The sequence below is a fragment of the Aulonocara stuartgranti genome (assembly GCF_965226115.1).
Source record: "Aulonocara stuartgranti genome assembly, chromosome: 16".
Lineage (NCBI taxonomy): Eukaryota > Metazoa > Chordata > Actinopteri > Cichliformes > Cichlidae > Aulonocara > Aulonocara stuartgranti.
This window is the reverse complement of record NC_138952.1, coordinates 35,397,781-35,469,869: the sequence shown is the minus strand read 5'-3', so window position 1 is coordinate 35,469,869 and position 72,089 is coordinate 35,397,781. Positions and strand designations below refer to the sequence as shown.

Here is a 72,089-nt window from a genome sequence, read left to right as displayed (position 1 = left end):
TTAACATTAGCGTAATGAATGGGAGGGCAGACCTCGAAGGATACATCTGACCCATCTATCAAATCCGGGGAAAAGGAGGCCACATTTGGAAGACGCTTCAAATTAGAACACCCTTCGGCACTTTGCTGTAACCTAACTGACCTTAAAATATGGCCTTCGAAGGATGCAGACACGGAAAATGGACCCAACGGTGAAGTCCACTTTGAATCGAATAAAAACACCTTTTATTGTCACTGTGCATATACACTGAAATTGTAGGTGCTCCACAGTAACTGTGCATGGTGTAATAATATAAATAGTACGACAGCAAGAATAAGTAATAGAAAAGAGGAGTGTATACAACAGGAGAAATACATACAAAACAGGAGGAAGGCATATAATAGAAAGACACACAGAGGAAAGGTTGCAAAGTGCTTGAAAGTAGTGCAAGTATTTGTTTGGGGGGTCCTAAAGTCTACCGTCATCTCCACAGTCAGTGATCCACTGAGGTGGGCACAGTGAGCTGGGTAAGCTTCTGGTGGAGGAAGTCTAGTATTAGTGTTGAAGGGCGAGCTGAAGTCCACAAACAAGATCCTGGCATACGTTGGTCAAGGTGATGCAGGGTGTAGTGCAGTCCTGTGTTCACTGCATCCTTGGCCGACCTGTTTGCAAACTGTAAGCTGCAGACTGCAGGGGGTTCAGCAGGGGCTCTGTGATGTTCTTCAGGTGGCTCAGTACTAGTCTTTCATGACATTCAGACATGCCTGTAGTCATTTAATTATGTGATGGTGGACTTTAGGACCGGGAGGTCCTGGAGCGCTTCAAGCAGGAGGGCACTTCACACAGCTCAGAGGGAGAATCTGGCCATCTGTTCATGACCTCAAGCTGAAGTGCAGAACGGTTCTGCAGCAGGACAATGGTCCAAAACGCATCAGCATGTCCACCTCTGAATTGCTTAAGATAAAATAGGGACCTGAATCTGATTGGGATGCTGTGGCAAGACCTTAAAAAAGTGGTTCATCCTCAAATTATGGCTGAATTCTACAAAGACGCGTAAAATTACTAGTTATCGCAAACACTTGATTGCAGTTGTTGTTTGACACCACTCTATGACCTCAGATTTCACATTGCCCCCAGCAATAATAAATAATAATGAACCATAATAAAATAAATACCTTTAAAAGGAAAAGAGGGCTGAGCAACAATGGTGAAAAACCTGCAGATTAGCTTGGAGCTGATGTACTCTGGATATAAGGGAGCTAGAATATATCCCATTTTCACTCCTTGGACCAAGATGCTAGCACTGCAAGAAGAAACCCAGTCACACACTCTGCCCTGGCTCAGCATTGCATTTATGACCAATTTAGCCCAGCAGTAATTATTCAGAATGTATTCACCAGTATTTCTCAGAGTTTAAATTGATCGCCCACCCTCCAGATTCGCAATTAGAGACACAGCACCTTCAAAGATAAACACTTTAAAACAAGGCTGTAGCTCACCATCTTGAGACTTTTCCCCACATAGCACACAGGTCTGGGCCAGACCTGGTATCAAGCTGGCACTGCTGGCTGACTTCTGGCGTGATAAGACGTATGTCATCCAGATATGGGCCAGGCCTTTCATAGATGGCACTGTCTATGCGATGGCATGCCACATCTGGCCCGATTGTGGTTTGGTGTATGTGGCCCAGGCTCATAGAAAACAGGTCTTCCCTGGATCCGGCATCAAGCTGGCACTTCTGACTGACCGTTGTCATGGCAGGGTGTGTGTCAACCAGATGCGGGCCAGGTCTGGCAATAACGGCACTATTTATGTTCCTATTTTCCTATTTTAGTTAGAAGACCCAAATGCCATGTTGCAATGCTATACTGCTATGGTAGCCAACGTTTCAAATGCAGGTTTGACAGGTTTGTGAGTTTACACTATATCTAAAACCTAGTGACAGTTTATTCATACTGTAGTGGCTGTAGCTCAGGTGGTAGAGCAGGTCACCTACTGATTGGAAGATTAGTGGTTCGATCCCTCGCTCCTCCAGTTTGCATGTCAAGAGTATGAATGTAGTTAGGAAGCACTCCGTTTAGAGAAAATGGGTGTATGTGGCACTTTGAGTAACCTGGGAGAGTAGAAAAGCGCTACATAAGATTCAGTCCATTCACTGTCTGAACAGGGTTTTGTCATGTTACTTTTGCACTATCATATTCTGGCACATGATGTTATTACATGGCTTGATTAAGGTACACATTAGGCTGACATCTGGGGCCAGAGCTGAAACTGTTCTGGGCCAGCACAGGGCCAGCAGTGTGTCTGCAACTGGAGGTTCACACAGCTGCATTCTCACCTGAAAATATCTTAAAAGTTTATTTTGTGACCCAGAAAGAGTAATAAGAGTGATATTAAAGCTAAGTAGTAGTCGCCATTGTTAGAAACTGGAATTGGCTAGGCCATGCTATGAATTCTGGGCCATCAGTTCCATGAAGGACAGTGTCATCCACATCATGCAACATGCAGGGCAAATGGGCTGCATTGGAGTACATTTGCAATTGGTGAAAAACTGTCTCCATACACTTACCAAGGGGAATCTACACAAATCAACACATCTATAGCATGAGTCACTGCCATGCTGCATAAGGGGAGCTAAGAGTTCTGTGGTGCTGTGTCATCTGCACAGTTACTCCAGCTCCATCTCTAACAACATTCAAATTCATAAGCAAAGACTAGTATAGTGATACTTGAGCTTGAATAAAATGTCATCACTTTCTACTTTAGATTACAAGATATTTAACTTGCCTTCCCATCTGTGGTGACTTCTATCCTCACAGTTTGCCATAAAAAGTGGGATGTCTGTAAGAGCTGCAGTAATAGCTGCTGTTGTTAGATTGGCATGTCACAGATAAAGGCATTTTCTTCTCAAGGCACTGCAGCTGAGCCCACAACAGCCATCTGTAGACCTCAGGATAAATTTATATTTAAACACTGCAGATGCTGATAGTGTGCACCAGCTGATATCACACCATTGTCATCCTCAGTGTTACTCTTACCCACCCTCACCCAGTTTTTACAAAAGAACTTCACATATCAAAATCATATGCTCATCTACTTCCTCATTATTCAACAATCCAACACATGTCAAGAACAAAACAAAGCAATACTAAGAATCCGTTTAACATTTTACACGTGTATGGTAAGCATCATCATCAAACGTAACTGTATCGTTTTAGCTAGTCCTCTTTTTTCCTCGTACCAACAACTTTCATTGAAATCAACCGGAGCAAATATCCAGCTCACTGGACTGACTGTGCCACGGTCCCTCAGGCCTTCTGAGCTGCCTGCTCCAGGCTTTGGTTCCTCTCTGTCTCCCGCTCCTTTCTCTATTCTTGTGTGTCTGTGTCTATGTTCATGGGTGGAACTCATCACGGGTTCCCGGCTCTGGCTGAACACACCTGCAGCAATCACCCACCTGCTCCAGATCTCATCAGCAGGCCAATGCTGAGCCAGATTATTTGAAACTGTGAACAGAAGTAAAGTTTTCTGGTCGTCAGTCCAGCTGTTTCTTTTTCAGCCTGGATCAAAGTGGTGGATGACTGACAACCAGTGTTAGATTTAAGCGTTCCAAACTAACATGTTAACAAAGTAAAACATTACTGCAATACTGTAAAATATGATATTTCACAGTATTATAATTTGGGGAATGTTTTACACGTTTATTTCTTAGAATTTCTTAGTATGTATACGCTGCTGGGCCCTCTGTAAGGGCATTGTCATTGTCTTGCCACTTGTCGTTGACTCTTGGTGAGATGGCTTGCCCCCACTTTAAGATAATCAGTTGCTGTTGGTTTAAATTCAACCAGAAGGCGACAAAATGCTCACTGTCCTCTTGTTTTGTGTTAACACATGTTTACATTCAGGCCCATGATCAGCGCATGAGCACTGCACTGTGGTGGTGATGCTGTTGTCCAGACTGTTCACTCATTCTTCAAAAAAACAAACAACAAAAAGAAAAACTTTGGTTTCCTAATCCGGTGACATGACATTCATGTCAAAGCAGTTGATGTGGCCGGTTGATGTTGAAGCTTGTTTTTCATGGTCAGAGTTGGGTGGTGGTGAAGGTGGTGTGTCTTGATGTCATCTCAATCATCCCGATAAGTATTTCTGGGGACTGATTGGGGAAACCTGCAGTCAGCTGAGACTGAAGAAGTCCCCCGGGTGAGTGACGAAACGTTTCTCCCACTGAAAAACAGAATCAGCTTTTGGTGAAGGTAGTCTTTGGCTCCTGGATATGCAGTGCTGTGCAAAAGTTTAAGGCAGGTGTGAAAAAAATGCTGTAAACAAAGAATGCTTTCAGAAATATAAATGATGGTTTATTGGCCCCAAATGTATTCTGCAGCAGGGCAACGACGTCAAAACATACAGCCAAAGTCTTTAAGAACTATCTTCAGCGTGAAGAAGAACAAGAAGTACTAGAAGTGATGGTCATACCATCACTTCATTGAGTGTGTCTGGGATTAGAGACAGAAGGATGTGAGGAAGCCTACAACCACAGAAGATCTGTGATTAGTTCTCCAAGATGTTTGGAACGACCTACCAGCCGCGTTCCTTCAAATACTGTGTGCAAGCGTACGTAGAAGGATTGCTGCTGTTTTGAAGGCAAAGGGTGCCTTCATTCACTGCATTTTGTTGATTGGTGTAAATTGTAATTGTTTTGTTATGCTACTACTTGTTTGACTCTTATAAGTAATACTTACTTTGAGCTGGCTTTATGTTTAGGTATTAGAGCTCTCCATATTAGCTCCTGGTGCTATCCACTCGTCATCTCACAGAGCCAATCTCTAGATTCTCAATGATTCAGTGAATTCAGCACTTATGTAACCCACACTGCCTGTGGCCATCAGCCCAAACCCATTGTGCTTACAGAACCTTCCTCTGAATGACCCTCTTACCACACACAAAATAATTTCAAATTTCTTAAACCAAATAACTCTCATATAAATACGATACAGTCAGAAGTTCAAGTTGATCTCAGCTGCTCTCCAGTCTGCATATCTGGATACTTTCAGCAGTGACTTTGTCTGCTCTCAGTTGTCAGCCGTTTGTCTCCTCAATCAGCTACTCTGAGGAAATTGATCTTTCAGACTCACTGAGTCTACCTGCAGTTTTTTCTAAATCAACATAAAAGCAGAGAAGAAATCATCCGTGTTACTATGCTGTGTAAAAATACATTGAGCATACTTTAAGTTGCTTTCCCATATGTTTCACAGCACGGCATGAACAACAGCTTCCCATTTTACTGACACACTAGCTCATCTATCTATATTCTGTTATTTAAACTTTAAGTGTACATATTGGATATTTTTCAACTTTTGTCTACCCAGACACGACCTACAATAGTTCCAGATTGTTCTCAGTCTCATTCATGTTCACAGACACTTTCAATGACAATTATTTTCTTCCTACCTTTTAAATGAGTCAGCAGATCCCTCCGCATCATCCAGTCAGTGGTTCTGGCCTTACGAATATCCAGACCACGCTGTCTTACAGTGGTGGGGTTGAAGGCTTTGTTTTTACAGTCCCTGTGCATGTTCCTCATTTCTGAGAAAAAAGGAAAGTGCTGGGATGTAGGATCCACAGGACCAAAATGTCGGATATATCCAAAGCTGACACCACTTTAATAAAAAACAATGACACTTTTTTTTATATTTTTGCAAGAAGGAAGCTCAGGGGCAGTCCCATCAGCCATCCTGATCTCTACTGTGGGTTTCTTAGTACTTTCAGACACACGGCTTAGATACAAGGTCACATAGAGTTCAGTGATATTTTTCTCCAGAGCAGTCATGATCCTTTTGTCTTCTCTCGTGTCCTATTACACGTTGTTCCTCTTTCTTGAGAGGGTGTGATAACTGAAACAGAGACACTTAAACAATGGTTTACAAGTACACATATTTCTCAAAACCTTCTTAACATACGCTCTTCGAGTTGCTTGGAATAGTCCAGTGGACCGCCTACCGCTACGCTAATGGCTGCTGGTTGAACCTCTGCAGGATTAAGTCAGCTGCAGGCATCATCACCGACCTGCTACCCAGAACGTGGTGGCCAATGCTTAAATCTGGGACTCTCCACCATTTGACCTTAGAACTGAAGAAGCTTTTTGGATGAGAGGTGAAACGTCTTCAAGCAACTTAAAGAAGTCCAGACGCTTTTCTTTGCAAGCTCCTTTGTCTATTTCCTGCATTATTTACTTACTTATTGTACTTTCATGCTTATTACTCACCAGTCGACTGTTGTGTTCAGTGCTGTCGGCCTCCGACAAGAAAGCCTCATTTCTGCTGTTCAGTACTGAAGTAATGTAAACTTTTACAAAAGATGCCAAAATGCAAAACACTCAGCTGTGTCTGTAATCAAACCTCTGTAACTTTGCTCTGCTTCACTTCAGCAGCATCAGTAATGTTCATATGATGATTCATGGTTTTCTTCAGTTTTTGTTCTACTGCTGAATATTTTTAAGGTTATCTTTTATAAAAAGCCAGGCCAGAAAAAATCGCCTTTATGTTTTTCTGTTTGATCCTCAGTTACTCCAGTCTTTGAAGAACCAAATCCAAGTTTGTGTAGAACTGCAAGTAAAAATCTCCAGTTTACCTGGTTTCTAATGTGTTGATGGAGCAATAATCTGTTATTAGTCTGCATGTATTACTGCTGGATGTCGGCCTATGATAAAACCTGTCGGTCAGGATGTATTATGAATTGAGTGGGGTTTTTTTTATCGTCTGGCAAGCTATCGATCATCATTAGCCCACTTCTTAAGCCAGGCAAAGCTCCAACTCTTCCACTCGGCTACTGCCCAGTTTCACTTACAAATGAAAGCAGAGTACATGATAAGTGTGTGACCGTTCTGAAAAAAGTAGGTGCTAATGTAGGACAAACTTCTTTGTAAAACTGCTTGGTCACCTTTTGGACCTGAGCCTTTGGTTGGGAGACGCTGTAGGGCTTTGTGAAATTCAGACATTGGAAGAGATGAATCCAGAACCACAATCTGTTCATCATTTAGTTTGGGTAAATTTATATAGTTAAAAAATATTCAATGACAGCATCAGATGGAAATCTGTGGCATGTATAAAGGTTTATAAAACTTTTTAAAATATTTATTTATTTGTTGTGGATCATGAGTAACGTTTTCAGTCGAATCCTTAATAGAATAAACAGTTGATTTTTTATTTTTATTTTCTTTCTTTCAGATTTGTTGCCATGGTTAAAGTTCTCCAAGTGCATTCTCTGCACCAGAAATGTTGTTTTCTATTTTTAATAATAATAATAATTATTATTATTATTATTATTATTTAATTATTAAATAAATAATTATCCAATTCTTTTGTTTAATTCTAGTTTGAGTTTTCTCAAGCTGTTACTTGATCTTGTGTTAAGGCAGCATTGGCAGGTTCTAATAATTACATTTTTTTTAAAATTGTTATACAATAATCTTTTTCTTTATTTTTCTCATGAGAACAATCTCCTCCTATTATAAACGTGGCATCAGAGTGAAGAATGCAGGAAAAGGAGGGGTCAAAATCACCTGATCCTTATATACGAGAAAGACTCTGACCCATATTTTAAATACTTAAATAAAGTATTATAAATCAACCTGCTGGATCTGTAGTAGTGTTGTTAGCGGTGAAATTAATTTTTCTGTTAGTTAACATGGTTACGCCTCTTTGTTTTTAGTTGGAACAGGCTGAGAACGTGTGAGTGTGTTTCGGACATCTGAGTCTCTTGTCTACCTTTGACTGTGTTGGTGTGTGGGACTGTAGCCCCAGGTTTATACTGGTACATGGTCATTATAAACCAGTAATGCACTGCATTACATTTAATGAATGTGTTGTTCTGTGAGTAATACATTACTTTTCTTTGAGTAATGGCCCAACACTGATCACAACAAAGAGAGGAAACACATCCAAGATGCACAAACATTTGACCACACAACAAGCAGTTCATTTGTAGAACTGTAATGTCTTTGATACGCTGATTAGTGATGGTGGTAACTCTCGTGTGAAGCCGGTGTGAACACAATGAGCATCAGTAAGAGAACTGATAAGGAATTGAATCGATAAATAATATTAATAATGGAATCGACATCACTCCCATCCCGAGCTATGAAGAAACCTCAAAAGGTGATGGTGCCACCACTATGTTTTACCCTGATGCACCATAAGTCCAATATAGATTTATATGCAAATATAAAAAATAATGTCGACTGTTGGTGCTTTTTACTGCAATAACAGTTACAGCTGCAGGACCAAGATTATTAAATGATTGACTACTTTCTAGTGTCAATTCTCATGTTTTCTCATGGTTAAGGATTCAGTAGATGGCTGACTTTTATCCTACAACAGGATATGTAAAGTTGCATGTGCCAGATATGACTTATTAAATCTGAATAAAAAACCCTGCTGTATGTGTAAAAGCCAGTTGTACACTGCCTTTTAAAACTGGATAAATATCAATGTTGTGACTCATTTTTAGTCAGTGGTTGGCATTGTCTTCACTTGGTTGTTTGTTGGTCATCCAATGCTTACCTGGATACAGGATCCTTCAAGGAGCAAAGCACAAATTTCCTGGATCCATAGATCAGCTGTAGCCTCTACTTTAATGATCATCCCACATATCCTGTGGTTCACTGCCGCTCACACTAGAGTGAATAAGGGATCTGATTCAGCCGGCATATAAAAGAGGCTATTTCATTCAGTGACCATATACAATAACTTCTCTTTTATCCCCTTCCCTTCCCTGCCGACCTCCCAATGCATGTCACCATTGTAGGCCCGGGCAGACATTGTGGCTGAGTTATGTCCACGTTCCCCCGCTTCCTTTAGGTTGATTTAAAGACCAGGTCTTCTGAATCAGACATAATGCATGACAACTGTTTCTCAGATGTGTCACATCTATATTCATGGGAGCAATTTGTAATGAGACAGCAGGGGAGACCTGAGAATCTATCACATAGTATGGCTGCCCAGAGGGCTGGAAATTAAAGTGGACTGCAGACAGTCTACTGCTCATATCAGGAGTTCACCATTATTCTTCAAGAGCGGGTTGCTTACGGCACGCCGCTGCCACTAGGTGATGCCAGCTAATCACTATGCTAAATGGCTGCTGTGAGCTGCTGTCATTCACTGACACTGACAAACTACAGTATCATCACACAGCCTCCCAGCCAAGCCACTCAACATTTAAACAACACTACAGTCTATTTTAAAAGACCATAATATCCTTTAACGTGTCTCAGCCTATTTACTACTCGAAGGTTTTGCATCATTGATTTGCGTTCAACAGTAATGTAACTGTTTGAGCAGAAGAGAGGCTTACAGCTTACAGACATCAAACAGAAGAATTAAGTTTCAAAAAACTAAACTATGGGGTCACGGTCCGAGGTCCTGAGTTTCTGAACTTTTAAATGCTGGTAGATGTTAGCTCTCCTATTTACAGTTGGATTATAAGTTTTCTCCCAGTTTGAACTGATCTGAATGGTATTGAGAGGTCTGGCAGGAGAAGATATGAGGCCTTGTCCCACATGTACAGTAATGAGCAGCTATTAGACATTAGACATCTTTATCTGTCTATGTTGGTATTTTATCCACAGACAGTTTAGTGTCCCTGAAAATTCCCAAATGTTCAGTGTGGATATATACAACCCCAACTCATAAGAAGATATGTTGTATAAAATGTAATTACGAACACAACACAGTTATTTGCAAATCTCATAACCCCGTATTTTATTCACAACAGAACAGAGAAGACAAAACAAATACGATTTTACTATTTCATGAATAAAATATGTTCATTTTGAGTTTAGCTTCAGCATGTCTCAAAAATTTGGGAAGGGGCACCAAAAGGCTGGAAAAGTTAGTAGTACTAAATAAGCTGGACTATAGTAATTTGTTATTATTAGATTTTATTTTAGGTCTTATAGTTGATCCAAAATGCTGCATCTATAAAACAGCATGGCCATAAGGCCACTCTCCTACTTTATAGTAGGAGAGTCCAAAATGCTGTACTGACAAGGATTAGAAACAGAGAGCAGATTTCTCCTATACTGACTTCGCTTCATTGGCTCCTGCTTAAATCCAGAAGGGAATTTAAAATCATGCTCCTCACATCTGAATCTGGTCTTGAATAATCAGGCGCCATCTTATTGTAATGACCTCACAGGACCGTATCACCCGTTAGATCATCAGACTGCAGGCTTAGGATCAGGTGACGCTGAATACTCACTTACCCTGCATTAAGTCTGGGCTTGTGGTTCCCATGAGTCCCACGATGCATCGAGTCCTATGTGTTTATAAACCATCTGCATTCACGTATTAGTCATTATTAACTAACTGGCTCTCTTCCACAGTATGTCTTTGTCTTTTATCCAGATTGCCGCCCCTCCCTAGCCTGGTTCTGCTGGAGGTTTCTTCCAGGTGAAAGGGAGAGCCCACTGTTGCCTAAGCGTTTGCTCAGGGGATCATGATTGTTGGAGATTTCTCTGTTTTCTTTGTAGTAATGTAGGGTCTTTACCTTGCAATAAAAAAAGTTTGCTTAAAAAAGTGCCTTGACCCAACTCTTGATGTGATTTGGTTCTGTATAAAAACATTAACTGAAGTGGTCAGCAGCTCGACTGGGTGTAAAAGATTATCTTAGAGAGGAAGAGTTTCTCTCTAAGAAAAGAAAGAGTTTTCTTTTCAGCATGTTTGAACAAGACTGCAAAAACTCAAAATCTTACCAAGTATATTTGTCTCATTTCTTGTCAAAACATGTTGCTGGTGCTGTTTATCTATCAACTGTTACCGCCCTGACCTTTATTTCTCTCTCGGACACAAAGAAGGTAAAAACAATTTTATTTATTTGGGCATTTTCTATGAGTGACATGATTTGTATAAATATTTGTTTCATGGAAATGAGAGTAAAAAAGGGAGATGAAAAAGGAGCAGCCCTGGTGAAGTCCAACACGCACTGAGAATGAGTTGGACTGGTTATGGTTACGCAGGGATCAAATGTCTCGTAGCAACAAGCCAGACACCCTCAGTAGTTGGCGCACAGGTGAATCACTTTGGTTCCCCTGCTTAAAGATGAGTGTCACCACCTTATTCTGCCAGCACAGAGGCACCATCCGAGATCACCACAGAATGTTGTAGAGGCATGCCAACCATTACAGCTCTACAACATCTAGGGCAGGGGTGGGCAATTCCAGGCCTCGAGGGCCGGTGTCCTGCAGGGTTTAGATCTCACCTTGGGTCAACACACCTGAATCACATGATTAGTTCGTTACCAGGCCTCTGGAGAACTGCAGGAGCTAATTTAGCCATTTAAATCAGCTGTGTTGGTTCAAGGACACGTCTAAAACCTGCAGGGACACCGGCCCTCAAGACCTGGAGTTGCCCACCCCTGATCTAAGGCCTTCAGGAATTCAGGGCAAATCTCCTCTAACCCAGAGGCCCAACCACCAAGGAGCTGTTCAACTGCCTCAGTGACCTCGGCCCCAGTGTTGGGCTACTCTGCTTTTTCTATAGAAGACATGTCAGCTGCTTTTACCGCCTTGTTATGTCCTCCTGTCACGGTTCTGGGTCAGTTTTGGCCCAGTATTTTTAGTTCTTATGTTTTGGTTTATTTTTGCATCATGAGTTGCTTTTTGATGCTCTTGTGCTTTGTTGATTATTAAAAGGATTCTATGTTTCTGTTTATTCGTGTTTAAGGATTTGTTGCCTCATGTATAGTTTGAGTTCCATGTGTTATTTTCTGTCTGCCTCTCAGTGATGGTTTCTTGTTTCCTGTTTTATTGTGAAAGTCCGTGTCTTATGTGAGTGTTTTCAGTTTGCCTCCCTTGTCTCCGCACGTTAATTACTTCCAGCTGTGTCCCCCACCTGTGTGTAATCTCCCTGTGTTTCTCTGAGTGTATTTAAGTCTTCTGTTGTTGTAGTCGCTGGTCCATCTGTGTGTCCACCGTGCTTCGTCTGTGTGTTCTCCCTGCTGTCCGTCGTCATTTACCTCTGCCCTTCCTCCTTCATGTTTGAGTTCTGGTTCGTGTTTTGTAGTTTAGTTGTTCTCAGTTTAGACCGTCTGCAGTCCCGTTTGCCGTTTTTCTATTTTGTACTTTGTGTTCAATAAACCACCTTCACGCCTTTACAAGTGGCTGCGATTGGATCCTCCTTCATCATCTCCACACGGCTCATCTCACTCGGCCACCTCCGTTGACATCAGCAGCACTCCACCCTCGTATACACTGAGTTCATTGACTGTTGGCGAGAATCTCATTGAGGCAGACTAAAAGTCTTTTTCCACAGCCTCACCAAACTCATCTCATAGAGGAGTTTTTGCTCTGGCTACCACCCAATAAGATTACAAAATTAATTGTAATTAATCGATCTGAGTCCGAGGGCATAGTGCCAACTCCTTATGTTTGTACAATCAGTTGGTGTGGACAAATTGATATTTGCACAGAATTCCAATAAGAAAACACGGCTTGGATCCAGATCAGGCAGGCCATTTTTTCCAGTTACTGCCCTCCAGGTCTTGCTGTGCCCACGTGAGTTTTGAAGTCTCCCAGTAGGATGACTGAGTCACCAGTTGGAGCACCATGTGACTCCAAGAAGGCCAAGTACTGTAACTAGTGCATAAGTGCAAAAGACAAAAGGCAAAACCCCTAATGATTGTGAAGTCAAAATCAGATAAGGGAAGCATGAGAGATATTTACTTTGATTACACAAATATTATGGAGGAGTAGTAATGGCTTATAAATAACTGGATGTGAATAACTTGCAGTTATTACATATAATACTATACTACAGTGAATTTTTAACTAAGAGGGTCCTTTACTCTCACAACAATACTTATGTATTGGAGTCATTGTTTAAACCCAAACAACCATCTCCTTCATGCGGCTGCCCAAGGCTGAGACTGGCTAGAAGAACAATTCTCCTTGATAACAGGACTGTGTTTGGACCATCTGCTCCTTCAAGGTCACCTACATCAGCTGGAGGAATGCTGACTTTTGCTCAACCGGGTGAAAGGACATTCTCTCTCAAGATGAACACAGGAAAACACACCCACGCAAATCTCGTGTGTACACTGACACAGACACGCACTCACCCCCCTCCCTCCTCCCAACGCCTCCCAACGCTTACACCCACCCGACGTATGCAGGCGGATGTAAGATGTGAAGATTTATGTGCTTTCTGTGCTGAGGTGTTTTTTTCTGTTCTCGACTGCTCTCCCCTAGGAGCTCAGTCTGGGAGGAGTTTTTTTTCTCCTCCTCTTTTCTCATGTAATGTGTATTTGCATAGTTTTTTCGTACCTCTCTGTCTTCCCAATGATATGTTTGTGTATTCTACGTATGGTAGGAAGGGGTGCTCATGATGGCATCGTATTCTCTGGCAGCCTTTAAAACAATTTCCCTCGAAATATCAATCAATCAATCAATTACCACACAGACAAGGGTCCTCAATCATGAGGGATGCTCTCTGCAACATCTGGACATAGCCAGTGGCTGTTTTACGGCCCCCACATAGAAAACACCTCAGGTGGGATCTGTTTGTCATGCTGGTAACGTTGGAAACCATCAGGACCATCAAGTTACATTTCATCTCATCAGAGAATAAAACTTTCTTCCACCTTTCAGTGTCCCATGTTTGGTGCTCTCTTGCAAAGTCCAAATGGTCAGTCTTGTGGCGTTCAAGGAGACGCGGCCTTTGAAGACATTTTTTTTAAGCTCTTCAGTCTCAGATGCCGTCTGATGGTTATGGGGCTGCAGTCGGTACAGGTAACAGCCTTAATTTGGGTCGAGGATTGCCCAGTATCTTGACGGACAGCCAACTGGATCCTCCGGCTCAATACTGGTAAAAAATTTTTGACCATTTCTGCTGTCACAGAGTAATTCCAGCACATATTTAAGTAGGTATGACGGTGTGCCACTTAACTTTGCCCGTCACAGTATGCTTGTAGCTCATATTCATAAAGCCAGGACGGTTTGCCACTTCATTTTACCCGTTAAAGTATGCTTGTAGGTAACATTCAAAAAGGTAGCCTGGTTTGGCACTTAATTTTACCTGTCAGAGTATGTTTCTAGCTCTTATTAACAAAGGCAGGATGATTTGCCACTTAAATTTAGCTGAAAAAGTATGCTTGTAGGTCACATTCACAAAGGTAGGATGGTTTGGCACTTAATTTTACCTGTCAGAGTATTTTCTAGCTAATATTCACAAAGGTAGGACAGTTCGCCATTTAATTTCGTGTTGTGCGCATGTGCAGAAACATCAGGTAGGATGGTTTGTCAGGTAGGATGGATTCCCAGAACACCTGGCAAGAACAGGGGACTCCCGGCAAGTCCAGACTCGCCGAGAACGCGAGTACAGACTCGCGTACTGATGCAAGTGCTGCAAAGTTAAAAACAGTCCCTCTGTCCAATGACACTGTCGCCAGACGTATAAAGGACATTGCTAACATTAGATAAACTCAAAGACAAACGTTTTGCCTTACAATTTGATGACGCAATTGACAGCAACAAAGACTGTTTGTTTATTACTTATGTACGATTTGACATGACTAACCCTGTGTCAGGACCTGCTTTTTTGTAAAAAGGTCAGAGACAGAGCCACAGCTGAAGGATGATTCAAAATGCTGGACTGCTTCCTGGCTGAGAATGGGCTAAAGTGGGAGAACTGCATTGGTATTTGCAGTGATGGTGCACAAAACATGGCAGGGATGAGAAAAGGACTCACCTAAAACTGAGTGGACACACTGTATTATACACACAGAAGCACTGGCATCAACCTCTGAATTAAGTGAAGTTATGACTGAAATTATAGGTGTAGACAATTTTATAAAGACCAGACCAATAAAAACAAGCGTGTTCTCTGCTGTCTGTGAGGAGATGGGAGCCGAACATCAAGCTGTGCTGTTTCACAGTGAAGCAAGGCAGCTGTCACCAGGAAAAGTCTTGTCCCGACTTTTTGAGCTCAGAGAGCAGATAAGAATGTTTTTGGAGCAGGAGCACAAGTGCAAAGTTGCAGAAAAATTTAGTGATGAGACCTTCTTGGCAAAACTGGCTGGCCTGAGTGGAAAGTTAAATGAACTAAATCTACAGCTTCAAGGGAAAGATAAAAACCTCCAAGGGACAAGATCAACTCTTTCACTCGAAAGCTTGCAACGCGAGGCAGGCGAGTTGATGAAGGAAACACAGATTCATTGAGAACCTGCATGAATTTGTTGAAACTACTGACTATGATGCCGCCTCAGTCACTCCATATATTAAGCAGCATATTCCATCATTGATGGGATACTTTAAAGAGTACTTCCATGAAAACAGTTCCCAGTATGACTGGGCGAGAGATCCTTTCAAAGCACCAGCTTCAACTGGTTTCAGCTTTGCAGAGGAGAACCAGTTCATTGACATGACATCTGACTCCACACTGAGACTGCAGTTCACATCACAGACACTGAGTGAATTCTGGTAGAGAAGCAGTATCCACTCTGAGGGCAGAAGGCTGTGGGCGTTCTTCTTACTTTTGCAACGTCTTTGTGAGACTGGCTTCTCTGCTGTTGCTGCACTGAAGACAGGTCCCAGCTAAACACTGAGCAGGAGGTGAGAGCTGCAGGATCCTGCTTCAAACCCGCTTAGAAAAGATGTGCACTGCAAAACCTGCTCATTGTAGCCATTAATCCTGACTTTTGTTTTATTCATTTTTGTTTTTTGTAGGTTAAAGTGTTTAATATATTGTGCTCCTGATTTAATGTTGCTGATCAGTTTGAATTCATTATTATTATTATTATTTATTGAGTTTGATCAATTTTATTTTTCAAGTCGGTCAAAAAATGTTCAAAGTTTAAGTAAGGATTTAATTTCTTTTTTTATTTCAGGCAAATTGTTGCAATTTTTTCTCTTACAGACTAAAAAACAATGTTAATAAAGTTATTTTTTGTTGTAAGTTGATCTACAGTGTATTTCTTTCTTTTTTGTGTCTTTAATGTAAATAAGGATAAAGTGTTAAAGCGAGGTGTACATATAACAATTTTATAGACAAATGATACTATTTATAGTTGTGGGGGGCGCAAAATGTTTTTTTCTTCCCGGGGGGGCATAAGAGAAGTCAGTAAGAAGCATTGGTTTAAGCTAATATGTTAAATATTGACATTAAAATGAAATGAATAAAATATATTGTGTGAATATATAATTAGACTGAGATGTGAACACCATTAGTCTCAGTACTGCTCCCAGGTCAGTGAGCTGTGTATCGATGTGTTTGACAGTGGTGTGAGTATCCAGAGCCACCTCACAGTACAAAGTGCAGTATTTAGTGGGGTGTAGCTGCAAGGTCACAGATTGCAAGCAATTACAAACACCAGTCTGAGTTAACTTATCAGGAATATTTTATAGTGATCTACAAGGAAAATTACTGTTACGTCATTAATGTGCAGGCTTTTGTATAGTACTGAATCACAAGCTCATAACAGGTTTTTAAAGCTCAATCATTAAAGTCAGTTTTGAGCAAAACAGTGAAGTAAAATGTGTAATATTTCCTGTGATATATACTGAACACTGAGTTTCTGAAAACATTTTGTTGCTCTTGATTCCATGAGAGCGATTCCGTCTTCAGTCTACAGACAGTGTAACCCAGCGTCTTCATTGTGGTTGCAGTCATTAACACCGATTTTACCTTGAGGGCAATCAAAGATATTGTCCTCGGCTCCTGTGCACCGCAGCTCGTCCAGCCAGATCTTGCCAGACCCTACAGAAGGAAAGAAGTGTTAGAGCAGACTGGTGTTGTGCTGTTTTTCTCTGACCCAGTGTTTTAGGCTTATGAACTATGAGTTTTTGTGAGTGGGCTCTTTTTTATTTGACAGATTTTTATCAGCCAAAATAAAGGCTTACTTTCGTTTTCTTCACTTTGTCTCTGTGCATCTTCATAAAGGTTCTTTATCTTGTGATACTATGACATAAACCACCTGCTTGCATTGACAGTCCCTATGTTTACTTTTTTAATATACTTTTAGTTCCTATAAATTCTGTGCTACACTTACAACCTGTGCACACATTTTACATTCACCTGGAATTAGATGTGGCTTTATGAATTTATGTTATATTTTATGAGATTTCCTACTATTTGACCATAAAAAGTCAACATCTTATTATTTAATTTCTTTGAAATTTGGGAATAGCATTTTAAATAAATTACATAAATAAATAAATAAATAAAATAAGGTTCTAGCAGTAAGATTGAGATTCATTGAAAACAGATGACAGAGTGGGCTTGGTACCTGGGGCGGCAATAAAGGTGGAATGGACAGTCTGGAAGCCCAGCATCTTACAGATCACCAAGCCATCCACACGGTCAAATCTGTCATCACACACAGTGCCCCAGATATTGTTGTGCTTCACTTCCACTCGTCCTTGGTTTTTTCCTGGCACAAGACGCACAGTCACTGTGGTGGACAAAGTTGAGGTGACAAGATTAACAGTGGGTTTTTGTTGTTACTGGAATCATTGTTGTTATGAAAGAGATCAGGATGGTTAACAATGGTAAAAATGTCCCTGTGAGACATTTAGTTGGTTTGCATTTCATAAATGACAAATCTGGAAATGCTAACTGACAAACACGCTGCATTTTCTGTGACTACTTCACAAAAAGCCAACTTGTGTTCTGGCGATTAAATATTTCTGCTGTGAGATTTACTTACCTGGATGACTGAGCATGCATCAAGATATTTCTGCTGTGATATAGCAGCCATACTTGTTGAATCACTATGTGCTGCATGCTATTTTCATCAGTACAAATCTAATAACAAAACACTCTAAGGCTTTTATTTTCTCTCTGTCAAAAATGGTTAATGTCCCTTTAGACATTAGAATACCTTTAATACATTTTTTAATGTTTAACATCTGAGGTTTCTGAAGCTATCGCTGCTCTCAGGTCAGCATGAAGTGCACTTACACTCTGTTCCCATCTCTCCCTTCTCTCCTTTGGTACCTGGTGGCCCAGGAAGACCTGTGGAGAAAAGATTAAAGCTGACATATGAAATTACAGTAGGCCCATCATTTATTAGACAAAGACATATTTCTCCCAGTTTTGCTTTTGTACACCACTACAATAGATTTTATATCACGATGAATATTTGACTGCAGTGCAGACTTGCAACTTAAATTCAAAAGGTTTTACAAATCTTTGCATTATACACTGTCCCCTACAGAAAACAGCTGAAGTGCATGATGACAGAAAACAAACATCTACAACATCTAAGTCAACAAGGTGTCAGTCATGGACCCAAATGTATCTATCACAAACAGACTGAAGCTTATACATAATTTTATTAAGGAAGATCTACAATCAAACATCTGTCTGCTTCCTGGGCGCTTGGCGCCTAATTTGTGCTTTCATCACTTCCACTTTCCCACACTTTCAAGCTCATTGCTGACATCACAGCTCTAGTTCAGTCATATTTCTGCCTGCCTTCTTCAAGCCAATCAGCCTCCAATCTGCTTACTGGTCATCTGTCATTATGTTCAATTCATTATAAAGATCTTTGTTTACTGAACTGGCTCTCACATTAAACTTCCCTGTATGAGATATCTCTTATAGATGTTGCCTAGTGGAACTTTTCTAACAAAACCAGCTCTTTTTGTGGAATATGTAACCCCCAGAAAAAGTAAGGAAAAACTAAGCTTCCAGTGTGTGAGAGAAACAAGACTCCAAGTCATATTTTCTCCATCTTTTATGGAAGCCCGTTTCCACTACAAAAAAAATAATAACACGTATCCATAACTCGAAATTTTGAGCTACTTTCTTTAAATTTCGACTTATTAACTTGAAATTTCAAGAAACATAGCTCGAAATTTCAAGTTACTTTTCTCAAAACTTTGAGTTAGCTCTGCCAATCAGTAATCAACGTGAATGAGGTCACTTTCTTGTTACCCGGAAGCATATGGCGCAGACTAACGCGCAAAACCGGATCGCAACAAATTGGCGCTTTAGCGAGTGCGTTTGCTGATAGTAACACCATGTGATTCAGCCAATAACACAAGGATTTTATCATTTTTGAAGCCAAGCTGAAAATACTCAGCAATCTGTGCATTCATGACTGGATGTAATACTGGTAGCTTACCTGAGGGCTTCAGCTTCCGGGTAACAAGGAAATGACGTCATTCACGTAGATTACTGATTGGCAGCGCTAACTCGAAATTTTGAGTTAACAAGTCGAAATTTTGAGAAAATAAGTCGAAGTTTTGAGTTATGGATCCTTTTTTTAGTCGTGGAAACGGGCTTGTTGATTAAATGTGCTTACCTTGTGTTCCATTGTAACCACTTGGCCCTCTAGGACCTGTCGTGAAAATGACAAAATGAAATCTCATGAAAGAGAAAAACACAAACAGCACAAACATATAAGAATATGGATTGGTATGGGTTTAACAAATACTGTTTTAAAACACTGTTTCACATTAGTCACACTGTACACACACGGTATTCACAGCACTTCACTTGTTCCACATTCTGTCATGTCAGAGACTTTTTCCAAAATAGCGTGAATTCATTTTTCGCCTGATCATTCTTCACAGTTTCCCACAATGACAAAGTTTAAAAAAAGTCTGAAAGTTTCAAATTCTCACAAATTTATTAAAAATAAAGACATAACAAAACATATGTATTAACGCTGAAAACTGACCTCAGGTGCATCCTGTTTCCCCTGATAATTTGTCAGCTGTTACAACTTGAAAGTTTTAAATTTAGTTGGTTGGACATGATTGGGAAAAGTACATGTCTGTCTAAGGTCCCACAGTTGACAGTGCAGGTTAGAGTGCAAACCAAGCCATGAAGTCCAAGCACTTGTCTGTAGACCTCTGAGACAGGATTGTGTCGAGGCACAGATCTGGGAACAAGTACGGAAGAATTTCTGCACCACGGAAGGTCCCAGTGAGAACAGTGGTCTCGATCATCCATAAAGACGTTTGCAACCACCATGACTCTTCTCAGAGCTGGAATCCTGATCAGTCTGAGTAATTGGGATTGGTGGGCCTTAGTCAGGGACAACACAATGGCCAAGAAGCCAATGATCACTTTACCAAACATCATGTGATGGTATTTCTGCAGCAGGAACTGGGACACTAGTCATGGTCAAGGGAAAGATGAATGCAGTGATGGACACATTCATGATGAAAACCAGCTTCAGTGCACTCTGGACCTTGACTTAGTCAAAGGTCTCCCAACAAAACAACGGCCTCCACACGGCCAAGATAACAAAGGAGTGGCTTCAGGACCACCTGTGAACGTCCTTGAGTGACTCAGCCAGAGCCCAGACTTGAACCCACTGAATATCTCTGGAGAGATCTGATAATAGCTGTGCACTAACACTTCCCATCATGCCCAGTAGAGCCCGAGAGGATCTACTAAGAAGACTGGGAGAAACTGCCCAAAAAAGTGTGCCAAGCATGAAGCATTATACTTAAAAGACTTGCGACAGTTCTGCCAAAGTTACACCAGAAAATGTATTCAGCAAAGGCTGTGAATGTTTATGCACGTGTTATATTTTTGTTTTTTTATTTTTAATAAATTTGCAAGAATTGCAAGAAAACTTTTGTCACTTTGTCTTATTGGGTATTGAGTGTAGAACTTTGAGGTGAAAATGAATTTAATTCATTATGGAATAAGGCAATAACTTGTCAAAATACAGCACAAGTGACACGCTGTGATTATTTTTTTGATACTTTGATTAGTTGATTAGAATGGTTTATTTGAAGAGTTTCAGTCAGGTTTCAGAGCTCATCACAGCACAGAAACAGCTTTAGTGAAGGTTACAAATGATCTTCTTATGGCCTCTGACAGTGGACTCATCTCTGTGCTTGTCCTGCTAGACCTCAGTGCAGCGTTCGATACTGTCGACCATAATATCCTATTAGAGCGATTAGAACATGCTGTAGGTATTACAGGTACTGCACTGCAGTGGTTTGTATCATATCTATCTAATAGACTCCAGTTTGTAAGATAAGATAAGATAAGATAAGATAACCTTTATTAGTCCCACACGTGGGAAATTTGTTTTGTCACAGCAGGAAGTGGACAGTGCAAAAGTTATGAGGCAAAAATTAGAATACAATAAGAATAAATACAGTACACAACTGTACAGAATAGAATAAAATAATATACTATATACAGTAGAATAAAATAAAATAAATATACAATAAGATAAAAATAGAATACAAATACAAATACTATATACAACTGAGTAAAAATACAACGATGACAGAAAGGATTATTGCACTTAGTATTATTGCATATGTATGGATGTGTGTGCTTGATCAGTTAGTCTTTATTATGGAGTCTGACAGCAGTGGGGAGGAAAGACCTGCGAAATCTCTCCGTCCCACACCGTGGGTGCCGCAGTCTCCCACTGAAGGAGCTGCTCAGTGCTGTCACAGTCTGCTGCATGGGGTGGGAGATGTTGTCCATCAGGGATGACAGCTTAGCCGCCGTTCTCCTGTCACTCACCACCTCCACTGGGTCCAGAGGGCATCCTAGAACAGAGCTGGCCCTTCGGATCACCCTGTTCAGTCTCTTCCTGTCCCCAGCAGAGATGCTGCCGCCCCAGCAGACCACGCCATAAAAGATAGCAGAAGCCACAACAGAGTCATAGAAGGTCTTCAGGAGTGGGCCCTCCACTCCAAACGACCTGAGTCTCCGCAGCAGGTACAGCCTGCTCTGCCCTTTCCTGTAGAGGGCGTCTGAGTTATGAGTCCAGTCCAGTCTATTGTTCAGATGAACACCAAGGTACCTGTAGCTGTCCACAGCCTCAATGTCCATACCTTGGATGTTCAGTGGTTGCAGTGGAGAATGCTTGTGCCTGCGGAAGTCTACCACCAGTTCCTTGGTTTTACTGGTGTTGATCTGGAGGTAGTTCAGCTGGCACCAGTCCACAAAGTCTTGGGTCAGACCTCTGTACTCCTTGTCGTCCCCATCAGTGATGAGGCCGACTATTGCATCAGAGAACTTCTGCAGGAAGCACTGGGTGGAATTGTGGGAGAAGTCTGCAGTGTAGATGGTGAAGAGGAACGGAGCCAGAACCGTTCCCTGTGGGGCCCCCGTACTGCAGACGACCATGTCCGACACACAGCCCTGAGTCCTCACATACTGTGGTCGGTCGGTGAGGTAGTCCAGGATCCAGGTAGTGAGGTGATGGTCCACTCCAGAGTTCACCAGCTTGTCCTTTAGAACCGAGGGAAGAATGGTGTTGAAGGCACTGGAGAAATCAAAGAACATGATTCTCACAGTGCTTCCAGCGGTCTCCAGGTGTGCATGTAAATGGAGAGTCCTCTTCACACACTGAGGTTAATTATGGAGTTCCACAGGGTTCAGTGCTAGGACCAATTCTGTTTACATTATACATGCTTCCCTTAGGCAGCATCATTAGAAGACATAACATACATTTACACTGCTATGCCGATGACACCCAGCTCTATCTGTCCATGAAGCCAGATAACACACACCAATTAGTTAAACTGCAGGAACGTCTTAAAGACATAAAGACCTGGATGGCCGCTAACTTTCTGCTTCTTAATTCAGATCAAACTGAGGTTATTGTACTCGGCCCTGAAAATCTTAGAAATATGGTATCTAACCAGATTCTTACTCTGGATGGCATTACCTTGGCCTCCAGTAACACTGTGAGGAACCTTGGAGTCATTTTTGACCAGGACATGTCCTTCAAAGCACATATTAAACAAATATGTAAGACTGCTTTCTTCCATTTGCGCAACATCTCTAAAGTTAGAAATATCCTGTCTCAGAGTGACGCTGAAAAACTAGTTCATGCATTTATTACTTCCAGGCTGGACTACTGTAATTCATTATTATCAGGAAGTCCTAGAAACTCCCTGAAAAGCCTTCAGCTGATCCAAAATGCTGCAGCAAGAGTCCTGACAGGGACTAGAAAGGGAGAGCATATTTCCCCTGTTTTGGCTTCCTGTTAAATCCAGAATTGAATTCAAAATCCTGCTGCTCACATACAAGGTCTTAAATAATCAGGCCCCATCTTATCTTAATGACCTTGTAGTACCATATCACCCTATTAGAGCACTTCGCTCTCGCTCTGCAGGCCTACTTGTTGTTCCTAGAGTATTTAAAAGTAGAATGGGAGGCAGAGCCTTCAGTTTTCAGGCCCCTCTTCTGTGGAACCAGCTTCCAGTTTGGATTCAGGAGACAGACACTATCTCTACTTTCAAGATTAGGCTTCAAACTTTCCTTTTTGCTAAAGCATATAGTTAGGGCTGGACCAGGTGATCCTGAATCCTCCCTTAGTTATGCTGCAATAGACGTAGGCTGCCGGGGGATTCCCATGATGCATTGAGTTTTTCCTTTCCAGCCACCTTTCTCACTCACTATGTATTAATAGACCTCTCTGCATTGAATCATATCTGTTATTAACCTCTGTCTCTCTTCCACAGCATGTCTTTATCCTGTCTTCCTTCTCTCACCCCAACCGGTCGCAGCAGATGGCCCCGCCCCTCCCTGAGCCTGGTTCTGCCGGAGGTTTCTTCCTGTTAAAAGGGAGTTTTTCCTTCCCACTGTCGCCAAAGTGCTTGCTCATAGGGGGTCATATGATTGTTGGGTTTTTCTCTGTATCTATGAAGCGCCTTGAGGCGACTTTTGTTGTGATTTGGCGCTATATAAATAAAATTGAATTGAATTGAATTGAATTGAATAGTCAGTAAGACTAAAACAATGACGTATACAGTAAATGCAAAGTATTTCCATTTTCAAATAAGGTTTGCTGTGACCTACAAAGAAAAGAAGAGGGATGAAGTCCAAATTGCCCTCAGTGTATCCACCAGTGTTCTGAGTGCTCAGTTAGGCTAGAAAAGCCTTAAATAATTTTCAGTCCGTTTATTTCTGGATTTGTGTACACATTCAGTTTTGTGTACACATTCAGTTTTGTGTATACATTCAGTTTTGTGTACACATTCAGTTTTGTGTATACGTTCAAGACAATATATTTCTGAAGGTGGTATTGACATAAAATTCTCACCAGAGAATCAGTAACAACAGTAACAACCCATCCTATCCATACATGCACAGAAATCAAACCATATGTGTCCATAAATTATGTGTAATAATGAGAATTGACACAGGGAGAAAGTATTGAACGGATTAACAAAGGGAGGTGCATAAAGGCATGTAAAGTCATAACAGACATCTTGCAAAACTGCAGGATTGATCACTCTGCGAGCCAAATTCACCAAATCAGCTCCATCTCTGTGTGCTTCAGGACCAGTTTCCCATCAAAAATCTCTATTATCTGCCTTATTTACTTGTTTATTACGCACCAGTTGTGTACAGTGCTGCTGGCTGCTGTTTTTCTGTTTTCCTAAAATGACTTCTGACAAGAAAGCCTCATTCCTGCTATTCACTACAAAAAAATTTAACCTTTTATTGGTAGTGAATTATGCCAAATTGCTAAACGCATAGCTATGTTTCTAATAAAACCTCTGTAACTTTGTGAAAAACAAGGTTTCTGATTTTCACTTTCTAATATAAATATTTATTTTGTTTCTTTTTCTTTATCATGTAGAAAAACTGTTAAATATGAAACTTCTTTACACTGACAGAAAGGGGAGATTCACCGGTCCGACCGCTTAGATGGGTCGTACGTGGCCTGCAATGTAAAATGAGTTCGACAGCCCTGGCCTAGGCGGTGGCACCATAACTGCCATTAGTGATTGGGATGAAAACCAGGGATCCATTGTCAGCCCCTACGCTGGTGCAGTCGGTCACCCAGGACTGGAATATATCTAGGGACAATGCTGGAATATCTAGGAAGCATATCCTCGGCTTGTGGCCTTCATCAGGACCCTGATGAAGGCCACAAGCCGAAACATCTATTATTAAAGTTGTTCATCTTCCCTCAAGTGTTGCTGGAGTTTCTGCTTTGTGAATTCTTTTATCCTCTCCATGCACCTTGGAAGCAGGTGAAGTTGTGCCAGAAAATTCTTTTTGCCTTAAAGAAAACTTTGACATATTTAAACGATGCCTTCTCTGTGCGGTTAATGAATGGTGAAATAAAAAATGTCATATAGTCTTTTACAAGTCAACAAGTGCAGAGAAAGAGGATGATTGGTCGCCCTAGTGTATAATCTGCTTCAGTTTGAGTTTGAGTGAATCCTCAACACGGCTGCAATGAATTTAACCAAAAACCTTACCTGGACTGCCAGGGTCACCTTTCTCTCCCTTTGCACCTGGTCCTTGATCCCCAGGTGGACCCCTAGGACCTGCATTTGTAAAGACAACAATGGTGATTTTAAAATGTCTGTTTAACTTTTATGGGAGCAAATTTTAACTCGTAAATGTAAATTAACAAAAGACAGACATCCCAACCAGTTTCCTCTTATCTAAGGGTGACATTTGTAGTCACCTTTCAGAAGAACACCAAAGCCGTGAAACATCCAAATAACACAAACTTACATACATTGTTTCAGCTGACGATCTTAGCAGCTGCTCACAATGAATAGCCTTTCTGCAGGACAGGTTTATGGCCAGATGAGACAAAAACTGAACCATCTGGCCTCTGTTACATGCAATGGGGATGTGCAGGTGAGGTGCTGTTTCTCTTCCTCTGCTGCTCATTTTTCCCAGCCTGCACCTGGACTCACTGAGCAGTTAGCCATAAAACATTATAAAGTCTGTTTGAGGTCCACTTGCAATTTTCTCTGCTCTCTAGAGTCTGAGATTCTGCTGAGCAGAATGGAAAGACACAGTCGTTTTGACAGTTTCGGGAACAGTGTAGATGTTTTTTTGCTGCTACTAGTGAAGGCTGGCCGGCCACAGAAGTGCGTCTGGTTGTTGGTTGTGTTGTTTTTTCCTTTAGACAGGTTAGTTTGTGTTGTGACTTTTCTCTTTCTGTTCTCTTATTGATATAATGATCTTGTCTGCATTCAGGGTCCAATCCCGCCCTGACTGTTCATGACAGTTAGGGCTTTTAAAATGAAGCATATTATTTATACCTTGATGATGGTGATAACATCTGGCTCTGGAGCTGTTTGGCTGCCAGTGGTACCGGTACATTGCACAAAGTTGTTAGAATAATGAAGAACGACAATGATTTCCAAATTCTTCAACATAACCTCCAATCTAAGCTAGACGGTTAAAACTTGTTGTGTTTTCCGGTACATTTGCATAATGACTGAAGCTGGTACCACTGACTAACAATGGATGTCAGTTTCAAGTACCTTGGTGTCACAGAGGGAAACCAAACTGCTGGGAAAGTCTCAACCACAAAATACCTGCAGAGCGTAAGAAACATCCTGAGGAGTCAGCTGAATCGGAAGAACAAGTAGAGGAAGAAGGCTGTAGGGATCGATGTAGTGATACCAAGTGGTAGCAACACCAGGAAGAAGGAATGTGAGAAGCTCGAGGAATACCGAGAGCTCACAGAGGAGCCAGAGAAGAAGTGGAAGGTGAAGGCTGCCTTCCAGTCGAGAAAGGTTGGACTGAGAGAATGAAGCCCTCCCTGCTCGCCTCTTATTAAGTCTGAGAGGGTAAAAAGACATCTGGCCTTTTAAGTTTAAAGTGATACAGAGTGCTAAACAAAGTTCATGTGTGCAAATTGAAGCTATAGTCAAAGATATAAGGAAGAGGAAGGAAGGCTCTTTTTATTATAAATTGTTTGAAGTGAGTTTGACTCTGGCCGTCGTTTTAGAGAACCTGTGAGGAAGAACAAGAGACTCCAGGTTTCTTTTATCCCAACTGCAACCCGTCTCCTTAATGGCAAATAACTGTCTTGTGGCTTTTTATCATTGTTTTGTTTATTCTTATTGCTTCCCCTTGTGGGACAATAAAGTATTGAATTGAATATGTCTAATTAACATGCTGAATGAGATATGCAGTTTGAGTAATAAAAATAATTCTAATGTCTAGACTTTGTGTGTGTGTAGACATGCTGTTGCTCTCCTTGTGTCTCATCGTTTGCCTCCTTGTGTCATGGTCCTGGGTCATTTTGACCCAGTGTTCTTAGTTTTCCTGTGGTTTTGTATTTTGTTCCTTATGTTCATTGGATTGTTTGGTTTGGTATTTGGATCCCCCCTGTGTCCATGCTGTTATTGTGGTGTTTGTTCTGGTACCGTGTTCCCGTCCTTTGTGTTCTGTGTTCTCCTCATCCCCTCGTGTATTCATCCTTGTTCTCTGCCTCTCTCTCTGTGTACTGTGTTGTGTTCAAGGTCCACATCTTGGTGTCAGTATTTTCAGGTTCGTGTCCTCCCCGCTCTGTCACGAGTAATTGTCCTCAGCTGCGTTCCCCGTGTGTTCCCACTTCCCTCATTACCTTCTGTGTATTTATGTCAAAGTGTCCCTTTGTTCCGTGTTGCGTCGTCCCTCTAGGTTGTGTGCATTTACCGTGTCTTCCCAGCGCCTCAGCTTTAGTTGCTCCCAGTATAGTTGACTTCTTATGTTCCTGTTAATAAAGACCTGCCTTTGAGTTCATCCCCGTGTGTCTAGAGCCGTGCATTTTGGGTCCTCTCTTGCCTTCACACAGCCGCCGCATGACACCCTGCTTGTTTATCTCCATTGCTGTATCCGGCTGTACAGTGGGGCAAAAAAGTATTTAGTCAGCCACCGATTGTGCAAGTTCCCCCACTTAAAATGATGACAGAGGTCAGTAATTTGCACCAGAGGTACACTTCAACTGTGAGAGACAGAATGTGAAAAAAAAATCCATGAATCCACATGGTAGGATTTGTAAAGAATTTATTCGTAAATCAGGGTGGAAAATAAGTATTTGGTCACCTCAAACCAGGAAAATCTCTGGCTCTCACAGACCTGTAACGTCTTCTGTAAGAAGCTTTTCTGTCCCCCACTCGTTACCTGTATGAATGGCACCTGTTTGAACTCATCATCTGTATAAAAGACACCTGTCCACAGCCTCAAACAGTCAGACTCCAAACTCCGCCATGGCCAAGACCAAAGAGCTTTCGAAGGACACCAGGAAAAGTATTGTAGACCTGCACCAGACTGGGAAGAGTGAATCTACAATAGGCAAGCAGCTTGGTGTGAAAAAATCAACTGTGGGAGCAATCATCAGAAAATGGAAGACATACAAGACCACTGATAATCTCCCTCGATCTGGGGCTCCACGCAAGATCTCATCCCGTGGGGTCAAAATGATCATGAGAACGGTGAGCAAAGATCCCAGAACCACACGGGGGGACCTGGTGAATGACCTGCAGAGAGCTGGGACCAAAGTAACAAAGGTCACCATCAGTAACACACTACAACGGCAGGGAATCAAATCCCGCAGTGCCAGACGTGTTCCGCTGCTGAAGCCAGTGCATGTCCAGGCCCGTCTGAAGTTTGCCAGAGAGCACATGGATGATACAGCAGAGGATTGGGAGAATGTCATGTGGTCAGATGAAACCAAAGTAGAACTTTTTGGTATAAACTCAACTCGTCGTGTTTGGAGGAAGAAGAATACTGAGTTGCATCCCAAGAACACCATACCTACTGTGAAGCATGGGGGTGGAAACATCATGCTATGGGGCTGTTTTTCTGCCAAGGGGACAGGACGACTGATCCGTGTTAAGGACAGAATGAATGGGGCCATGTATCGTGAGATTTTGAGCCAAAACCTCCTTCCATCAGTGAGAACTTTGAAGATGAAACGAGGCTGGGTCTTCCAACATGACAATGATCCAAAACACACCGCCCGGGCAACAAAGGAGTGGCTCCGTAAGAAGCATTTGAAAGTCCTGGAGTGGCCTAGCCAGTCTCCAGACCTCAACCCCATAGAAAATCTGTGGCGGGAGTTTAAAGTCCGTGTTGCTCGGCGACAGCCCCAAAACATCACTGCTCTCGAGAAGATCTGCATGGAGGAATGGGCCAAAATACCAGCTACTGTGTGTGCAAACCTGGTGAAGACCTATAGTAAACGTTTGACCTCTGTTATTGCCAACAAAGGTTATGTTACAAAGTATTGAGTTGTATTTTTGTTATTGACCAAATACTTATTTTCCACCCTGATTTACCAATAAATTCTTTACAAATCCTACCATGTGGATTCATGGATTTTTTTTTCACATTCTGTCTCTCACAGTTGAAGTGTACCTCTGGTGCAAATTACTGACCTCTGTCATCATTTTAGGTGGGGGAACTTGCACAATCGGTGGCTGACTAAATACTTTTTTGCCCCACTGTATGTCTTAAGTCTCAGTGTTTCCTGTTCATTCTCTCGTCCTGTGTTCAGTGTGCTAAGTTTTGCTTCCCCTGTCTCATCACATCTTGTTCACTCCAGCTGTTTCCACTTCCCTCGTCATCCCTCAGCGTATTTATTGTCTCTCCCTCAGTCTGTAAATCTTCTGTCCTCCCTCGTGTCTCCATGTCCTCTCATTCTTTCCATGTGTTTCAGGTATTTTGTATTTAGTTTTTTTATGGTTGGCTCTTCGTTTAATTTTGTTTCTCTGTTTTGTTCTTGTTCATTATCAGCCACAATAAACGGCTCGTTTTTTTCCAGAAGCTCAAACATACATTTGTGCTTCTGAACTGGCTAAATACAAGACTGTGCATGAGGATTATGTATATGAAACTACTTTTTGAAAGACTCCCTCAGACTATTCATTTATTCATGACCTGCATTCTCTGAGACTGTTTTTGTGCTCAAAGATGAATTCTCATGCTTCTCATTCAGAAAGGGTTTATGAAGCAGCACAGCCTGAAACGATCATTGGTGTAAGTCAGTCAGTTAAGGCAGAGATGGGTTGTGCACCCACACCTGCTCCTAGGGTGGCCAAGGTCCCCCCATTCCCTGCAGCTGTACTAGTTTCTCGGGGGACACTGGCTAGGACCCAGCTGGCACCAGCTCCTGCTTCGAGGGCAGCTGGGCTCCTGCCTACCCCTGCACCCATACCAGTGCCTCAGGTTTGGGAGGCTGGGGCTCAGCCAATCGCGTTTCCTGGTCTCAAATCAGTTAGGGCCCTGCTGGTTTCCGCTCCAGTACCTGGTTCTCAGGTAGAGACAGCGGGTGCCAGATCATTGCTGATGCCACTCCAAGGTAAGGGCAGCCATGACCCAGCCTGCTCCTGCATCCGTTCCTACTCCTTGGGTGGGAGTGTCTGGTGTCTGGTCTGCCCCGGCACCCATTCTCGTTCCCAAGGTGCTAAAATATTGTCGCCAACAGTCGTGCTTTGATCTGTGAGATGATATCTCCAGTCTCCCCAGTACAGAAGCTGGTTGTAAAGGATGCACTGAAGCAACTTTGATAAGATTTCAGAGAATGTGAGCAGCTCTTACTATAGCTGCCACAGGGTGGACTGTATAGGCATATTAAACTCTACCATTTTCCAGTACCTGGCTCTCCTTGTTCTCCTTTGTCTCCCCTTTCACCCTTTGGTCCTGGAAGGCCGTTATCTCCATGGTCTCCTGGAAAGAAACATACCGGTATGTGATGGATTATAATATCTGATGACGCAAGCATGCAGAAAAAAAGCACACACGGCCAGTGCAGTTAGAAGATGACCACAAGACAAACCAATTTTATTACCGACTTTTACTCCACATCATATTTTTATAAAATGCATAAAATTTTGATTATAAAAAAGAAAGTGAAAATGTAAAGAACATTGCAGTTCTACACAGGACTTGTATTGTTGTTGTAGAAGTTGTGATCAGTTGGAATATCTTGTTAATTCTTTCTATTGTGAACTATTTTTAGTGTTGTTTTTCTATATTATTTATTATATTTACATACCAATATGCTATAAGCTATTCTATAAAAAAAAAAACTATAAAATTCCGTTTTTTGAAAAATAAAAATACAAACTTGTTCCCTAAAAAAGTAATTTCATTTAAAGGCGATTTTCTAATTTTGGCACATTTTATATCAACGTAAAAGTAGAAAAATCTATTTCCTAGATAATCAAGTTGTTTCCACAACATATGATGATAGTTTGCAAAATCCATGAACTGCCAAAGTTAATGACTGAATAATCTTTCAAATACTTAATAAATTTAACGTCTATTTTTATTTTTGTTGACTGTATTACGGAAGAAACTTGTGCTGTAGAAGCTATGCAGATGCTACACATCAGGAAAACAAAGTCACCTCACCATGGTTTTCTGTTGAACCGATTTAAAATAGTAAGTTTGTGCTTGATATTAGTAACATGGTTTATTCAGCAAAATATACACTGTACCTAGACATTAGTGTTTAGATCAGTTATATTAACCCTGTAGTGTCACCACAGAAGTAAAAGAGCTGATATCTTTTTTTAAGTTTACATCGATCACAAAATCGAGTGGGAGTTAGCGACTTCCACTTGGTCAAACAGCTGAACTCTCGTCTTGTCTCTCTATTCAGGAGATTCAACTTCACCGTAACTTATTGGTTGGGTATTAGAAATTGAAAAACGAATGCTCTGTCTGTGCAACTTTCTACCTCAGAAACAGCATGTCGAGAAAGGTGGGATCGACAGAGTCTGAATTTGCCGGCTTAGCTCATATTAAATTGGAGAGAGGTGATACCATCCAGCCTTTTATGTTTACAGTGATGCAAAGTGCTATGATAGTTTATCTGTATGTGCTTTTGCTAATAGTAAATCATTTTTATTCTTAATGAAAGATGTAATCAAAGTATAAGTCTAATTATCATGAAGAACTGCAGTTTGAGCAATAATGATTCCTGATATTCTGGTCTTTTCCTGTAATTTGATGCGCATGCTTGTATGTACTTCTGTGTTGTCTTACAGTTTGGTTTTGTGTTTTTCTCATTTTTGCCATGTTAGATTACAAAATCAAGAGGATTTGGATTTCCACTGATTTCTGCAGGAAGACAACTTCCAAGGACTTGGCTGGATTACATCAACACAGAACAGAAATACTTTTCTTCAGCCTGAATTCTGCCCATTCTCTCCTCAACCTCTCTCCTCTCAAAATCAGCATTAGCTGAGTTGTGGACATTCTATTTTTCACCTTGTGAAACTGTAAAGGTAAAAGCCTGTTTATTATTGACATCAAATCACTCAGATGTCATAATAGCATTAAAAATGAACTCTGTAGTTTTTCAGGCTTAATCAGAGGCCAACCTGGCAACCAAATCTTCAGAGGATGCATGATCGACATCTGGAGGACTGCGAAGCTGTTAGCGCTTGATCACAAGAGATTTCAAACCACAGGAAAGTCACTGGGGTTATTAGAGGCAAGTAAACACACAGCACGTACATGCTATTGCTGTTTACTGTGGCTTAACCTGTCAAGGACAAAAATGTAAAAAAAATTCAAGCCTTGAAATCATAGCTTTCCTACTTTTTCTACAGTATGGAGTGACAGGTTGGTGAGTAGCACTGTTGCCTCAGAGCAAGAGTTCGAATCCACCAATTGGGCTTTCTGTGCATGTTTGCATGTTGTCCCTGCGTTTGTGGCCCTTTAGGTACATGCAGTTAGTAGGGTTAGGGTAAGGATGCTAAATGGTCCATAGGTGTGAATGGTTGTCTGTGGTCTCCTTGCTATAATAAAGCAATTGAATCACGTGGAAATTCATTGCATGATCATTTTTTTATGTTCATTCAAAGGTTGTTTTTTTTCTTTTCTTGAGTATAGGATCAGAGACTCCGACCTTTTAAACCGAGAGCAGGTTCCAGACCTTCCTGACACAGGGGTGCCTGATTGAGATCCACAAAAGCACATCAGCTAATGGGGCCAAAATGTCAGTAACGATGTACTTTGTATGTTATTATCACAACTTTCTTTCTCCAGATTTGACCAATCTCAGAAATGAACATGGAGGAAGATTTCATCAAGATGTAAAAGTAATAGAAACCAATATATGAGCACAGGGCTGGAGACAATTACATTTTGATATAGGTCCCGGTAGGTTTAGATATCTTTTTTCCCAATAAATGAAATTGCAATTTAAAACCTGCATTTCCTGTTCACTCAGGTTATCTTTGTCTAAAATGATGTGATGATTTGAAACATCGGAAACAAGTGAGTGCAACAGAAATACAAAAAGGTAAGAAATCAGGGAGCTGTCAAATACTTTGTCACCGCACAGAACGTGACTATTTTACACTAGCATCCCCAGGCTTCTACCTTTCTACCTATAAAACCCGAGAGCAGCCAAATGGCTGGTAGGCTTTTAGCTAAGCTTTAGCTTCAGCCAAGTGGAAGCTAAATTGGCTGTATCAAGCATGCACCGGGACGAAGGAAAGACGGGTGGACTTCCTGGTGGCGCTTGCAACAGAGTTGGCTCACTCTCATGTAGCTGCGAAGAAGGCAAGAAAAGAACAGTTGCTTCGGACACAACCCTCCACACCTAGTCCTGGAAAAAGAGCCATGTGTCAGGTCAAACACAACTAGGGTTGCCAACTCCCTGAAAAATAAATAAGGGACACCTCGTGGCCAGGGCCGGGCGACCCAGTTGTCTTCACCCTTCCCAGTGTGGTGAATTTTCTAGCTCTTTTTTTGTGTGTGAAATTATTTTTTTAACCCTTTGACTTGAATTTGATTTAAGTAGATGTGTATTCTTTGTGATATGAACACATGTGAAACAAATGATCATTTAGCCATTTATTTTTAGCTCAAAATGACAACATTAACACAGTAAAACAGGTCTCTTTCTTAAACAGAAGCCTGTCATGCTTAACTTTTGAGAATATAAGTAAATCTTTCTTTAAAAGAACTCTGTCCTGCTTAACTTAAAATAATAGAAAACAATAGAAAGAAAAATATTCTTGTAACAGTGCACATTTAGTGCATTTAGTACAATTGGCTTCAGCTGAGGTATTATTTCAGCTTTTCTAATGCTAATCAGCTGCTCCTGTTTGTAAACCCGCTTGTTCCCATGATTACGCATCTTAACTCATCATCATTATTCATCTATGTATTACTTTTATGTATTAGTCATCAATTTGTTGTAATCATCTATCCTTGCAGTTGTTTATTACACAAAATAAATTATATTATCACACTTCTGGCCACATAGCGCTGATATTCACTGCACATGCCCATATTAACTTTTTCCAGCCAGGTGTTTTCCTTTTCCCATTCTTCCCTTTCTCTGAGGGGAACAAACATTGCTGCTCTAATGCTGGGCTTACACTGTGCGGTTTTTGGCCCATTTTGAGCCGATTTTTGACCGATTTTGGCCTTCATCGTGCATCGTGTAGTATACGTGGGGTAACGAGAAGTGATTAACACCTCACGACCAGCTCCCGATCATCAATCGCTCGTGAGGGTCTCATCACAGCCGCTCACACTGCTCGCGCGCAAACACGTAAACGCCGTGAAAAAGACGGAGCAGCACGGCTGTGCAGCGTGTGATCTGGACACAAGCGATGGAGGCACAACTTGTAGAACTTTGGAAAGCTCATCCGAGCCTTTTCGATGTGGCCTCACAAAATTATCACGACCACAACAACCGTGAAAACAGTTGGATTTACACTGCTGCTCAATCACAGCTGCCTGATCATGTTTTTCATTAGCAATTTAGCAAAGTTGATGGTGGTGGTGTGTCTGTGTGAGTGTAAGACGGAGAGAGAGAGAGCGCGACAGATTTTCTGTTATAACCTTCGTGTTATGGAGGCACAGTGTGAGCACTCAGGTCGCATCAGAGCATCGGGCCGTATAGTGTGAGACCTGCATCGTGACCTACCAACTTCTAACCCCTGCGAGTCAATCGTGCAGTTTGAGCAGGAGCTGAATAACGCGACTGAAAAAATCGCACAGTGTCTGTCCAGCTTTAGGTGTACTGTCGTCCGAGACTTGCACCGCAGTGACGGCGTTTGTTTCCCTGTTGGCCATGCTTCTTGTTGTGGTCATCTGTTGTCTTCCGGTATTTTCTCCGTAAGCGACCTTTCCTCGACCAATGAGATGAGCGGTAATCTGAATTGTCATACTCGAATTGTCATAAGTGTGCTGTCAGCTCATTGGTCACAAAGCAGGAGAGGGGCTGGGAATTATGTTTTCAAACAAAGTGTTAATTCCATTAAAAGTTATAGACTACTTTTGATTCTCACTGTATTACGGGACAAAGTGCGTCCCTTATTAGCTCAATACGGGACGTGTACTTTTGTTTCGAAATACGGGACGATTCCGTATTTTAAGGGACGGTTGGCAACCCTAAACACAACTGCAAGAATAATTATGCCACTGTGCGATGTGTTCACTGCAAAAGATACACATGTGGTAAATGCAGACTACAGATACCATGGCAGTGCCAGGATTGTGAGTGATTGCTGAAAATGTTGAATTGTACTCACTCACTTTTTATTATTATTTGTAAATATGTGTACAAATGGTTGGTTTTTTGTACTGTTTTTATCAATAAATCTCAGCAACAAAGGACATACACCCATGTGTGTTGATTTCTCCCTAAGATGGCAAACTGAAACACTCCAAGTTGGTGACTTTTGGAGATTTATTTCCCTGGATGATTGAGAATGCATCAAGATGAAACACAAAAGGAAGTTCACAGCTTTTAGCAGCTCCCCCACGCCCTCAATCACACACCCCCACTCCCCTCCCTCCAGAATTCCCAGGTAACAACCTAATATACATATGAATGACTAGCCAATTTAGCTTCCACTTGGCTGAAGCTAAAGCTTAGCTAAAAGCCATTTGGCTGCTCTCTGGGTTTTAAAGGTAGAGAAAAGCCAAATGGCAGTCCGTGGGGGTTTAAGTGTTTAGGTGACGGAACTTGTTTTTCATTCATCTCTGTGGACGTCTGAAGCACTTCAATAACAGGTAAATCTTGGGTATAAGTGCACTACACTTAAAACACTTCTTTTTACAGCACTCGCTTTACATCCTTTTTAATCATCCTTAATAAGATTCACTAATTAAAATTTTCAGTGCAGTAAAAAAGAAACATATTGACGCTTTAACCCCACAACTGGTCACAGCAGCTGCCTGAGAAGGCTTCATCTTCTCTCTGTACACTGATGCAAACTGTTTCTTCATCTTTTATCTTTCTCTAATATTCTACAGTCTTTACATAATGAAATGCACTGAGATAACGGCAATGAATTAAGAAAAAAAATGAATTAAATTGATGATTAACTGAGAATTATTATGTGAGGACTCGGGAAAATGAAGATGTTAGTGAATCAACAATCTGTCCTTAGTGTCCTTGTCTAGAGCCAACAAATAACCACAAAAAACCAACTAAATGTAATTATCATAAAATATAAGTTTGATCAAAGACTTTTTTTAGCAGAGAGCTTGAGGCCACGCAGAGTTTTATCTATTGGGAAATATATGCATTAGAGCTGGTTAATTTGTCAGTGTGAGTAAAAGTCCAGCCCTGATAGAGATTTCATGCAGCAAATGTCAGTGCACTACATTGTGAAGCTATGTGAAATAACGGCTGCAGCTCATCCATCAACCAGGTCTCATCATCCATCTGACAGGAGATGATGCGTCATCAATGCTGGGATCATTGCCAGAGCAGCAGCTGAAAGCTAATGTATTCTGCTGCACACGACCCCACAGCATCTTCTAATGAATGAAGTTTTTACAGTTGAAACTTTTCTTGTTCTTTACCAAAGCAGGTTTTAGACTAAACACTGTAAAAATAAATACAGATGTGACGCTGCTTTTCTGAATGATTCTGTCATCAGCTCGTTCCATTTGGCCTTGGCTGCTGCTTTAAACTTACTGAATATGACATTTCACATTGGCAGATTTATGTCACATTGTTAATATAAATACATCAATTACAGCTTCTGTAACTTTGACCTCACCTTTGCTGCCTTTTTCTCCTCGGTTACCTGGATGTCCATTGGTGCCTGGAGGACCTGGGGGTCCTGAGAACACATACGTAAATACATTGCTATGCTTGATAAACTTTAGAAAGTATTTTATTACACTATGTGTTATGATGCATCTGATTACACCTGAGGTATTGTTGTTCCGGGACAATCAGTCACATTGATTAGTTTCAAGCTTGTTCTGTTGTCAAAGCTTTGCAACTTAGGAAACATTCATCCTATTTTTTCATTCCTCCTTTGCAAAGTGTACTATAAATGCTCTATAGGCCAGCATCAACACCACATATGAGCTGGTGGAGGGAGGCATGGGGTCTGGGACTGGCGTTCCAGCCAGGGCTGGTGGGCTGCTCTGCTGCTGCATGGACCAGGGCTGTGTGGTGGTCTCTACCCCATCTCATGGGTCTGTGAGTGGATTGCCCCTCTGGAGGCATTGGTGTCTGGACTTGGGAGTATAGTGTGTGTATGGGGAGTGTGAGTGTGTGTGTACTGCATTCATCTCTGAGTGTCTCCATGTTGGGCAAGTGTGAGAGTGTTTATATGTGTGCATGAGGATGGGCATGTATGCTTGTGTGTGCCTGTTTTCCTTACTAATCCAACTCTTTTAGAACATCTCAGGCTCCCCCAGGTGTGGGGGCCTATTTCTCCACGCCACAGTCCCTGCCAGTGGCTGGTGTCCCCACCTGGCAGAGCAATGATGGTTCTGGATGTCAGAGGCTGAGTATTCAGTTGTGTACTGGTTCCCTTTCAGCGGCTGCTTGGCAGGACCTGGCCCCCCTGACTCTGTCGGGCCCCTGCTGGAGTGTGGGGGGCCCTTGGGTCTCGGTGGAGGATGAGGCGAGAGAGAGACCTCACAGCCCAGAGAGTGTCTGTCTCACTCATCCAAACTGGCAGCTGGTCCATAATACAGGGATCTGATAGCTGAAGGCTCTGCCTTCTATTCTACTTTTAGAAACTTACTATAAATTCTTATGGCGTGGCCTCGTTATTCATTTTGCATGTGAAGATGAAGACTTTAAATTCAAGTCCAAATTAAAGAGAGAAATATTGTCTCTCTTTCTAGTTCCAGTTAATACTCTTGCTGTAGCATTCAGGATCAACTGAAGGCTTTTCAGGAGCTTTTAGAGTGACCCGATAATTATTTATCACAATAGAAGCACTAGCTGTGTGGCATCACTCTGAGTCCGGATGTTTCTAATTTTACCAAACAAATGAAGGCAACCCTATATATTTGTTTAATGTGCATGCTAAAGGATAAATCTTGGTTAGAAATTCCTCATTAAATTCCTCACAGTCTTAGCTACGTAGTGCAATCTAAAGTAAATTCTTGGTTAAACACCACATTTCTAAAACTTGTAGGACAGAGTACAATAACCTCAGTGTTGTCTAAACAACAATGATGTGGATCTAAAGCTTGAAATCAGACAATGCCCTGTGTGATAGTTGTTGCTTTACCCTGTTGTTGTGTACATAAACACATGCACAGACCTGGCTTCAAGCTGATGACTGTTAGTTTGCCTTCCAGGTTATGGGTGGTGGTATTGAGCAGGCTCAGGTCGGTCTTCAGCTTGTCCAGCTGACCTTCCTCGCCACACAGGCCTTTAATCTGGTAAAATATGTGACTGTGATGTTAAACTGTAAAAACATGGAAACACTTTTTTAAAGGAATTATTATAGATGAATAAGCTTTGTGTATAAGGTACTCCTGCTCAGATTAGTGCTCAGGGATTTTAGAAGGCTGACATGTATTGTTGTTGAATTTGTGTTCAATTCATGCACAAACACAAAGCGATTGGAGTACACTTATTTACAAATGCATTCATCCAAATCTATAGAAATACAAATCAGTACTCAGCTCCCGATTGGGGAAAACTATGGTTGCACATCCACATATTATATTTTAACTAATCTCTGTATGATCTGAATATTGATATAGTCCAGGTAATGTGGAATAACACTGAGATTAATGTTAGCTTTATTTTGATGAGCACACCATCCATCAATCACCTGCAAAGACAGACTGTGAAAGAAGGAATGGGGGGCAAACGTTCCAAAGACAGAAGTGTAAGACACCAAGTGTAGTGGTACAGGCCAGCTACACAGAAAGTACACCTGTAGTGTGTAAATGCAAGAAAGTAAAAAACTGCTTTTTGGAGGATGTTTTTGTGTAAAGCTGACTAAGCCTTGTGCAATGTTAAGGCAATATTAAAATATTAGTAGATAGAGATATTTTTTATTTTCCTGTATTCCTGTTTTCTGTTGCCTACGTTGTGGGATTCAACAGATGGGGGAACCCTAAAGACAGCTGGAATGGCTCAGTGTGGAGAAACGAATCACAACTCACAAGAATTTCTAGAATACATCTGCGGGTCCAGTAGATTTTCTTGATGTACAAGCTGTGATAAGCTGATCTGGGCTACTGCTTTTAGGTTTACTGCTCTTTGTGGATTTACACAACTCAATTCACCAAGATGTCAGCAGATGTTTGATGATTTGCCACGACTGATCACAGTTTTAAAAATGTGCTCCACTTTCTTTCCCACCTTAACTATATTGACCATATTATGTGTTGTCATCCATGTATAAATTTTGCCATGATGGAGGGTCCTCTACACTCCTGTGCAGAGAATAACACATATGTATTCATATGTGTTATTGTTTTAAACTTAATTATTAACATTTTGTGTTTAAGTGTTTCCAGTTCATTACAGACTTCCTGGTGCTTCTTTTAATCAGGTATCATGACCATAGTGTTAAATTCCTGCTTATTACACAGAAACCGCCACAGGTGTTTCCAGGTCGTCATTACGATTCTTTAAGTGTGCTTTAAAAGGTTATTACATAGTTATAAATGTGTTATTAGATAGAAACAAGTGGTTTTGCATCTGTTTCCTTCTTATTACATGGAAACTACCTGAGATATTTCCAGGTAATAACCACACTTCTTTAAGTTAGCTTTAACGGGTTATTAATGTGTTATTAAATGGAAACAGGCGGTTTGGCATTTTGTTTCCTGCTTTTTATATAGAAACTACCACTGGTAATTGAGTGGTAATAACTTAGAAATTACCACATTATTACACTCTTATTTTGTCCTTGTTACCCTTCTATTACTGCTTTATTACCTAGCTCTATTTCCACATTATTACACCCAATTTTTGGGTTTCTTATTATCCTATTACATAAATTTCAGGGTAATAATACTCAACTGTAACCATTGTTGCTACCTCGATATTACTTGGACATTACATGGTTATTACTTTGGATATTAAAACTTAGAAATACTACATTATTACCCTCTTGTTTCCCCCTTGTTACCCTACTGTTACCCCTTTATTACCGAGCTGTATTATAATATAAATATAATCTAAGCTTTGGAAGCGCTCATCTCAGAGAAGAGAAAGGAACAAACAACTTATTACCTGATGTCCAGCCATATCTTACCATCTATCTATGTGGCTTTTCCACATACGTGATTCAAAAGAAATGTTGTTTCTTGAATCATGACATCATTATATTTTCTCATTCATTGTATTGGTTATATTCTCATCAGTATTAAGCATAATTAAACTGTCATTAAAATCACATCTGACTTATGGTTCTCTGTTCAACCCTTAGTACCATTTCTCTTTTCCAGAATCTTTCAGAACATAATTTTGGGCTGGCAGCACATTTCTTATCTTTCACATCTCTGCAGCCACACACAGATACTCATCTACTGAGGCTGCAGCTGGATCATGTCTATGCACACAAAAATCCAGACATCTGAATAATTTTCATTACCCAGCTCATGTCTCAGCTAACATATTAATCAGACTTATACTTTGATTTATATCTTTGATTAAGAATAAAGATGATTCACTATAAGCAAAGCACATAGATAAGCTCTGTTATAGAGTTGTTATGACTATGATACTTGTCGTTGGCTCGCTGTGTGTGTGAGACAGGCGTGTGGAGAGGGGCACGGCTGCCCATCATCATGCATGATTTTGGCTTCTGTCTGGACAAACTGCCATACAGGCCATTTTGGAATACTTTCCGGATGCGCTGTATATTCAGTGATGGACTGCTTCTTAAATAGTACCTTTCTACATAAGCTCAGCACTTAAAACGCTTCCCACTGTAAGTCTCATTCACCAAATAACACACATTCCCATTGCACCTTTATGTATGCCCAAACTCTTTGTGTCACATTCACACGCTCACATGCCAGTGAGTACATCAACGGCAATTTAGGGATCAACATATTGCCCAAGAACATGGGGCAGTGATTGATCCGCTCTACCAGAGCAACACAGGAAAGATCAAGTCAGCCATGGATCAATCCTACAATCTTCAATATCCATTGTGTCATTGGCCCCGTGTCACATTATATGTACACGAGAAGAGTACCTGGCTCTCCAGCGTCCATAGGTGGTGTCTCAGGTTCTTGGTTTCTTGACTGTTGTTTTGTATGAGAGTTTGGAAGCTTTCATAACCATGAGAAACATCATTGGACGTTTGCCCCTCTGATCTGGGCCGAGCCAGTGAAGCCTCCAGTGTGAAAACTGGAACCAAGAGAAAATGAACAAATATGTTTCACTATACTTTCTTCCCATGTATGTTAATGGGTAACACATCTTAATAATAATGTCACCCTAAACTTACTAACCTGCTTTACTAAGGTATTAGTAAGTGCTTCATCACTTATAAACCATTACTCCTCATTAAATACAAATATAAAAATTCTTGATTAAGATGCTTATTTATAATTATTTATTTATAACATGGTCATTGTGTCATTTATAAAGTCTAAATAACTGATTAACAAAGTATTTAGATGTCTGCTGTCCAGAGAGATGGAGCAGGGATCGAGAATGAAAAATGATTTGAATAATAAAATTTATTCTAATGTTTGGATTCTGTGTGCATTGAAGTGATGGCAGATTAGTATCTGTGTGTTTCTATCTGTTGTTTTGTAGTGTGCAGATAGAAAAAGGAGATTTTGTGTCAGGAGTAACTGTGCTGGAAGTGTTTGTAGGGTCTACAGTATCGAGTGCTTTGAGGCAACTGTTGTTGCGATTTGTTGCTGTATAAATTAAACTAAATTGAACCTTGTCGCCATGGTGTTTGTTGATATGGTAGCATCACTGAACTTTTAAATAATGTAGTTTATTTCTGTCTTTGCTCATAAGTTATTTCATTCTACAGATGAGATGGTATGCAGCTGTACCTTTATAAAGAAGAAAAGCATTAAGGACTGTCTGCAGGATGAGGTAAATAACTATGACATGAAAACACCGTAGTTTCCTGGGCCTGGATGACTTCAGATCTGAAACACAAACAGGGTTATGTGATCAATCTCTTGGACCAAGATTACTTCTTCAAATTGTCACTTCCGGACACACAAATTCAGCTATTTATTCAGCTATTACAAATATTTGTCTACATTTACCAAGCAAAAAGCAAGAAACCATATATATATATATGCATATATATACATATATATACAAGTGAATCACTAACATTTAACCAAATGTTTTCAAGTTGTTCTGCAAATAAATCAGTCAAGCAATAAATAAATAAACAAAATAATGCCAGTATATACATTGCACAAACCAAATACAGGAACTTATCACTTTGCTTTCAGTGCTTCCAAGGATAATACACAGTTTCTATTTCTAGGCTGTCATCAAAGCAGGAGGTTGTATTCAGGCATTTAGTACTCAAATTACTACTACTGAGTACAAATGTTGAGTTTGAGAAAAGCAGGAGAAAGAGAGAAAGAAAGAGATAATTTAGTATTTAGTATTTATTTATTTATTGTCATTGTCAGAGAACAATGAAATTGCATTTGGGGCTTCCGTACAACCCGTAAATAAAATAATGAAGAAAATAATAAATACCCCTTAAAACCCAAGTGTACCCAATACCACCAAAAGTGCAAAAATGTAGGAGCCCCGGGCCGCTGCGTCTGTGCGCGCCGCCATCTTGGTAGTCCTGATGCGAGTTTCCTGCTGCTTGCTTTTTTTATGCATGTTTAAAACATCAGTATTTTAAAAGCTCTGTTGATTGTACCATAAGATGCTTTTCCATAGTTGGCATATGAGGAGCTGTTTTGAGTGAATTTTCATTCATGTCATTTTCTTTATTTCGTTTTTTAAATTTGAATCGAGGAAAACCTCTTAATGAGCAAACCTGCTGTCACTGAAAGAAAATATGAAACACTGCCACCACCTGCTGGTAAAGGTTGCCATTTCACTCTGTCCCAGGTTTAAGAATGACAGCCACTGTAGTACTGACAGTACTTTAAATCAGCGGGTACTGGGCTGTGAGTCATTTGTCACCAGGCTGCGAGAGTTGAGTGAAATTTATGGTTTTTGGGGTTTTAATCATTAACTCGGTTTCCCTGGGTCTTTTCCCGTGTTGTAGTTGTGTGTCTTATTTTGAAAGAAATATTTCCACGTTACCATAGCGACCAGAGGGCATTAAGGGGCAGAGAGGAGGATGTTACTCTCAATGTTGTTTTCAGGAGGACGCTGCTAATAAAATTACACAATTACACAATTTGCGTTTATTATTATATTTACAAAATACCACAGTTTTTGTCTCGGTCCTATCATAACATTAGATAATGACATTAGACTGATTTTTGATTTAGAGTGGGTGTAAAATGGGTTTTGTTGCAGTTTTCAAACTGTAAATTGTAAATTTTAACTGTTATTGATCCTTTTATCTTTGTCTTAAAGTGTATATTTATTTCTCTTCTTATATTTATTGTTTGTCTTTTGCACTGAGTGGAACCGGAGCCTCGCCTCGTTTCTCTATATCCTGTACTGTATATAGTAGAGATGACAATAAAGTTTACTTACTAGCACTAGAAGCAACAGAATCGTACATTTGTCACTGCAGTCCCCAGAATTCATTCAAATTGAATCAAATCATTTTCCTCTTGCCAGTATTCAGGTTACTTCTGTGTTTTTCAGAGTCCCACAGTTGTTTTTTAGATGATTTGTTTGCTCTTGTACTTTCCTGTAAGTTATTCTTTGAACTGCTCTATATTCAGTTAAGCCATTATGTCGTTCCTTTTTGTTTCAGGAGTCTTAATAAACTCTCTTCCAAGACAAAAAACTCAATATTGTTTTGTCTGTTGTCAACAGCAGCTTTTGTTTGTTTGCTTTTTTACCCGCTCAGGCAGCTGGCGTAAAAAACTTAAGGAAGCTGATTTTTTTGTTTTTGTCATCAAGTCTAATAAAGCCTGTGCCACTTAACTCCACTGTTCATGTTTTTATTCAGTCCAAACTTTTCTTTGGTCGCATCGAGGCCTAAATTGGTTTTCACGATGGTTCAGTGTTTCTTACTTTACGAGAAATTTTTGGTTACTATAGCAAATTGAAAAATTATTTTTTGTTAAATGATACTATAATGTTTCCAGTGAGGTTTTTTTCAGAAGCAGCTTGTATATGGATTATTCAAAAGTTACAACCTACCAGGAAGAAAATAATATCTCTTAATTGGCATTTCCAGCTTTAGAGACTGTTGATGGCCAGTTAAGGATTATGGATAAGTTTAGGCACATTTTCAGAAACAACAGCACCAAAGGTTTGGAATTAAAAAGTAAAACAATCAGGGATTTAGGCCTTCACGTTCATTCTAACATGACAAATGTTACAGATAACTATTTTCCAAATCTCAACACAGTTTCTATGAAAGAAGTAACACTCACTGTCTTAGCACTTACCATCAGGCTGAAGGCTGTAGAGATCACTCCTGCTGAGTGACATGTCAAACAGTGGGTTACTCTGAGTGTATGTGACCTCATTCCTTGTCCTGTTCATTGCCGTCTCCATTCTTCCTAAAGCCCCAAATCACCTTCACGTCCTACTTGGGAGCCTCTTTTAACATATGCAGTAGGTAAAAGATGACACTTCTTCCCCAGATTGCAACAGAAGCTCTGTACCAAAGAGCTCACATGAGAACCGACTAAAAGAGAGGAAGTAAAAGTATCTGATTTGTTGCTGAGTTGACTAAAATATTGCAGCTGACATTTATTTAGTGTTACTGCTAAACCAAAATGAGGAAGCTGGTTAGGTCTTACAAAACCATAACGGAAGTTGCAATTTTCTTGTCCAAGTTCTTTTACCACTTTTACTCTTTTACAATGCAAAAAAGCTCGGAAAGTTATGAAAATATTGGTTTGCAATAACGTACATACCCTACAGCAACAAGGTCTTAATACCCAGCCAATCACATAAAGTTTTATTTTGTCCTCTGGCTTTGAGTTCCTGTGTACAATGTTTACATTACCCTGAGTAATTTACCCACTCAGACTCTACACGATGTACAGTTCATACATGAAATACAAAAATTGAAAAGTTGTGATAAATAGAACAAAATAATATTTGCAAATATATTAATGTGTGTGTGTTTGTGTGTGTGCAAAGATCTGGACGTACAACACCACAGCACTGGCCAAGAAATCACAGCAGCTTTCTTCTTTCTCCGCAAACTAAGAAGAGCAGGAGCTCCAGCCCCCATCATGCACACTTTCTACAGAGGCACCATCGAGAGCATCCTGTCGAGCTGCATCACTGTGTGGTTTGGAGCCTGCAATGCATCCTGTCATAGAACCCTCCAACGCATAGTGAGAGCTGCAGAGAGGATCATTGGTGTCTCTCTCCCCTCCCTCCAGGACATTTACAGCACCCGTCTCACTAAAAAAGCCCTTTGCATAGCGGCTGATCCCACGCACCCAATGCAAAGCTTCTTCAAGCTGCTGCCGTCGGGGAGGAGACTGCGGAGTCTCCAGGCCAGGACCAGCAGGCTGAAGGACAGCTTCATCCATCAGGCTGTCAGGAAGCTTAACTCCCTCCCGATTCTGCCCCCTCTCCCCTCTCTCCTCCACGGTCTCACTGAACTCTGTCACACACACACACACACACACACACACACACTCTCTGACTCACTCACTGGCCTGCACCAGTTACCAGTCACTTTGTGGAGCATTGGACTGCCATTACCTCATAAGACTTTGTTGTTACACTATCTCTTACCGTACATTACTAAATCTCCATTTGCACTATTTGCCTATTTGCACTACTCTGCCTGGTTTGCACTCAATGTCATTTACCCTTATATTGTATATTGTATAGCTTTCTTGTTATATGTAAAATTGTATTTATTTATTTAATTTTTTTTACTTTAAAATATTTTACTTGCATTTTTAATCACTCTTATATTTAAATGTTCATTTTCTATTTTATCTAGGGATTGAGAGTAACGAAGTTTCTATTCTCTGTATGTCCTGTACATGTGGCAGAATTGACAATAAAGTTGACTTTGACTTGACTTGACTTTGATCTGTCTGTCAGTCTCTTTCTGCCTTCTCATCTTACTCTTGAACAAGATCCCATGAAACTTAGACTTCTCCTGGAGCAGCCAATCATCCCACAGTAGGCACTTGTGGCAGAGGTGTGGTCCCTGGCTCAGCTGCAGGGGAGAGATGGTGCAGTGAGTTTGAGGGGGCGGTGCCAGCTGAGGCCACAGGTCGTGATGATCTGTGAAGTGAAGCCAGAGACCGGAGCGAGAGGAGGGTGTGTGCTGAGGCCCGTCTGCAAAGTTGGTGAATTGGGTGTTGAACAGAGAGACACTGCATGTGTGAAACCACAATAAACACTTCCAAACGTGAACACAACAACAGTGCGTTGGGTCCGTCTGTAGAAGTTTTGGGGATATCTTTGTTATGACCATTGCTGGAGTTGTTACTCAAAAAGGTCATTATTACTCTTATTACACAGAACACTTTTCTTAAAAGTATTGCAGTACGTTACTTAATTACTACTCATTACATTGCTTTCATGTTACTCTGTAAAATAGCTGAAACACTCTGTCTCATAATCGCTATTTAACAAAATAAATTTGGGGCTACAACTGGCACACCAACACAAAACCCTGATGAGGACACACATTTCTAAGATCTTTCTCTTAGTAGAATACAAAGCTAACCGCACAAAGCAAAGATGAAAACCAGCACAAAAAAGCGATCACCACAGTGATCCTGCTTTAGAAACATGAACAGGTAAGAAGGGAGGCTGCAGCCTGACTGCTCATCTGCTTGTTACCTGTTGAAATTAAGGGTTTGGCTGCTCACTCAGCTTTCACACTGGGTTCTTGGCTAGCTTAGCATTAGCATGCTGTCTTGGCAGATGCTTGCAAAGAAGTTATGTTAGTGGCATAATGCGGTTGCCTCTGTCCCAGCTGCAGTTTTCCGCTTGTGTTTTTGTTACACAAAACGACGAGATAAATGGTGATGTCTGGACTGCATAGCTATTCCCTGTAAACTGAAAACAAACTGAAATCAGCTGATTGTAGGGCGAGTGTATAAATGGATAAGCAGGATTGATAGGCAGGCAGACTAAGAATTCCAAGACTGCTGGGAACTGGTTTTCTACAAGGAACAGTTTTTGATTCCCTAGCGATACTGAGTGATAGCAACATCAGGAAGAAATATACCAAGGGCTGAAAGAAGAACTCGAGAAGATGTGGCGGTTAAGCTGTAAAAAGTTTTCTGCCATCCAAGATCTTATATCCAAGATACAGTTAAAAAGGGCATCCATTGGTCTGGTGTCATCAGGAGACACGGACAGCTGAGTGTCATCAGCGTAACTGTGGAAGTTCACTCCATGCCTCCTGATGACACCGCCGAGAGGGAGCATATACAAATTAAAAAGTACAGGGCCTAGAACCGACCCTTGGGACACACCACATGTCATTCTATGGATCTTAGAGGAGCATGTATCCGTACTCACCATAAAAGTTCTGTCAGAGAGACAGGAAGTGAACCAGTTGTGTACAGCACCAGAGAGGCCCACCATGTGTTTCAGTCTGTTTAAAAGAACAGCTTGGTCTACTGTATCAAAGGCTGCGCTTAGATCCAGTAGCACCAGGACTGAGAGCTTTTGGGAGTCCCAGTTACATCTAAGATCATTTAAAACCTTTAGGAGAGCCGTCTCTGTGCTGTGGTTCACCCTAAATCCAGACTGGAATATCTCCAGGATCTGTCTATCATTCAGAAAATCATTAATCTGAGTAAAAACAAGTTTTTCTAAGATTTTACTTAAAAATGGTGAGTTGGAGTCTGTAGTTATTAAAATCATTACAATCCAAATTGCTCTTCTTCAGAAGGGGCCTCACCACCGCCGTTTTAAAGGCAGCAGGGAAGACACCCAACTGAAGAGAGCAATTCATCATGTATAAAAGCTCAGCCTCAAAAAATCCATAAAGTGTTTTAAAGAGTGAAGAGGGGATTGGATCTAAAAGACATGTGGTGGTTCTCAGCATTAACCAGGACAAAGCTGTCCAGTGTCTCCTCAGGTACGATCGAGCCCTCAGATGTGTTTAATCATATCACGAGAAGATAAAATATCAGCTCTGATGGCGCTGACTTTTCCCCTGAAGTGGTCTGCAAACTGCTCACAGAGCGAGTCTGTGGGCTTCTTTGGGAGCTGTTACAATCAGGGTTAAATAAATGATCTATGGTGGAAAAGGTGGGAAAAGAGGACCTTGTCGGTTGTTGCTGTGGTTTCTCTAGTGTCTTATTTGGTTTTTGCTTGTTTTTTTCAAGCAGATTTTCACTGTCTTTTCTCTTTCTATCCCTCTTCTCCTCTATTTTATTTCTTTAACTCTCCTTCTGTTAACTCTCTGTCCAACTTCTCTTTTCTTCTTCTTTCTCTTTCCTGTCCCCTGGTCCTGTCTGTTGTGATTGCAATAACTTAAAATATATAATATATATAATAATAACAAAGATAAACTATGACAGTCAAGTGGACCAGCATACAAAAAGGCATAATGGTTTACATGGGAAAATAAACCTGTTGGGCATTTTTCTTGGCTTTCAGACAATAATTCTGATTGCTACAGTGATGGAGGGCAAAATAAAATGTTTGGACACACCTTCTCATTTAACCCTTGTGTGGTGTTCATATTTTTGTTACTCAGCCAGTGTTCATGGGTCTGGTGGACCCGCTAGAGTTTTGGCCTTCCAAATTAACACTATCAAACAATTTTATGTTAAATTACTCAACAGATATTTACTTCATCCCAATTACAAGCCATATGAACAGCAAAAATGGTTAATTTTTTCCCTTTACCTTTGTTAGATCACATTTATGAATTAATGTGCTTCTCGTTTTTTTTGGTTTTTTTTTATAAAATGTTATAAAAAATGAATAAGTTATAATCAAGTGGAGTGAGTGGAAATACACAACATATTTACACGTGAAGCAATATGTTTTACAACTAAATGGGATCAGCTGCTCATCAATGGTGACATTAGGCCCAGGGATGTAAAACAGGGGGGAGGTGGTGCACACATTTATCCCACACTGTCCTGATGGCAGCTAGCTTGTCTCTCTGCCGTCGAGCTGGTCTGTCGTCTCGGTTATCAAAACGGATAATCCTGGAAATTTTGTGGAAGTTTTCCAGACACACTGATGCACGGAAAGGTTCGTGCCGGTTTCTGCATCCCACAGGGATTCTTTGGATTCCCCTTTGGACCTGAAAACTCCTGCAAGGATAAGAACCCCAAAGTAGGCCTTTGGGGTTCTTAGATGAATTTGGTCCATCTACTTCCACCTCTCTCCAAAAACACACCTTCCTTCTAGATTACTGCAATCCAGAAAATTTTTCTGGATGGAATCTGGGATGAAAAGCTCAAATGAAGACTTCATGTCCTGCACATGAGTAACTGCCAGCTGTGTTGGCCCTGGCTTATCACAGTAGCAGCTCTGCAGGGTGGCTCATTTCTTGGGCAAGAAGACCATTCAATTTCACCAGTTATTGACATCCATATTTCTTCACTTGCTGTCTGGTGGGCTTGTTCTGGTCCTGGAGCTGGCAGCAGATGGGGTACTCGTCTTCATTTTGTTATTAAATGGTGCTCAACCTCATCCTCTTCTTCAAAGTCACTGTCAGACTCTGAATTTTCAGAAATGTGAAATATTCTGAAACCTCTTTGTCAACATCATCATCTGAAGCCCCTCTCTCTTCCAAAATCAATTGGATGGCCCTCGCAGCAGATAATCTTTTGCCATCTTGATCAGTTGTGATAAAGAACCACACTGGCAAAGTCTTATTTATAGTATTATGCCCCTAATTTGCAGGTGGGACACGGTATGAGAAAATAAAATTTGGATCCCTCAAGAAAGAGGGTAAAATGTGTGGGAATGTCAGAGCAGACGGTGCTGATAGTTTAATTTTCAACAATGTTGCAACTTTGTGCGGAGCAGGAGGGGAAGAAAACACTATCAGCAGCACCAGAAAGGAGGAAGACAGAGTGTGGGAACACAGGACCTGCACTTTCAACACTTTTATTAGGCCTGGGTCCAGTGGACCCGAACACCTTGTATGTAATGTAAATGCGTGGGGGGAGGTACAGTATGAGGTCATTGAAAATTAGTTCAGATTTATGTTCTTCAGAGAAAATAAGCCAAAGCCAATGAATTTCAGGTTGAAAAAATAATTAATTGTTTAATTTTTCTTTTGAGAAAAACTGAAAACGGGTCTCACAGACCCGAACACCATACAAGGGTTAATAGTTTTTCTTTATTTTTACTACTTTCTACATCGTAAATGCAAACTGACGATATCAAATATATGAAGCAAGATATATTTAATTATGTAGCAAAGAAAAAAAAGATAAATAACTCTAAATATGTTTTATACTTCAGATTCCTGAGATTAGCCGCCCTTTGCTATGTTTTTTTTTTTTTTTGCCTGTCCCGTTTGGCTCTTTTGCATCAGAATTGTTGTCTAAAGGCAAAGAAAGATGCCCAACGGATTTACTTTACCAAACTGACCATCCCAGCCTTGCCGTAATGGTCCATTTGATTCATCTTTTATTGTTTATTTTATTTTCACTTGCTGAATACGGGACAGACTTGACTGGAGGAAAGAAGGGGAGAAAGAAAGAGGGAAAGAGAAACAGCTGAGAAGAGGGACGGGGGAGAAGGGCAAAAGACAAAAACCAACAGAATGGGCAGGGAAAAAAGAAAATGCATATATCGATCACCTGGGTCACCTGCTGAGAAAGAAAAAAGAAAACAAGCAGAAGAGAACAAGAGTAATAGAATAAACAACATCACAATGATATATGGGAATATGACAGTAAATACTAAATGTTAAACATTATTGTGCAGCACATAAGATCAACAGAACACAGTGTGCTGTTGAGGTAGGAGCCAAAAAGGGTGTAGTTTGTGGGTGTGATCACCCGTGTGTACACCTGTGAGCATGGACGCGCTTGTTTTTTGTTTTTTAAAAGGTTCCTTCATGTAATGATCTGCTAGAGGGTGTGGGGGGGCCACAGCCCCGTCCTCCAGGGCGTGAAGCAGGTATGGAGGAGATCAAAACTCCAGACATCCAGAGGCCCCCAGAACACAAGAGACCAAGGAAGACCAACAGAGGGGCAGCCGCGCCACTGTCCCAGAAAGAGCTGAGGAGAGTCCCAGATGAGGGCTCACTCAGCAGCCGCGGAGCAGAAGCCAGGGGGAGTTGCAGTGACGCGCCCGTGAGCTCCGCCGGCAGCCAGCCGTGCCTGAGTGACCGAGCCCCAGGCCGAGAGGCCGGGGGCACCCCACCTCAGAAGTGGCCCGAGCGAGCCCCAGGCTCCAGGCCCCGATAAGCGGCCGCCAAGGAGTGAGCCGGTGTGTACCTGGACGCCCATCCCCAGACACAAAGAACCACCAACGCACTGATGTCTGAGGGAGTCTGCCACTGGCAGGGGAAGTGGTGGTAGGGGGAGATAGGCCTCCAAACCTTGGAGGGCCTGAGATGTCCCCAGAGAGGTGGCGCCTGACACCCAACCTGACATATAGACACAGACATACAGGCACACACAGACACAAACATCTATTCCCACCCTCATGCTCTCATATGCACTTACTCCACACTCAACCAACGTGGAGACAGACATAAAGAGACGCTGTACACACGATCACACTCCCCAAGCATACTTTACAAATCGGGTCTAGGTACCCTTGCCCCTGGAGGGGGGAACTGCACCCAGACCCAGGTGGTGTTACCCTTTTCCCTGCGGTGGGGGGAGGCAGACCACCCCGACTCCGCAGCAGCAGGAAGGCCCCACACTCCAGACCGCAGCCGGACAGCCAACTCCTCCTCCTAGCCCCCCCGCTCCAGCAGGCCGCAGAGAACGGGGGTGAGAGAAGACTCCAAACCTCCCTCCACCCGCTCATTGTAGTGTTGATGCATGTTTGTTCTAAGGTGCAATTAAAACCCAGGAGGGCATGGAGCTACCTGCCAGAGAGCAGCAGGTAAGCGCATGGTCCCTCCTGCTAGCCCTCTGGGGGTAGCCTCCTCTGCACCCTGGTGACATACCCCTACTCCAAGGTCCTGCATGTGTGGGTGGTTGTGGTGGAGCGGGAAGAGGGAGGCAGCTGGAGATGGGGAGGGAAGGAAGGGAGGGGCAAGTGACCCCACCCTGGGGCCAGCTCCCCCGCTGACCCCAGTAGGCACCCCCATACTCCGCGACCCGCCAGGGAAAGGGGGCCCAGGCCCATCCAGACCGGGGCCCAGTGGAGCAGCGCCTCCCGGGCCCTGTACAGTCCTGCACAGTCCACAGTGCACAGTCCACCCTGCTGCACAGTCCACCCAACCCCACCACAGAGAAAACTGCACCCACCCCACCATCCACTCATCTTCCAGACTACATAAGACAATAAACACCCAGGCTGAGATCTTCCTCCACCTCTCCTGTATCTCCCCCTCCTGCAGAGAGAGCTCCCGAAGAGAGGAAAGCTCCTGCAAGATGTGACAATCTCCGCCACCAGTTGAAGAGACCCCCAGGTGGCTCGATGCACCGGCGGCACCCTGCTCCAGGGCTGGGCCCCCATGCACCCACCCACCCACCCACAACCCCGGCAACACACCAACCAGGACCCAAGCCCCCGAGGCCCGGCCCGGGCCCCAGCCCAGAGACGGTGCCCCCCCAGAACCTCACGCCCACCCAGGGGCAGACAGGCTACCAGGTCAGTAACCCATGTCCATCAGCACAGACCCTCCCCTAGCCCTAACCGAACATGACCGCTACCCCGGGTTGAGCCCCCCAAGGAAGATGCCTCCGGGGAACCCCCCGATGCTCTAAGCCTGTCCCTACCCCCACACCAATCACAACAGTGAAGGCGGGACCAAACTATGACCCCCCACCCCCACTAGGTGATGGAGCTGATCAAAGGAGCCCAGAGCAATTGATCTGATGTGGTGGCAGAGGCTGTGTCAAGACTAATGTAATCTAATAGATAATTTCTATATTGGTTAGAATTAAGATTATTTTTATTTTTCCAGTTCATGAGGACAGTTTTCTTGGCTATGCATAGGGCAGTGAAAACCATATGGGCGATATTCTTTTCTGAAGTGACATTATCTAAGCTGCCCAGTAGACACACTAAGGGGGAAGTTGGAATGTTACATTTCAGACACTTTGATAAGTCTTCACATATCTCGCGCCAAAACTTCTGCACTGGTGGACAGAACCAAAGAGCGTGGATATAATTGTCCGGTGAATTGGTTTGGCAGTGTGAGCAGTTGTTGGTAGACGTAAAGCCCATCTTGAACATCCGATGACCTGTATAGTGCACTCTATGTAATATTTTGTATTGAATTAATTGAAGACTGGGATTTCTAATTAGATGAAAGGTTTTTAAGCAAATCTGAGACCAGAAGTTTAGGTCTAAGTTAACTGATAAATCTGCTTCCCATTTTGCAATAGGAAGTGATATTGATTCATCTGTTTTAGAAAGCATTCTGTATATTTTGGATAGTAATTTGGGGGTTTTAAGAGTAAGAAATTGAACCACACTTGGTGGTGTTTGTAGTTCAACATGACCCGGTTTAAATTTCTTTTTTACTATGGATTTAATTTGTTGATATTCTAAAAATCTTTTCTTGTTGATCCCATATTGTGTAACTAGTCCGTCGAATGAAATAAATTCTGTTCCTTCTAGTATATGTTCTAAATATTTGATTCCTTTATCACTCCAATCTGAAAAGTTTATCATATTATTGTTTTGTAATATGTCAGGGTTGTTCCAGATAGGTGTACGTTTGCATGGGATTAATGAAGACGCCGTCAATTTTAGAAACTCCCACCATGCTGTCAGAGAAGAGCTGATGTTGATGCTTTTAAAGCATTCATGTCGTTGGATGTTTGAGCTGATAAATGGTAGGTCTGAGATTTCTAGATTATTGCAAAGTGCTTGTTCTACGTCTAGCCAAGGTTCATCTAAGAGGGTATGTTTTAGCCATCCTGAGATAAACTGAAGCCTGTTGGCTAAGAAGTAGTGCTGAAAGTTAGGCAGTTCTAGTCCTCCTTTATCTTTGGTCTTTTGTAGTGTTTTTAAGCTTATACGTGGGGGTTTATTTTTCCAAAGGAATTTGGACATACATGAATCTAGAGATCTGAACCAATCTTGTGGCGGTTTAGTTGGGATCATTGAGAATAAATAATTTATTTTTGGTAAGACCATCATTTTTATAGCGGCAACCCTTCCCATGAGTGATATGGGTAGACATTTCCATCTAGCCAGATCATCTTCTACCTTCTTTAAAAGTGGGATATGGTTTAATTTAGTTAGATCTGCAAGCTTGGGAGAAACATTAATACCTAAATATTTTATATTTCCCGATTGTAGTGGTGTAGAAGAGGAATTATGGAAGGAGCAATTAATCGGTAGGACTGTAGATTTTGACCAGTTAATTGAGTAATCTGATATTCTTGCAAAAGAGTTTATCAATTCAATCACCCCAGAGATATTGGTTTGTGAATTTTGGAGAAAGAGTAACACATCATCCGCATAAAGGCTGATTTTATGTTCCACGTTCTTGCATTTTATGCCCTTAATTACTGAATTCTGTCTAATTGCTGCTGCTAGTGGTTCAATAAAAATTGCAAACAGTGAAGGGGAGAGTGGGCATCCCTGCCTGGTGCCCCTCAAGAGACAGAAGCTGGAGGATGTCTGGTCATTTGTTCTAACACAAGCTGTTGGGGAATTATATAATATTTTTAACCAGTTTATGAAAGAGGATCCAAAACCACATTTGTGTAAAGTTGCAAATAGAAATTTCCAGTTAACTCTGTCGAATGCTTTTTCTGCGTCTAAAGAGAATATTGTAGTTTCTAGGTTTTTACTGTATGAGTAGTCTATCAAATTAAGTAATCTACGTGTATTTGTTGATGAGTGCCTACTGTTAAGGTTCAAAATATTGGGGATGGACACCAGAGGAAAAACCCACAATAACAACACTGGTCCGGTCGGGTTGAGTCAAACGATGATTTAATGATCACACACGTGGGAGATGGACACTGTATGCAGACAGTCTCAGATCTCGTCTCAAAAAACACCTCACCATAGTTTTATGAAATCAGGGTATTAGAACGCCCCTTCATGCGTAGTGACAGGTGCAATACAATCAATGTTGACAATTTTATTTAACACAAAGAATAACATTGTCTCCTTCCCGAGGGCAGACGCTGACTGCCCCCGTCTCCTGGAACCGTCTGTACCCTGCTAAGACACAACATGGCAGCTACAAGGACTCTTTCATTTACTCAGACCATCAGTGTGTATTGCTCTAAATCAAGTATATAATATTAAATGAATATTGCTGGATCAGCTACTTCTACTTAAAACATATTAAAACATGACTAAGCACAAAATCACCAAGAATAACATCTTATAAGTGCTGTGTAAGCGCGTGCGGCCTTCCAAGCTCAACGCCTTTGCCCTCCATAGATCAGCCAGACTCGCGCTGGCTGTAGCTTTTAACCGTTAATTAACTTGAGCACAACTCTAGAATAAGCGACAAACTGCAATGTGTATGGAATGATCATGGTTACATCTGCAATGGAAAATCATGTTATTATTCTAGTACCTGCAAGGAAAAAGATCAAACTGAAATTATAGCCATCACTGTAAATGCAAAAGATAATGTAAGGTCAAAAACTTCAATTTATGTTTAATGCAAAGCTGGTTATATACTTCTAATGAACTAATAATGCCATATTAAAATAATGAATGAAAATGAGAAAAACATCCCCTCCTTATTTTACACTACCTTTCATGAAACCAGTTTGGTCAGGATGAATTAAGAGGGGGGTTATTTTCTCCAGTCTCTTTGAGAGAGCTTTGCAGATTATTTTAAGGTCTACGTTTATAAGGGATATTGGACGATAGCTTGAGGGATATACAGGGTCTTTGCCTGGTTTTAGCAGGAGATTAATGTTTGCAGAATTCATATTTGATGGAAGTCTGCCCTTTTCTTTAATTTCCAACAACGTTCTGTAGAAAACTGGTGCTAGAATCGACCAGAATTCTTTGTAGAATTCTGCAGGAAAGCCATCTGGACCTGGAGCCTTATTATTGGGCATACTTATCAGGGCTTCCTGGAGTTCACCTGGTGTCAGTGGTGAATCCAGTGCCATTGCTTGAGTGTCCAATAATTTTGGAAGAGTTATGTTGTCCAAAAACTGATCAATTTCTTTTTTAGATGGGTTTATTTGTGGTGAATACAACGTTTTATAGAAATCCCTGAAAATGTTGTTTATTTGTATCGGATCATATAATGTGTTCCCAGATGAATCTTGAACAGCACATATAGTTGTTTTTTATTTTTTTATTTTTTGCTGGTTTGCTAGAAATTGACCGGATTTATTACCATGTTCATAATTTTGTAGGCGTAGTCTTTGTACTAAGAATTTTGTTTTTTTATCAATTATCTCATTTAATTCTAGTTTTGTTTTGCGTATTTTGTTCAATGTTTCCTGATCTTGGTGGGACGCGTAGGCTTCTTCTAGTGATTTGATGGTTTTTTCTAATTCCTGAATATTTTTGTTTTCTTTTTTCTTTTTATGTGATGAGAAAGAAATTATTTTACCTCTCATCACAGCTTTCCCTGCTTCCCATAGAACAGAAGCTGATGTTTCGGGAGTGTCATTATAGTCCAAATATGAAGTCCACTCTTTTTTAAAATATTTAATAAAGTCTTCATCTTTAAGTAGTGATATATTAAATCTCCAGTTTTTTCTTGGCGTAGTATTATTCTTGTGCATTAGTGTTAAAGATACAGGACCATGATCGCTGACAGCTATAGGGTGAATCTCAGTGTCTGAAATGTCGTTCAGCAGTGAGCTGCTGACCAAAAAATAATCCAGACGAGAGTAGGAGTGATGGACATGTGAGAAAAAAGTATATTCCTTACTGGTGGGGTGAAGGGAGCGCCATGCATCGCAAAGACCAAAGTCGCTCATATACTGTTTGATTATATTTGTGGACTGCCAATTACGCTGAGTTCCCGCTGTATTGAGCCTATCCATGTCTTCATTTAGTCCAAGGTTGAGGTCGCCTCCAAGAACAAGTGTGCCATCTAAGTGTTCAGAGAGTGCACTGAAAAAACCGTGAAAGAATGAGGGATCATCAACATTTGGACCATATACACTTGCAATACATAGCTTTTTATCAAGTATAGATAGTTTAATGATTAAGAATCTGCCCTCTGGATCTATAACTGTATCGAGTACTGTGAAATTAATATTTTTATGTATTAAAATTGCTACTCCCCTTTGTCTAGAATTATAACAAGCTGAGAACACATTAGGAAACTCAGGTGTTTTAAGTTCATTCGAACCTCTAAGAGGTCTGTGGGTCTCTTGTAAAAGGACAACATCCGCCTGTAGTTTTTTGAGTTGGTTAAATATTTTTAACCTCTTTAACCGCCCTTTGCTATGTTGATAGCGCTGCAAACCCTCGGCCTTCTCTCAGTGAGCTTCATGATGAAATGGTTGAAATGGTTTCACCTCACAGGTGAGCCTGTCAAGGTTCATTGGTGGAGTTTGTTGCCTTCTTAATGATGTTGGGACCATCAGTTGTGTTGTGCAGCAGTCAGGTTGGTGCACAGCTGACAGGCCTGTTTGACAACTGTTAGAATTCATATTACGGCGAGAACCAATCAGCTGAGTAAAGAGAAACAACAGCCCATCATTGCTTTAAGAACTGAAGGTCAGTCAGTCGGAAAACTGCTAAAACTTTGAATGTGTCCCCAAGTGCAGTCGCAAAACCCATCAAGACTACGATGAAACTGTCTGACATGAGGACGCCCCAGGAAAGGAAGACCAGGAGTCCCTCTGCTGCTGAGGATAAATACATCTGAGTCACCAGCCTCAGAAGTCACATTTTAACAGCAGCTCAGATCAGAGTCCAGATAAGGGATGGACATTAGACCAGTGAAAATCGGTGCTTTGGTCTGATGAGTCCACATTTGAGATCTTTGGTCCCACCTGTTCTGTGTGACGCAGACACATTTGAATATTTGTCCAAAATTGAAGGCACACTGAACCAGCATTGCTACCACAGCGTCCTCCAGCAACATGTCATCCCATATGGTTTTTAGTTGAACCATTATTTATTTTTCAACAGGACATTGACCCCAAACACATGTGCTTGGCTGTGTCAGGGCTATTTAACCAAGAAGGAGAGTGATGGAGTGCTGCGCCAAATGGCCTGGCCTCCACAGTTTGGGATGAGATGGACCACAGAGTGAAGGCAAAAGGTCAGACAAGTGCTCAGCATCTCTGAGAACTCCTTCGCGATTTCTACCTCATGAAGCTCATCAAGAGAATGCTAAGTATGTGCAAATAGGTAAGCAAATGGTGGCTATTTTAAAAAATCTAAAACGTGTTTTGAGTTATTTTACACTTTTTACTTTACCACGTAATGTCATACGTAATCATTCAGTGAGAATCTACAATGTAAATAGTCATAAAAATAAAATAAAAACCCCATTAAATGAAAATGTGCATCCAAACTTTTCACTGGTAGTATGTACACACACACACACACACACACACACACACACACACACACACACACACACACACACAGTCTCCTCTTGCCCTGTGATTATTTGTCATGTAAACAGGAGGAGATCAAACCATTAACCTTCCAGTTGTTAGATGGCATACTGCCTGAGCTACAGCCATCCCAGTGTACGCACTACAATAAAGAGACATAAAGATTTTAAAACATCAAGTACAGACAGTGGCTGCAGTGGATATTTTCCTTGTTTTTAACACTGGGTTTCACTTAAACACTTTTTTGTTTTCACGTTTACCTGGAGCTGGCTGATGGACCAGTAACAGCATGAGCATCCACAGCCCACAGACACCACATATTGTTGAAACGACCCTATCTGACAGCAGACTATTAGCAGGTAGACCAACTGTCTATAACTGCCCACAGTTTTCCTACCAGCTAACACCCCTGAACTAGAATTTAGTATAAGATGTCAGGAGATGTAAACACCGAGAAACGGGACAAAATAGCTATTAAAAAGGAACGGCAGTGGTTCGAGAGACCTGCTGTACCCATCACCGACCACTAGGTGTCGCCCTGATATAATTTTTTTCCGTGGACTGCTGAAATGTTTCTGCTTTAAAGATAGAGACTTATTTCAGTAGTAACATTAAAATCACAATAATTAAAAAAAACAGTGAAAGTGTGTGTGTGTGTGTGTGTGTGTGTGTGTGTGTGTGTGTGTGTGTGTGTGTGTGTGTGTGTCACGCTGTAAATTAAGAATTCCTCTTGGCATTACTGCTAAATGTTTCCCCCAACAAATTTCAATAAAAATGTCATTCTCCTTTGTTTCTAACTGCTACAATGTTTTTAGATCGTTTGCCATGAAATTAAAGGTAAATTATAATTTTAAAAAGACAGCTCCCTGAGGTTTCCTATACACGTGATTTTATTATTATTAATATTGGTGTTGTGGTTGTTAATAACAATAATAATAAGAACAATAATAACAGCCGAACATCGTACTTTTTTAATGTCCTGAGGTCTGACCGCCTGCTCCACTGTCCCGCTGTACAGGTTCAGAGACACCGGTGGGTGATCCGTGATACTTCCTTAGCGGATTATATAAAAACGGGTTTTCGCTTTTTGTAGTTTTAATGTTTCTTTTGATTTTGAGTTTAAATAGCAGCTCTAAGCAGATTATTGTGAAGCTAAAATCATGTACAAGTATATGTTTAATCAGGTGCAGCACAGATATCATTATTACCAGTTTATCAAATTAAACGCATTTCTTTTTTAGTCGATTTAAAAAAAATAGAACTCAAAAATGAAAACACAGAAGTTCGGATTTTTTTCTTTCTTTTTAGCCAAACTGTATTTTTGTTACAGTTAGCAGATTATGTCATAGATACGTCAACGAATAAAATCTAAACATGCGTCTGTTCTTTTTGTGTTCATATAGATTCATTCGTTTTCATGTCCGTTCAACTCCGAGGGTTCTTGCGTTATTGCGTTTTCTGAGCCTGTCTCTTTCTGCAGTGTCACAATCATATTACTAAACCTTAAACTAGAGGATAAGGGAATTATTAGGAATCACAGGTCTGTGAGGAAAACAAGCAGCTCTAAATCATAACGCTTACTGACTGACGGAGATGAAAGCCAGAGATAAAGCAAATGATCGCAGCAGTAATGTAACTGTGAATGTTCAATGTAAAACATTTTCAATAATCAATATATAAAAATACGACTCATCATAGCTTGTTATAATAAGGCTTGTTATAACAACCAAATTATTATAACGATTATGAATTGCAAAATGATTCATAAACATTTTATAGTCGACGACATAGAGCCGAGTGAAGCGCTGTATTAGTTATTATCGGTATATTTAATGACACGACTGCTATGAAGTTTACTCCTTATCCTACTAAAGGAACGAAGAAAAGGCAATAAGTAGTCAAGTTAAAGGAGACACAGGGTCTGGTTTGTAATCACACTATCAGTGTTTTTCTGTTGATAAAACCACAGCCTATTGGAGAATTGCTGCAGGAAGACTAAAGCCAATTAGGGCATCTTAGAATGTAAAACATTACATATCATTATTGTTATTATTAGTATTATTATTACTTCGTATAAGACATATAATCAGGCTTCATTTAATATGAATTATACCAATTAAGTTGTCCCTTCACACAACCTCTCAGTATTCCGCTGCACAGCAGCTTTTCTATTAACATCTTGGCAGGCGGCGTGCCTGTCTATTATGCGCATTTCTGGTATTCTATCGGCCCACTTTGCTCACACTTTGATGAAGTGTTTGGCAAGGCGACGTTGACGGAGACTTTGAAAGGCTTTTCTCTTGCAGCCAGGTGATGAACGTCCGGCCCATCAGGCGGAATAAAAAATAATTAAAACCTATAAATTATCCCTCGGCAGCTCCTCTCTCTCAGAAAGAGATAAGAGCGCGCTATTTCAGCGAAAACAACACGCGCTAACAATGGCCAGAAAGAAGGGGAAACAGCAGGTATGTGCGTGTGTTTTGATAGGTGGTGGTATCTAACCTGCAGCTGTGCGCAGTTAGATACCACCATTCAGAGCGAACGGGCGCATATGAAGATGTAGAAGGCGTGCGCTTTGGTTTGGATAAAACATGCTTGTAAGTGGGGAAGCAAACCCCCAAATGTCATCCTATCTATTTACGCTACGGCCCAATTAAAAGCATTTTTGTGTGCAGTCGTGGCTCACGGTTTAACTGGGTCTGAGGCCCGCCTGTGTCTGTACAGTTCAAAGTAAAGTAGACGTGCGCAGTTGAATTTCATACAAAAACCAGCAGTAAACAGCCAGTATTCTTCCGTTCATCAGCTGTATAGATGTAACAGTACACCGTAACGAGACTGAAGGCGAGGAGCAGCGATAATCTCTTGTTTGGTTTCTCTGTGAAGCCTGCTCCCTGCGCCACAGCTCTCCACTTGGCTCAGAGACTCATGACATTATTGGACGTCGTCACACTCTGTTCCAAAGTGTCCCGGTCGGTGATTGGCCCGATACGTTTCATGCGCCTCTAGTTGTGTGTGTGTGTGTGTGTGTGTGTGTGTGTGTGTGTGTGTGTGTGTGTGTGTGTGTGGACTTTGTGAAGAGTGTCACACAGCGGTGAAAAGCTCTGGGTGTGTGGGAGTAGTGTGCAACAGCGACCACAGTCAGTCTTATAGTAAATCAACGACCATGACCCTCTGGAGCGCCTTTGCGCAGGGAGGATGCCCACAGTTTCCGAATAATGACAACAACGAGCACCATTCCGGTGAGAAAATAACTATGTTTTAGTTAGTAGTCATAATTTGGATACAAAATAAACTCACGCAGTGGAAGTGGATTAAGAGAACAGAAACCAGGTTCTTCAGAGAAGCACCGATGGAGGAGCAGCGGGATCTTAACAGCTCGGATAACAGCGAGGGGGAGAGCGTTTCCCCGTCTCCCAGCCTGCCCTCCCCGCCTATATTGCCTCTACAGGTCGCCCAACAGGCCCACAGAACCACCAACTTTTTCATTGACAACATTTTGAGACCGGACTTTGGCTGCAAGAAGGAGCACGGCCTTGGCCTGCGGGAGAGGGCGCAGACATCCGGTCGGGAGCGCGTCCACCCGGCGATCAGCAGGCCGAGTCTTCCAGGGACGCCGTGCCAGGACTCCAACTGCAGTACTGACAGTAGTTCGTCCTCTGCCTCCTCCGCTTCTTTGGCAAGTCCCAAAAAAAGCAACGTTAGCGGCGGAGGAGCCGCAGCCGCTCCCTCTACCGGTAACGGCCATGGCGTAAAAGCAGAGGGGAGAACTGGCACTGGGACCGGGGAAAATACCTCGTCTTCGCTGGTGGTGCTGAACGGCACCGCGGGGCCCACACCGGAGACGCAGCCACTGCTCTGGCCTGCCTGGGTTTACTGCACCCGATACTCGGACAGGCCCTCATCTGGTAAGGCAGTAGATTCGTGAAGAAATGCAACTGTGACCGTGCATAACTGAGGATTATTTCCACCCTAAACTCACTTAACATTTTATTCATCAAGACTTTTTTTAAACGTTAATATTCAACAGTTTCCATGCAACAAACGAAGAACAATTTTTCTAATAAAGTAAAGCACGAAATAAAGTTTTAGAACATTTTCAGACCTTCGTTTAAATGTTCTCAAAAAATGAAGCTGCACTGACTCGACTCAAGTCTAATATCAAACCAAATCGTTTATTGGTTAGCAATACAATACTGGATATATGTTATTATAATGTTTGTATTGCCGCTTTGATTTATTTTTAAATCGTCTCAGGATTTCATGCCGCTCGACGCAGCACCACAATAATAAAAAAAACTCGATAAAGACAGAAAACAGTTTAAAATGCTGGTTCATGTATTTATTTATTTCGGTTCAAAAATAATATATATTTTACATTTATATATTTTGGGATGAAAATATAAAATTGTTCACTACACATCTGTAACACTTTGGTGTGTTTGACGTGGAGGTTTTCTGTGAATTTCTGTTTGTTTAAAGTTTCACTTGCAAATAAAAAAATGATTAAATAAATAATCCTAAAAGCTATTTTAATTTAAATTCACGCGCATCAAAAAGCACAACCAGTGCTCGTGCGGCCTGTAAAAACTTCTCCCCGTTTTAGTCATAAACGGTATTTAGTCTTGTTAGATTTCCATAAGCAGTCGCTCAGCGTTGATCCTGGAGGATTAGAATTGTGTAGCTGACAACGGAACATATTTGACACTTTGGCTGATTCCAGGAGATATTGTCTTTCCACAAAAACCGGTGATGGCGTGTAATAGCTCCTGTGACCCGGTGTGTGAGCTGCCATCAGTAAGGTGGAATAAAACACAAAGGAACTGAAGGTAAATAAAGTCTTACAGCCTCGCGAGCCTGTTCGTCTTTACAGAGGACATTTTGAATTTATTAAGCGCGTGCTTAAATTTTTGCTAAAGAAACTATGCAGATGTAAATAGCTAGAAGACACGTGCACGTTCATTAATATATATTTGCGTGTGTGTGTGTGTGTGTGTGTGTGTGTGTGTGTGTGTGTGTGAGCCATATTATTTGTGACGTGGACTTCAGTATTTCAAAGCCAAACAAGTAAAGACATTTATTAATATTTTAAAAAGTCAATCGTACACCAGTCACTACACCAGAGGATTGTTCAAACCATAGTCTTTGTGCGGCATCTTGTTAATGAATTTAACTTTGTTCAGTGTGAACTGAAGCTTTCTGTTCCAACTGGCATTATTTGTTTTTGTCGTTTAAAAAGAAAAAGAGAAAAAGCAGTAAACGCGTGCTGTTCTATGCACACCATGATCTGGGCGGCCGAATATTCTAAAACATTAAAAAAAAAGGAAATCTTATTGTCGAATATTTAGATGACAGATTATTGTGTGAAAAACACCTAAACGTACGTGTGTTCGCAATGATGTCAGACAGGGGCTCAGGCTGCTGTAGTCATCCGTGTAGGCAGTAATCAGGAGTGTGTAAACGCGCTGATACTCTGAAGACACCACCACACAGACACGTGCCGCATAACGTTATTCTGTAAATTAAATAAAGAAATAATAATAATAATAATAATAATAATAATAATAATAATAACTATTATTATTAGTAGTAGTATCTGTCATGTATCCATAGCTTGCAGGCTGGATTACTTAGAACTCCAGCTTTGTTAGCGCGCTGTTGTTTTGCGCACGCTGCATATTTATGTTTCCGCTCTCTTCTTTCGCCCCTACTGCAGGCCCAAGGACACGGAAACTGAAAAAGTCAAAAAGCGGCAAAGAGGACAAACGGCCACGCACGGCCTTCACGGCCGAGCAGCTGCAGAGACTGAAGACAGAGTTCCAAGTGAATCGCTACATCACGGAGCAGCGGCGCCAGTCTCTGGCCCAGGAGCTCAACCTCAACGAGTCCCAGATCAAAATATGGTTTCAGAACAAAAGGGCCAAGATCAAAAAGGCCAGTGGCTTCAAGAACGGGCTGGCCCTTCAGCTGATGGCGCAGGGACTTTACAACCATTCCACCACCACCATCCAGGAGGACAAGGAGGACAGCGACTGATGAACACGACTTCCTGCTTACACTCACGCTGTACATTGTAAATAATAATATCTAATTTAACGTGGAGGATGGGGGACCGAGCTAGTGTCCTCTTCCTCGTCTCCTCCTCTTCAGAAGTGACTCTAGAGCAGAAGATTCGAGCAGACTGACCTGCCACCGCCAAACCAAAGATTTTATTGAGAAATAGACACTTTCAGAAACGTTAATAAGCAGCAGCACCCTTGATGTTAGACTGAAGTGTACCCTCACCCATCCATTCCTCCTCACAGCCATAACAGGCGCACACCAGCTGATGTTCTGGGGCATTTTTACTTTACTAATGGTAGTTGCTTTCGTTCTGGAACGCGCTGCTGACCACTTCCAACAGCCATACGAGTACTTTACTAATCCTGCGGTCAGTTTGAATAAGGTTCAACACACAGTTTGAGTACCAAATGTGAACAACGTGGTTCTGTCATTTCAAAAGACACAAGAAATCCCTTTGAATTTGTTAGGAACGTCTCATGCAATCTGTTACAGTGAAAACACATGTGGGATCTGATCTAAATAGAGGATTCTGTATGATGCCCTTTGAGAAACCACACGGAAAATATAAAAACAGTATTATAAATAATAACTTAAAATTGTAATTGCTGAGAGAAAGCCTCGATAAAAGCCCATCGTTAATATTTTGTTAATATTTTATTGGTACAGCAGCACATAAAACGTGTTGTGGTCCTTTTCACTTTCAGACATACACGCTAAAACTGAAACAACAACGCCTTCACACAAACACAACATCTGCAGCTTTGCCACACTCTCTGTTTTTGTGCCACTTCTTTTATCTAATCGGCCGATCAATAAAAAGAAATAAACAAACGAACAAAGAAATTTAAAATCAAATCAAATGAACGTGTGAGCTGTACTGCATTTTCATAACGTCACCGTGTGTGTGTGCACCTGCAGCGGTTTCTTAGTCGAAATTGTGTAATTGTGTTTTCTGAGCTTAATGTCTCTTAAACGGACCCAAGGATTACTACAGCGCTTCTGTGCGTCATTTCCTCTGGTGCAAAGCGGCCTGAGACACTCGGCAAACAGCATCGCACTATTTGAAATACATCTTGAAATACATTATGTACAATTTCAAATAAACACTTTTATATTGGAACTGACCCAGTTGTGAGTGTGTGTGTGTGTGTGTGTGTGTGTGTGTGTGTGTGTGTGTGTGTAACTGAATATTCAATTAATAAAATAAAATGGAGGTGAGGCTGTCTGCGGAGAAGCTGGGGGTAAGGGGACGTCGCAGCTCATTGGTTCAAGTGAGTGGGGACAACTGAATCCATATTCATAGGTCTTTGGAAAGGAGGTGAATTTACACTGCAAGACGCATCGCTATCACGCCGTTCAAAGCGTTACAGAGCATGAAATTGCCTCTCCGTCTTTCTGTGATCACCCATTTCATCAGCTGGCTCTCTGCACAGCCTTAAACAAAAATACCAAGGTGCTGAAGGTAAACGCAGTGTGAGTCCGCCTGTGTGTGTGTCTCCGAGAGACAACCAGCAAATCGACAGGTCAAGGCACGGCCTACAAGCAACACTAAAATAACACAGAAAGGCACAAATCAAGCAGGTGAGAGAGGGAGGGCGTATCTGATTTTTTTTTCATGCAAATGGTTAAAAATTATAAAAGAAAATGAATATTTCAATTCATATTCCCTACATTTAATTAGTTGGTGCGTTTCTTTATCATTTGAGCAGCCTGATCGGGTTTTACTAAATACAATCCATGTAAAACCAAAAACACTCGAATAATCTTTGGTTTGGTTTGTTTTTAGATAAATTCTTTCTTGTATTATTTTTGGAGTATATTTAAAAATCACGAAATAAAGAAACTGTAAAGTTTTCTCGTTTTTATACAAGCTACATTTACAGATGATTTCTTTCACAAGATAAAAAGTGTGTTTGTTTAAAATAAATAAATGTAACCTTCGGCCGGCATAATCTCTTTCTTCACTCTCCATCCAGCTATTGTTTTCATCCAAAGAAATGTGTTCCTCATTCTATCAGCTAAGTAGAACAGATAAATGACCTCCGGTTAATCTGACAAGTAAAATGAACCATAATCCCTTTTTGTTTGGAGGAAAGGGGGCTTTGTTAGACCTTAGAGAAATATATAAACATAAACACCTTAGATCTGCGTTATCAGCTACTGATAGAAGTCCACTGTGTAATTAGTTTGGACTAAATTAAACAGAATGAGTATCTTGGAGAGGAAACCAGTTATTTCCTGTAGCCTGGAGGTCATCTGTCATCTGGAGCTTCATAGTTAACCTATGGTTGCCTCTTGCAGAGCCTGTCCAATGAAAGCACTCCTTACTCCTTATAAAAGAAAAAAAAAGAAAGAAAGCAGAGGGTAACAGCAGGCTGAGATCAATTTGTCAAAATCAAACGTAGATGTTGTGACAAGTTGTATGGCCCTCTGCCTGTACCTGTTTTCTTCCACTCTTCTGCTGTTGCTGCTGCCAGCCTCAGAGGAAGAGGAGGGGAAGAGGATTCTTATACAGGCCTTTGGAATATCTATACCTGTGTGTGTGTGTGTGTGTGTGTGTGTGTGTACTTGTTTTCATGACATCTTAGGACAATTTTATGATAACACACTCACAAAATGAGGACGCTCAGAAAAATGAGGACATTTTTGAGGTCCTCATTTTTCTGAGCCTTCTAAAGTGTTCTAGAGGCTCCCAACATGCTCCCAAACCAAAAATCTCGGAAGTCCTGAAACATCACAATTTTATGAAAAAGTGTGTTTAAGTGTGTTTAGCGTTTTTGCTCACTTTCAGTTTCACCGCCTACTGGCCAGTTTTGGAACTTAACACACTTTAAACACACTTTCAGTGACGTCACTCTGCGAGTCCTCATATTGTAGGTGTGTCAGACACAATAACACATTTGACCCAGGTTATACCCTTCTGGGGCTTAGCGGACACATGCGTGGACAGCACCTTTTAGCTCTTATGTCCACAGTCGTATTCAATGTTGAAATGGAGGTGAAATTTATTTGAAACATTCGTGGAATAGTAACAGATGAATTTTGAGGCTTCTGAAAATTGTTCGTTCAAACCTTGCCAATTAAACAATCATTCTAACACACATCAAAATCTTTTCACATTTTTATACATATTAAGGTGAACTCTAAACAAGGGTAACAACAGTTAAATCAGGCAAATCTTGACAAAAATGAAGGTCTTTAGGTTCAGTTATCAGTGCCTGCACAGCTTGGTTTCTTTTGTTGTTGACAAAATGTATCGAAATATAAAGTTTCAACATTTGTCTAATTATATTACTATTAATTAATGAGTCTTACTTCTCAAGATCAATGCACAAATTGTCTGACCTTCACTATGCAGAATGATGTGTGTGCAGATTTTGACCCTTGAAGAGTTTATATTAATCTGAATTAATATAATTGCATCTGCAATCCGCAGTTGAACTTGGAGATTCCTGCCGCTGTCATCTGATTCAGTATGATCATCAGGCTCAGTCTCGACTCTGTGTATCTACAAGAATTGATGAAAAAAGTCAACACTTTATTAATTATATTTTAAATTCAACTTACCTTATACTTTTTACAATATGGTATAAAATGCATATTGTTTCTTTAAAAACTAATAACACACTATTAAAAACTGCAGAATGCACAATTCCAGCTTCATTTAGTAATTCAATTAGTAAATAAAAGTGAGTAATTAAGTCACTTAATTAACTAAGCAACTGTAAATGTCACAGTATACAGAAGTACAATTCAATTTCAATTCAATTTTATTTATATAGCACCAAATCACAAAAAAAGTCGCCTCAAGGCGCTTCATAGGTACAGAGAAAAACCCAACAATCATACTGTATGACCCCCTATGAGCAAGCGCTTTGGCAACAGTGGAAAGGAAAAACTCCCTTTTAACAGGAAGAAACCTCTGGCAGAACCAGGCTCAGGGAGGGGCGGCCATCTGTTGCGACTGGTTGGGGTGAGAGAAGGAAAACAGGATGAAAGACATGCTGTGGAAGAGAGACAGAGGTTAATAACAGATATGATTCAATGCAGAGAGGTCTATTAACACATACTGAGTTATAAAGGTGACTGGAAAGGAAAAACTCAATGCATCATGGGAATCCCCGGCTGCCTACGTCTATTGCAGCATAACTAAGGGAGGATTCATGGTCACCTGGTCCAGCCCTAACTATATGCTTCAGCTAAAAGGAACGTTTTAAGCCTAATCTTGAAAGTAGAGATAGTGTCTGTCTCCCAAATCCAAACTGGAAGCTGGTTCCACAGAAAAGGGGCCTGAAAACTGAAGGCTCTGCCTCCCATTCTACTTTTAAATACTCTAGGAACAACAAGTAGGCCTGCAGAGTGAGAGCGAAGTGCTCTAATAGGGTGATATGGTACTACAAGGTCATTAAGATAAGATGGGGCCTGGTTATTTAAGACCTTGTATGTGAGGAGTAGAATTTTGAATTTAATTCTGGATTTAACAGGAAGCCAATGAAGGGAAGCCAAAACAGGAGAAATCTGCTCTCTCTTTCTAGTCCCTGTTAGTACTCTTGCTGCAGCATTTTGGATTAGCTGAAGGCTTTTCAGGGAGTTTTTAGGACATTCTGATAATAATGAATTACAGTAGTCCAGCCTGGAAGTAATAAATGCATGAACTAGTTTTTCAGCGTCACTAAGAGACAGGATATTTCTAACTTTAGAGATGTTGCACAGATGAAAGAAAGCAGGCTTACATATTTGTTTAATATGTGCATTGAAGGACATGTCTTGGTCAAAAATGACTCCAAGGTTCCTCACAGTATAACTGGAGGCCAAGGTAATGCCATCCAGGGTAAGAATCTGCTTAGATACCATATTTCTAAGATTTTCAGGGCCGAGTACAATAACCTCAGTTTGATCTGAATTAAGAAGCAGAAAGTTAGCGGCCATCCAGGTCTTTATGTCTTTAAGACATTCCTGCACTTTAACTAATTGGTGTGTGTTATCTGGCTTCATGGACAGAGCTGCGTGTCATCTGCATAGCAGTGTAAATGTATGCTATGTCTTCTAATGATACTGCCTAGGGGAAGCATGTATAATGTAAACAGAATTGGTCCTAGCACTGAACCCTGTGGAACTCCATAATTGACCTTAGTGGGTGAAGAGGACTCTCCATTTACATGAACAAATTGTAGTCTATTAGATAGATATGATACAAACCACTGGAGTGCAGTACCTGTAATACCTACAGCATGCTCTAATCGCTCTAATAGGATATTATGGTCAACAGTATCGAACGCTGCACTAAGGCCTAGCAGGACAAGCACAGAGATGAGTCCACTGTCAGAGGCCATAAGAAGATCATTTGTAATCTTCACTAAAGCTGTTTCTGTGCTGTGATAAGCTCTGAAACCTGACTGAAACTCTTCAAATAAACCATTCCTCTGCAGATGATCTGTTAGCTGTTTGACAACTACTCTTTCAAGGATTTTTGATATGAAAGGAAGGTTGGAGATTGGCCTATAATTAGCTAAGACTACTGGGTCTAGAGATGGCTTTTTGAGTAAAGGTTTAACTACAGCCAGCTTGAAGGCCTGTGGTACATAGCCGATTATTAGAGATAGGTTGATCATATTTAAGATTGAAGCATTAATTAATGGCAGGACTTCTTTGAGCAGTTTTGTAGGAATGGGGTCTAAAAGACACGGAGGTTTGGAGGAAATAATTATAGAAGTTAACTCAGAAAGATCAATTGGAGAAAAAGAGTAACTTAACATCAACGGTACTAAAAGTAGCTGTAGATAATATTACATCTGTGGGATGATTATTGGTAATTTTTTCTCTAATGATAAGAATTTTATTTGTGAAGAAGTTCATGAAGTCATTACTAGTTAACGATGGTTGGCTCAAAAGTGCTCTGATTGTTTGTCAGCCTGGCTACAGTGCTGAAGAGAAACCTGGGGTTGTTCTTATTTTCTTCAATCAGTGATGAATAGTAAGATGTTCTGGCTTTGGGGGGGCTTTCTTATAAATCAGCAAAATATTTCTCCAATTATGATGATCCTCTAAATTTGTGACACGCCATTTCCTCTCCAGATTACAAGTCATCTGCTTTAGGCTACGTGTTTGAGAATTATACCACAGAGTCAGGTACTTCTGATCTGAAACCTTAGTTTTCACAGGAGCTACAGTATCCAGAGTCATATGTAGTGAGGAGGTAAAATTATTATTAACAAGATAATTGACCTCTGTTGGGGTAGCGTTCAGATAGCTGCTCTGCTCTGTGTTGGTACAGGTCATTGAAGATGATAACAGTGGGTGGATTACATTCTTAAACATAGTTACAGCGCTTTCAGAAAGACATCTGTGATAAAGTCTACTCTCCACTGCTGTGTAATCAATTATTGTAAATGTAAATGTTATCAGGAAATGATCAGACAGGAGAGGGTTTTCAGGAAACACTGTTAAATGTTCAGTTTCTATGCCATATGTTAAAAACAAGATCTAGAGTGTGATTAAAGTGGTGGGTGGGTTCTTTTACATTTTGAGAGAAGCCAATTGAGTCTAATAACAGATTAAATGCCATGTTGAGGCTGTCATTCTTAGCATCTACATGGATGTTAAAATCACCCACAATAATTATTTTATTTGAGCTGAGCACTAAATCAGATAAAAAGTCTGAGAAATCAGAGAGAAACTCTGTGTAAGGCCCAGGTGGACAATAGATGATAACAAATAAGACTGGTTTCTAAAATTTTTCAGCTGGGGTGGACAATGTTAAGCATCAGGCTTTCAAATGAATTAAAAGTCTGTCTTGGTCTTTCATTAATTAATAGGCTGGTGTGAAAAATTGCTGCCACACCGCCCCCTCGGCCTGTGCTTCGAGGTTTCTGGTAGTTAGAATGACTCGGGGGTGTTGATTCATTTAAACTAACATAATCATCCTGCTACAACCAGGTTTCTGTAAGGCAAATCGATTGTTCTTTCTTTGTAATTGTTTATGTTTAAGTTGTTTGTTGCTGGTTTTTATTTTGTTTTTCGTCTGTTTGGGAGCTGACACAGTCTCAAAGGAGATGTTTTTTTTGGGGGGGGGGTAACAGGAGAAGAGAAGCTGCAGAGAGGCGTGTAAGACTGCAACTCTGCTTCCTGGTCCCAACTCTGGATAGTCATATTATGGGGGGTTTAATTAATTTGTCCATATTTCTAGAAATGAGAGCTGCTCCATCCAAAGTGGGATGGATGCCGTCTCTCCTTACAAGACCAGGTTTCCTTCAGAAGGTTTGCCAATTATCTATGAAGCCCACATCGTTTCTGGGACACCACTCAGACAGCCAGCAATTTAAGGAGAACATGCGGCTAAACATGTCACTCCTGGTCTGATTGGGGAGGGGACCAGAGAAAACTACAGAGTCCGACATTGTTTTGGCA

General features: G+C 41.1%; 2 protein-coding genes across 2 annotated transcripts; one reads left to right on the top strand and one right to left on the bottom strand.

Moving 5' to 3' along the window:
• Positions 1-16,350: 16,350 nt before the first annotated feature.
• On the bottom strand, positions 16,351-45,330 carry marco (macrophage receptor with collagenous structure). The gene is made up of 12 exons (XM_082507972.1): positions 45,160-45,330; positions 44,445-44,686; positions 41,937-42,035; positions 41,117-41,271; positions 38,213-38,330; positions 36,701-36,763; positions 30,312-30,383; positions 25,181-25,249; positions 19,279-19,314; positions 17,931-17,984; positions 17,257-17,421; positions 16,351-16,727 (listed from the first exon to the last, which is right to left on the bottom strand). Exons 2-12 carry the CDS (start codon positions 44,551-44,553, stop codon positions 16,597-16,599), a joined length of 1,071 nt encoding a protein of 356 aa, XP_082364098.1. The 5' UTR covers positions 44,554-44,686; positions 45,160-45,330; the 3' UTR covers positions 16,351-16,596.
• A 16,408-nt stretch (positions 45,331-61,738) lies between these two features.
• Positions 61,739-65,806, top strand: en1a (engrailed homeobox 1a). Its single transcript, XM_082507129.1, has 2 exons — positions 61,739-62,527; positions 64,336-65,806. The coding sequence occupies exons 1-2, from the start codon at positions 61,972-61,974 to the stop codon at positions 64,653-64,655; spliced, it is 876 nt and encodes a 291-aa protein (XP_082363255.1). The 5' UTR covers positions 61,739-61,971; the 3' UTR covers positions 64,656-65,806.
• Positions 65,807-72,089: the final 6,283 nt, after the last annotated feature.

Bases quoted from the DNA above. Each gene is read 5' to 3' on its own strand.
- en1a (XM_082507129.1), top strand. From the start codon at position 61,972: ATGGAGGAGCAGCGGGATCTTAACAGCTCGGATAACAGCGAGGGGGAG. The intron at 62,528-64,335 runs GTAAGGCAGTAG...CCCCTACTGCAG, and splicing joins CTCGGACAGGCCCTCATCTG to GCCCAAGGACACGGAAACTG.
- marco (XM_082507972.1), bottom strand. From the start codon at position 44,553: ATGGAGACGGCAATGAACAGGACAAGGAATGAGGTCACATACACTCAG. The intron at 38,331-41,116 runs GTACTCTTCTCG...ATATTTTACCAG, and splicing joins TATGGACGCTGGAGAGCCAG to ATTAAAGGCCTGTGTGGCGA. The intron at 19,315-25,180 runs GTAAGGTTTTTG...TTTTCACGACAG, and splicing joins AGGTGACCCTGGCAGTCCAG to GTCCTAGAGGGCCAAGTGGT.